Source organism: Poecilia latipinna, unplaced genomic scaffold, assembly GCF_001443285.1.
Source record: "Poecilia latipinna isolate Pla-1442-1.1 unplaced genomic scaffold, P_latipinna-1.0 Scaffold1278, whole genome shotgun sequence".
In the NCBI taxonomy this organism is placed as follows: domain Eukaryota; kingdom Metazoa; phylum Chordata; class Actinopteri; order Cyprinodontiformes; family Poeciliidae; genus Poecilia; species Poecilia latipinna.
Window position 1 is genome coordinate 113773 of NW_015113894.1, and position 72089 is coordinate 185861.

At 41.2% G+C, this 72089-nt stretch overlaps 2 protein-coding genes and 1 long non-coding RNA gene across 4 annotated transcripts in view; all 3 read left to right on the top strand.

The window, feature by feature from the left end:
* Positions 1-20338, top strand: part of LOC106961219 (uncharacterized protein C1orf21 homolog) — a 31045-nt gene extending 10707 nt beyond the window's left edge. For both annotated transcript variants that reach the window (XM_015054792.1, XM_015054793.1), the window contains exons 2-6: positions 4457-4586; positions 13331-13416; positions 15111-15178; positions 16430-16490; positions 19460-20338. In XM_015054792.1, coding sequence (XP_014910278.1) covers positions 4496-4586; positions 13331-13416; positions 15111-15178; positions 16430-16490; positions 19460-19504 — 351 coding nt within the window. In that variant the 5' untranslated portion in view covers positions 4457-4495 and the 3' untranslated portion in view covers positions 19505-20338. The remainder of the gene's footprint in view (positions 1-4456; positions 4587-13330; positions 13417-15110; positions 15179-16429; positions 16491-19459) is intronic.
* LOC106961220 (uncharacterized) lies at positions 4389-20338 on the top strand. Its single transcript, XR_001427730.1, has 2 exons — positions 4389-4422; positions 19573-20338. It is a non-coding gene; the product is annotated as an uncharacterized LOC106961220 (long non-coding RNA).
* A 9359-nt stretch (positions 20339-29697) lies between these two features.
* Positions 29698-56927, top strand: colgalt2b (collagen beta(1-O)galactosyltransferase 2b). The gene is made up of 12 exons (XM_015054798.1): positions 29698-30205; positions 44158-44268; positions 45152-45269; positions 46251-46385; positions 46468-46672; positions 49204-49323; positions 49552-49625; positions 49800-49906; positions 50301-50433; positions 51153-51280; positions 51369-51575; positions 54240-56927. Exons 1-12 carry the CDS (start codon positions 29970-29972, stop codon positions 54511-54513), a joined length of 1848 nt encoding a protein of 615 aa, XP_014910284.1. The 5' UTR covers positions 29698-29969; the 3' UTR covers positions 54514-56927.
* The last annotated feature ends 15162 nt before the right edge of the window (positions 56928-72089 follow it).

Consider the following 72089-nt stretch of genomic DNA (forward strand, 5'->3'; position numbering starts at 1 on the left):
GCCCGTTTATCAGATCATGTCGGCTCAGCGTGTGTTTATGTGTGTGTGGGAAAGGGAGACGGCTGGCGCGCTCGCTGGACTAAGCCTGCCCCATTGACACACTTTAGATTTTAACGGGTGCAGGCGAGCTCTGAGTGGCACGGTGCAGCTGTCCTGTGGGTTAAATCAACATCGAGCGGCGCCACGCCGCGGGCCTGCTCGTGGTGGAGAGTGGACCTGTGCGTGGAGCGCTGAAGGACCGGCTCACGCCAATTCCAGCTGCACTTTAGATGCTTAAGCGCATGTGAAAAAAAATAAAAATAAAAAAGGCGTAGGAGGATGCAAACGAGTTGGAAACTGGAATATTCTGATACTGGTGAGGCTTTGACAGGAAACTGTCTGTGCTTTGTTTTTTAAAAAAAATTGTATTTTCTTCGGCCTATATGCTTTCCACAGTGGCTGAGGAGAAGCCTTTCTGGCTCTTTGGGTATTAAAAATTGTGTTATAAGACACTTTGCGGCCTTTTGCCTTTTTATAAGCCTCTCTATGTATTTATAGGTGTATTCTGCTGTGTAATAGTCCGTCTACTTGCCTTAAATCCAAGTAATAGCAGCTTGCGGCTCCACAAAGCCTAACATTATCCCCGCACAACAACAGTTCTTCGTCTGCCGGGTCTATTTTTACCCAGTTCCTATTCACAATTTGGTGCTTCAATACACACAAATCAAAGCCCTTCAAACAGACGCTGCCCACACACCAAGGACCCTTTGAAACTTCAAATCTGTCAAGGCTGCACAGATTTCTCAATACACCTCCTCCAGAGGTTTTCCTGAAGGGAGTTCCTGCTTTTCTGCTCAACTGAGATTTACTTCAGTTCCTCCGCGCTGACACGGCGCCTTGAAAAGGCACTCATTCATTTGTGTATGTGCTTTGTTGGGTTTTTAATGCGATATGGTAGCAGTGGTAGTATTATTAGTAGTAGCCTGTGCTGCAGACTCAGCTTCAGGTCAATTAGATTGCACATCTAGAGGTGGAGATTTTTGTCCATTCTTGTTTGCAGAATAGCTCTACTTGAACGGATTGAACGGAGATTCTTAATTGAGCTGGACTTTGACTAGGCCGTTTTAACACATGAATATGCTTTTGATCTAAGCCACTAAATTGTAGCTCTGGCTGTATGTATGTATAGTCCTTCACAAGTTGACGCCTCTAATATTCCTGTGTTGGTTTGTTCCTCACCACATGATACTACCACCTCCTTGTTCAACAGCAGGCATGCTGTGTTCAGAGTGAAGTTAGCTTTCTGGCGCATAGCATTTGGCATGTTGGCTGAAAGGTTAGTTGTTAGTCTCAGACCAGAACAGCTTCGTTGTCGCGTTTGCCGTGTCCCCAACATGGCTTATGGCAGTGTTTCTCAACCCTGGTCCTCACCGCCCTCTGCTCTGCATGTTTTAGATGTGCCTCTATTCCAGAACAGCTGATTCAAATGATTGCATGACCATCAAGTGCTGCAGAAGCCTGTTAATCTCCCAGAGATACAATTCAGGTGTGTGGCAGAAGGGAAATGCCTAAAACATGCAGGACAGGGGTGCGGTGGGACCAGGGTTGAGAAACACTGGCTTATGGCAAACTGTATTTCCTGTGTCTTTCTTTCAACAATGGCTTTCTTCTTGCCGCTCTCCCATACAGTATAGCTTTTTGAATTTCACAACCAATAGTTATCCTGTCAACAGATTGCCTTTTCTGAACAGCGGATCCATGAACGTCCTCCTGATAAACTATGAGCCTGTTGGGTGTTTTGCTTGAAATATCATAGCCACATTTTCCACAATCTGACATCTAACCTGTCTAGCGAGTTACTTGGAAAATCTGCCAACTACCATGATGTAATTCTGTTTGGTGCGGTAAATTGCTGCGTCGGTTACCATTGCAACATCTAACATAATTTCACCCAGGGCTGCGTCTCCCCATATTTACCGGTAGCTACGTTCATCTTCCTATCAGGTCTGACCAGCTTACTGGTCCCAGTTGCAGAAAAGCCAAATCATGATGCAGCCACCACCCTGCTTCACAGTGAGAATGACGTTTCAGGTGATGAGAAGGGTTTGTTTTGCATTTTCAAATAGGCCAAAAAAGTTCAATCTAAGTCTCATCTAATGCGTCTTACTTGACTGTGTTTCAAACTGTATCTGCTGTCGTTTATCCCTATAACTGACATAAACTACTATTCAGTACTTTTCCACCATATTCGTGTGAAGCGCTCTGGACTCGATAAAGCGCTAAACAAGTACCAGCCATTTACTATTTACCATAGGGTGGAAACTGTGGGTTTGTCACTGTCAATATTTGCAATATTTCTCTACATTATCTTGGTCGTTTCTTTCAAATACTCTACTGTCATCTTCCAGTTGGTTTCCCTGGATTTTATTATCCAAGCAAAGAGGGACTGGACACAAAGTGTACTCCACACTTTTCAGATCTTTTGTTAAAAAGAAGTTCCAAAACCACATCGTTTTTCGTCCACTTCATAATTCATTGCTCCTTTGTGTTGGACTCTTAACCTGTTTTGTTGGAAGTTTTGCTAACATTTCTGGTTTTAATCTTACAAAATTTGAAAGCAGGGGTGTGAATACTTTCTGTAGCGCTCTCTCTGCTGCTTCCACCTGTGACAGCTTGTTACTCGTCTTGATCGGTGCAAGATCCTCGTTTGTGTTGCTCATTCAGCGCGGGCGGATTACGCCGGATGAGATTATTTATGACAACGTGCCTCTGACTGTAGAAAGATCATCCTGATGGCTACAGTGGGATTGGTGTGAGGCCGAGTCGGAGCTGCAGCGAGAGGCGTCCCAGGAGCACCACAGGTGACGGCACAACAACCAGCTCTGCAAGCGGCGTCTGCCTGATTGCTGCTCCCTTGCTACGGCTCCGTCTCGCCGGTTGAGGCCCGTCGGGAAACAAGCGTGAGCTCCCGTTCGGGCTCTAGAGATTAACGTTGATTCACCAGGAAGGCAAATCCTCCTACCGTTCGACTGAGTCGTCTAAAGCAAATTGAAGCTCAGTTAGTCTCAGAGCGCTGGTTCAGCGTCTCTCCGCGCCACATACACCTGGTACTTTGTAGCTGGATAAGACGGGTCCGGTTGGCTCCGCCTGAACACAGGAATAAACACTGAGCCTGTCCAACTTCAAACGCTCTGAGGGTGGAAGGAGGGTCAGACGGTGCGTTTGAAGGTCTCCACTCATTTTTTTCCCCCCTCCTCTCTCACTCTATTGTCCATCCTTTTCTTGACCCTTGTCAAGCCGTTCTCCTCTTCGCCCTCCTCTTTGTCTCAGTTTCGTTTGAGCAAAACAGATTCTCACTGGCAGCAATCAGAAGGGATCTGACAATGATGGCGTTATGTCTTAGTGACTGACATGGAGTCCGCCGACGATCCGTTTGACTGACAACGATCCTCACTGCTTTGTGTCGGGCCCCCCTGCTGGGTGGGGAGATGCTACCACATGTTCAAGATGATTGAAATAAAGTTTAATATTGTTGCTGAACTGATTCATCAGCTTCCTCCGGATACGCTCAGTAATTTGACATTAAAACAAACTAAACGTTTTCTCTTTTGACTCGGTTACGATGTCAAAAATAATTATTTTCTAAATCAGTCAAGCTTATTTGCATGGCACAATTCAGCAACAAGGCATTGCACATCAAATGTTCCACTTGTTATGGTTCAGAAGCGGCTCTGAACAGGTGGGGTATTGGTCTCGATTTAAAGAAACGCAGTGTTTTAGCTCCTTTGCAATTTTCCGTAAGTTTGAGATGCATCAAAGCTGAATGCTGCTTCTAGGAAAACCGTTTCTTTACTGCTGATAATGACACCTCTTGCCGTCTTATCGGCAGCATCTTCACAAAGCCGTTTAATTTTCTTCTGGGATTGATATCGTTCCTCAACTGTATGACTGACATTCTTATCTGTTTACTCTGGTCTATAGTCTAATGTGGCATCTTCAGGCATCTGGAAAATTTAATGAGACGTATGGAAGTCAACAAATTATTATTTTTAATGTTATGGCTGGTTTGCGTTGATTATTCCAGTGACGTCACGCAAGGAAGCGGTGTGTAAAATACATCCACATACCGTCACTTAACTGAAATTGTGTGAATTATCAGAATCTTACAAAGTTATGATGCCACCATTTGGGTTTTGTTTTTTCCCCAAGTTTGTAATGTAATCTTCTGAATTCGACAAAATTAATACAAATTCTCTCATATTTTGACACGTTGCAAATACAAATACTATTTTTTTTTAGTTGGGTTTGTTGACAGATACAGAGCTAATAAAGGTTAAGTGTGTACAGTTTTCTAAAACATAGAAAACTTCTGCTTTCTGCACCCAGTTCCACATTGACGTGCATTTTATTGTGTGTGTGTGTGTGTGTGTGTGTGTGTGTGTTGTGACTGTAAATCTCTGCTCTCTGCCCCGTCCAGGTGCGAGTGCGATGAGGAGAAGTTTCAGACAGTGAGGTCATGGGCTGCACCTCGGCCAAGCAGGTGTCGGCCGTGCCCAACGATGAGGAGGGACGCGGGAAGGCCTACAGCAACGGAGACCTCTACTCTGGTCAGTTTTACTCCCGGCTGTTGAGGTGACGCCCGCAGCTCCGTCTCGCTCCGCGGCCGAGTTCAGCGCAGACCCGTGGCCTCGCTCTGAACCCGCGAGAGCCCTCTGGCAGAGCTGTGTCCTCTGGTTTGGAAAACGACTGCAGTTTTATTAGAGTCTTCTGTGTTTACTGCTCATGTGGGAGAGAGGAAGTACCCAGAGGGTGATAATGTTTTGTGATAAGAGCGACGCTGGAGATGAATATTTCGCCGCTAAACAGGATGGAGAGATAACTTTGAGTCCGCTCCAATGTGGGAGCTGGGTAAAAAGTTGGGAAGCTACGTATGCTGTAACGATTTTAACATAATCAAACTAAGATGCGTTTCATAAAAATGAAACATTTTAGACGCATCGCATTTCTGATCAGGCCAGAAGCTTCCAGTCCCACCCTGGTTTGCATCCGTTCTTCTTTTAATATAATGTAGCAAGTGAAGACGGAGCCTCGTCGTGTTGAAAGTGTTTTTAATCTTTTCTCGCCAACAGAGGTTTTTTTAGGTAACACCAGCTTTTTCGTCATACATGCATCTAAGGGTGACAAGTACAGAGTAAAGCCCCGTTTTCCTTAAAATATTCCAGAAACGGAGAGTTCTTTTTTAAACTTTTGAAATCTTCCTGTGGAATATTACTCAATTATTCTTACTCCTCTTCAGTTTGGAAGATTTCATGTCCTTCACATATTAATCTTAGATTTTAATACTGAAAGAAACTAGTCTGACGCTCAATGGAAATTGGGTGTATCATAAAATCTAATGTAGAAAATTAACCCTTTCATGCATAGTGGCCACTACAGTGAACAGCTGTCTAAAAGCCATTTTCTTGTGCTTCTTGTGGATTTTTATGTTATAAATGCACACAGACCACTAAAGTGGACACTAATCCATCATAAAATACACTATCAACTTACTGGCCATCAACTGCAAATGCAAGAAATTAATTTTGTTAAATCCAATATGGCCGACAGACAAAAAAGCACGCCGACCGACCCGGTCCCTCCTACTGCAGACAGGTAAAAAGAAAAATATTGTGACATCAGATAACCCCTAAAGAGCAATACTACTGATGTATTTGGAGAACATTACAATTGATCACCTAAAAAAAAATAAAATAAATGTTTTTTTTGTTTTCTTTCTTACAAAATTTCTTTTCCTACCTTTTTTATGCCTTAAGAAAATACAAAATAAATTGAAAAAAACAAATCTTGACACAAAGGATCATAATTCATGCATGACAGGGTTAAATGTGCACCTGAGGTCTGAATATTTGTACACTCTCAGATGACCTAACTATGATGTGTGCTGTTATGTAGTGGTTCAAAAAGCTGGCCACAAGATGGTTTGTTTTAAATGGAAATCAGAAGGGCTTGAATTTAGATAGAAACTGGCAAAGGGCGTTTGTTTCTCTAAAAATAGGTCAGTAGAGGTTGACCTTCTTTAGAGTTTCTCGGTCATTTAACGTTTTTGTTTTTCCACACAGTTACAAGTGTTGTCGGTGGAGATTTGAGTTTGAACCATGAATGATCCGAGGAAAGACCTCCTTGCTGTAATTATGCGATGGGTGGAAAGGAAAACCGACCCGAAGTTCATTAGTGACGGACACAAACGGCTGCAGCTCCATCTTTAATTGCATGCAGCCGTCCGTGATGTAATAAGGGACTGAAATGAAAAAGAGATGATGGATTAACAGAGATTAAGAATTAGGAGCGACACAGTTGGATGAATTGTGGCAGATGATCCATAGGAGACCCCTCCTCTCCCCGCCCCCATATCACCACCATCTCCATCGTCTCCCATGGTTTCGACCCCTTTCCGCTCTCCCCTTCCACCTCCCGTTGACTTTCTGCTCCTTTCCCATCCTTCTACTCTCTCTCAGACACGTTCTCCTCTTCTCACCCCGGAGAGTTCTGCACTCTTCTCTCTTTTGATTTTCTATTAGAGCAACAAAACGAGCCGGAGAACGAGCGGGAGGCGGTCCGAGGAGAGTAATTTCCTTGAGAGAGGAAAGGAGACTGACATGTGTTGATGCTCGTTTTCTCTCTCCTCTAAACTTCCCAGCCACTTTCAGATCGCCTCCTTTCCCTCTCCCTGCTCCAGGCCTCGTTTGTCTCTTCCTCTTTCTCTCTGTCACTCTGTCTATTTTGGGTCTCCGGGCCCCCCCCCCCCCACCACCACCACCAACCCCCCATCTCCCTCCTCCCACTTTTCCTGCGTTCATCTCCTCGCTTTTCTTCTGCTCGGCTCTTTTCCTCTCGTCTCTTGCGCAACATTAGGTCAAAACCTTGTGTCCTTTCACATCCCTTCCTCCCGTTTCCTCCCGGCCTGTCCCGTCCCCGTTCTGCTGTCTTTTGATTAAAGTGGAATGTGGAGTAGCTGTGGATGGGGCAGACTACTGTTTGGACTTGCCCTAGTGGATGTGTGACTTGATGAGTAGCGTGATTCCAAGCTAAGGAGTCAGTTTCTTAGGGAGCTCTTTTTTTTAAGCTCCCTTATTTCTTCTTATCTACCTCATCTCGTCTTTTACCTTTCAACCTCTCCACCCTTCTCCAGCTTCCTCTCTGCGTTCATTTCACTTCTCATAACTGAGATGGAAAAGACTGGTAGCCCCTGGTCAGACAGTCCGTCTCGCTTACGCTCATAAACTTACCCCCCAGTGGCCTGCATGTCGGTGAGTGTGTGTGCGCCGTACGTCGGCGTGTTTAGTTACCCTCTTCTTTCTCGCACTGAAATGCCCACCAGCAGATTTCGGTGCGAGTGCGTCCCAGATATTTGGACTTGTCCATCCAGTCTCCAGCCTAGCCTTAAACCACCCGCCTCCCCCCCCAGCCCCCCCGGCCCTCTTAGCTGCTCCCACACAATAACCGGAAAAAGGCAGAGCTCCATTATACAAACAGCGAGGGACAACGAGGGAAAATAGCAGCACTCTCCCTCCTCAGCATCAAGCTGTTGATCTGGGGAATAATCACAGGGAGAGGAGATCTGAGAGCAGATAACGCTATAATGTGCTGCATGTGTTTGCTAGATTGCACGATGCAGCACCCAAACATACAGATTTCACTGTTGTTTAAACCGTGCATCAGATCCAGAGAAAACCGTCAACAGACCTCTATGATTTCACCCCCTGCCCTTCATTTTTAGTCTCCAGCTCTTTGCACCTATGGAGTAAAGAAAAACGTCTCAATGTGGGGAGAAAAGGACAATAACGTCCCAGCTCTTCAAATTGTATCTTAATATGTTTTTGAAATATACTCATGAATGTAAATATTTGTAATTGTGCAATAAGCAATATAATGTCTAGCTTATACGTTTTCAACAGTGGATGTATTCTGATTAGAGGTGCTCCAATTCTTTCTTTGAGGCTTGAATTGTTGATTTCCATTTTGCCCAACTTTGTTTTCTTAACTTTTTTTTTTTCTAATAAGGTTCCCTTTCAGATGGTTCTTAAACTATGTATAAAATCCCAAACAATTCGCTAAATCTAAACTTGAAGTGCAATATTTTGTACTATGGAGTAAAGAAAAATGCCTTTTTCTAGCATATTAAATAAAACAAAGGTATTTTTTCTGTTTTGACTTCTAAACAAAATCCCAGCCATTACAAATATTAAGCCCAGTTCTGAGTCACCATACTAGCACTAAGTACTTCACTATCTTATTTTTAGGAATTCCTATGTGTCAGTTCTGAATTATGAAACCTAAATAATGTCTTCAACTCTCACAACATTCTCTACATTTCTGGCCTATTAAAAACAAGTTCTGCACAGAGCAGTGCACAGAAATGGGGGGGGGAAAAAAAAAACTTGCAGAAGACCTAAAAAGGTCAAAAGTTGATGCCCTGGCAAGCAAACCCATCACAAGGAGGTGAAAGTGGCACATCGCTCATTTTCAGTGGGAGTGGGAGGCCACAAGGTCTGACTGGGCACACACATTTAATACATTTACCTTCTGGACTACAGATACGACTAATAAGATATTGAATAAATGTTGACTGTATGCACACTGTTGAATGTCATGAATTACTTGCGTTTCACCTTACCAGTATTTTTGTAAGTTAAAGCAGAAGTCTGTCGTAGCAATAACATATGGCAGTACGACTTTTTCTCAAACGTCCAACGGCATTCAATTGCTCTCATGAACTTTTATGTTATCACAATAGCCCGCCATTTATTCATAGTCCGTGTAATCCTTGTAAATGTGCCAAACATTTATCTAAAATCAATACAGCACCATTAATGTTAGAATATTCTTCATTCGTAAGCGAAAAACAATTTATGATGGATATAAAATGTGTCCAGCAGAAGGTGAAGGTTAAACATATATCATTAGTCTTTAATAAAAGATAGATAACAGTAGCTATGTAAATACATAACTCCTAAATAGTTTTTTTTTTTTTCCGCCAGGCTTGCACTGGTTTGCATCTGTGAGTCAAACTGGGATCTGTTGCTAATCCCAACAGCCCCACTTCTGCATTTTACAGCAGGACTAGCTCAAATTTTGTTCTTCGTTCCGTCCTCAGCCAAACTCTTTGCCGCCATTATGTATTTCAAAATTATCTGGAAAATGTTCTCACTGGACAAGCATTTAAAAGAGCAAGACCCATTACGATGTGTGCCATGTCCGGTTGCATGATATCAGGAAAACATGCGAGTGTAACGTTGCGTCTCCACAGGCCACTAAAATCTATATTAGGTGTTGGCATCAAGGGCAGTGAGAGTTCATCCCTCCGACTGGATGGTTATAATATTCAAGCTCCAAACCTGAACGCACGGAATTGAAACATAATAGGTTACCGAATGTCGCATCCAAGCGGTCGTTAGTGATTTTGATATTCCGCGTGTTAATATTGTGATAATGATTGCAATTTGATCTCTTGTGCAGTCACATTTGATTGCCTGGCTTTTGAAAGCATCGGGTCAAATTACAGGCCGGCCTCAAGGCGAATCCGATGCCCTCCGTTCGTCTGCAGCACTTCTCGTGAAGGACGACTCCTTAGAAAGAGTTCCTGTCTCTCTGATTCAGGATATTCAGTTCCCCGCTTGTCATCTATGCAGCCCAATTCATACTTCACATTCCACCTTATTGTAAAGTAAATAAAATCTAAGCAATTTTTGTAGAGGTTTCTTAGCTTCAATTTCCCGGTTCTGCGATTTTACTTGCATAACTCACTGAAATTTTTATAACATTCAAAGTAAAACTTTCGTGTCAGTTTTGTACATTATACCAGAATCACATTAAAAGCGTGCGTTGATATGTGAATGATCAATTTAAATTATATGAACCAATACGTCATATATATTTGTATGCTCATTGATATGTGTTCATTTATGTAACTACATTTATTTTGAGTTGTTCTTTTTTGTTGTTTTTTTTACAGTGCCTAAAGAAGCCCCTCAGTGAGTCCATTACTGTTCTATACAAATAAATATATATATATATATATATATTTTTATGTGGTTTTGCATAAGACCATAACTTAGCAGCTCCAACACAATGGGATAAGATTTACATTTTTAAACATGTCACAGCTGGCTTAATAGTGTGTACACTTCCACTTTTGTCGTTTCACGTCCGCCACAATAAACCCGCTCCGATTTTCTTTCATTGCCGGCTGCCGTTTGATGTGCGCGATTTTCGACTTCAGCTCAGGTGTAAATGTTGATGCCAGGCTGCCGATGGCTTGCAGCCAGTCGGGTCGGGAGGGAGGACGCTCGGCAGGAAGGACAGAGTGACATAGCCACAGGAGAGGCCGGGCTGTGAGAGCAGACATGGCCAAATAAGGCCATTTAAATGACTCACGAGCCGCGCAGACACTCGGATGCAGCGACATTCAGATTCGGAGGCATTCTGACTCGGAAACAGTCCCACAGACGCATCCGTGCGCTCGCAGCGGGTCCTTAAGGTCAGCGCAGATCCCTGCTCTCTAATCAGAGACGAGAAAGATGTCCACATCACAAAACCGCAGCTTCTCGAAATAGTCCTTTCATCTCCCTCTCCCTCTCTCTCTCCTCTCTGACGGCTTTTCCTTTCCCTCCCACCCAAAAGCGAGCCCCGGCAACGACGTGACGAAACACCCGTGTCATTTCTTTTGACAGGGACGGCCACACACACACACACACACACACAAGATTCACCCTTTTCTTTTTCTTTTTTTTTTTTTTTGCTCCTATCTAAACTGAAGTCTGTGATGGTGTAAGCTGGGCCACTTTGATCTTTCTATATTCATCACGTTAGGCTTAGCCAGGATACTTGAACAGGGAGAGAATATTCAGGCAAATCCAGCATCATAAAACGACATTTCTCTTAACCGCTATGTGCAAACGTACATTTAGATCCATCTCTGTGGCCTACAGCTGCTCATTTCCCTGCCTGCTGTATCCACCCTAATTGACAGCTTACACAGCTTGACATCAGTGTATACGGTTGTAGTGCCATACTGGAGAGCAGAGGAAGCGGCTCTTAATTCTGCTTCCTGCTTGCAGCCCAGTGATGTTGCCATGTGTTTACCGAGCACATCCAGCCTCGGCGGGCCTGCGTTGCGTTAAGGAGCCGTTTGTGAGCGGTGGCATGCTCAGACAGGAGCGGCTTTGCTGAAACCCGTTTACATTCCTGGCATAAACAGCAGAGGAGTAAGCAGCGCTTCCCAACACCACGTTCTTGAACAGATGATTTGTCGGTAAACCGCGGGGCCGCCGTTGAACTCTGCAGTGACGTACGCGTTGACTCGCAGGAAGGCGTGCGACTTTGCTCGAGTGCGAGACGCGCGCACACAGGTGATCAAGGTACGGGAGGAGAGTGAGCAGAGGGGAGGGAGAGCTTCAGCTGGGTACAAAGGGGCACGCAGATATAAACACAGACGGGAACAGAGTCGCTGCTGATAGTGAGGGCAGACGCACAAGATGTGGGACAGATAAAAATCAGGTGTTCCTGCTTTTTATGTGTTTTATCACCGCCTGCGTTTACCTTAAAAGACAAGCAGGTGCTCAGCTGATAATTCTCAGTGCAGGTGGTGGTTCTTGGGTTGGTTGGCTCCATTATGAATCAAATGCACTTTATTTTAATTATGAATTACAATTAAATATTTACCAACTTCTTCATATGTGCTGCAGTGTGTACCATTTCTTATGCCGAATTGATTAAAAATGTAAAGTCCAGGCAATTATTATTATTATTATTATTATTATTATTATTACTACTATCATTATTATTATTTTCTTTTTTTCAAAATATTCTCTTAAGGTGGATATTTTCATCGGGTGAAACCAGATATTTACTTAAACCGAATACATATTCCTGCAAAATGCTGCTAAACTGTCCCAGTTTATGTTCAGTTATGGTTACAAAAACTATTTCTTATTATTTAATAACAGACATTTTTGAGATATGTTTTTTTTTTTTTTTCCAGCCAATCGTACAGTTTAAACTGTACGACTTGGATAGGTTTTGGGTATCCTTCTATGAGCCTCCCACAATACTTTGCTGCATATTTGACCCATTCCTCCTGACTGAACCGATGTAATTCACTCAGGTTTTGCCAATTTAGTTCTTCCCAGAAATTTTCCAGGGAGGCTGATGTCCGGACTTTGTGATGGCTACCAGAACATTGACTGTTGTTTTTAAGCCACTTTGCAGCTCTTAAGCTCTTAGGATGCTGCTTCAATCTTTCCACATAATGGTCATACCTAATGATGCCATATTTTCTTGATGCTATTTTTGCCAGATGTTAGTTTTTATCAGACAACAGGACATGTCTTCAGAAATGAAGGTCTTCGTTTCCGTGTGTTTGCAAACTTTTTGTTGCTTCGTCTTTTCTGAGTGGCAATTCAGGCAACATGGGTCAGGTTCTACGACAAAAAAAAACAAAAATCTGAGATGGGCCTTTAAGTCAGGACTAAAAACATCATTGTTTACTGAAGCTTTGCAGTAAAGGCAATATCTTTTTCACCTGTATCATGTTTTAGCCATGTTTGTTGTAATACTCCATTTTCACCACTTAGTCTTTAAATTATATTTTTACTTTCCTTCTGGGAAAGCACTTGGAGTTGCAGTGTTTACAAATGACATTAGTTTATGCATTCCTTGACAATTTAACACAAATACAATTTCAAAATGGTCAGTAAGAAAATGTAAAATATCCGTGTTATCCTGAATAGTCGCTGTTGGTGGGGGGGGGGGAGGGGGGACGGCGGTGCGTGAGCCGTGTCATCTTCAATGAAGTCTTAAAGCTCTCGTCTCCACTGAGCTCCTCCTAACTGTCTTAGCCGTCTAAGCTGTGCATGTAGCCAAAAAGCTGTTCATCTGGTCTCTAATCCTCCCCATCTTCCTCCTCCTTATCATCACCCTCTCTCCTTTTCTCTTCTGCCTTCTCTGGTATTTCCTCCTGCTGTTTCTATGTTGCCGCTTCTTTATTTCTAAAGCTCCGATGGTAAAGCAATGTCCCATCTAACTGTACTTGCACCTCGACTGTCGTGCGTTCTGGATCTGTTCTCACATTACCATTGACCACAAAAGTCAATAGAATAATGACCAGTCTTGGTGATATCATGCAGTGACGACGCAGAAAAGGACGTTCTCCCCCCTCCGTCTTTTCTCTCAAAATTTGTCAAAACGCGAATGAAAGGAATGTGCTTGACGTTTCATCTCTGGGTAACTCCTCATAAATATATGTAATGGTTAATTCCCCCTCCTTTAATCATGCCAACTCTTCTGTTCTCAGACGAATACAAGATGAAGGGAGTGGAAGAGGTGAAGTACATGAGAGGCGATGAAAACCGGGTGAACACACGCAACCAGGAGAACCTGGTGAGAGATGGGCACACACGCACACACACACACACACACACACACACACAAAACACAGCAGCCAGTCCACTGACAGCCTGTCATCCGCACACACTCAAACCTTCCTCTGACAGCTCATCAGCTTCAGCCAACAGTCCTGCGTTTGTGTCCAAAGGCAGCTCTCTCTCTGTCTGTGTGCAACACACACACACACACACACACATGCACACACCCACACACGCACTGTTTTTGCACAAGCACACACACAAAAATACACAGAGGCAACCAGAAAGGTTCCTCACAAGCAGGTGGAGACAACAGTCTGGCGTGTGTGGAATGTGTAGGCTGAGCGCATGGTTGGTTTCCAGTCCGCCGCTGCAGAAATCTTTAGGTTTTAAACACATCAGGGGGAGTTTTACGAAGTCACTTTGCTCTGAAATCTCATAAATGATTTTACTGCCACTATGTCTTACCTGACGGTGTAAATAATTAATAAGCTGAGGCACATTATCTCTCTGAATAAAACCACTTCCTCCTCAGGTCACAGAAGGCCTGAGTGTTACAACGGTGAGAGAATACAAGAACAGGTTTTCTTTTTTTCCCTGCAAGTGGACATTGTGGCATCCTGGCAGTTGTTAAAACGGCGAGCGGCATAATAAATCCCGACTGTAAAACAGCAGCGGGATAACGCTACAGAAACACAGTTTCATAAAAACACAAGGTTAAAAGCGGAAGACGAGCTTCAACACTGTTATTATGCTGCCTCAAAGGTACGCTCAGTTCATTCATTTAATTGATTTGATTTACAAAAGTCAAACTTTTCCAAGACTTGCTGAAAGCATGTTCTTGCAACCTTCAAAAGTCCCTTTTCTTTTTTGTTTTTAACTGGAGTGTAATTTGTTGTTCCAAAAGCATATTTTATTCTTATAGGAGTGAACAAACAGCACCATGAAGACTAAGGAGTGAAGTTGTTTGACATAACTCATGGAGCACTGTTCTAACATCTCAAAATGAAAAGGGAGTGGCCACAACTGCAGACCTATCATGTTTTTGTGTGCAGTTACCAAGAGCTGTAGATTTGCTAACTTTGGAGGAGCTGCAGAGATCCTTAGGTTGGGAAACTTTGGTCCCTTCAATTGCAGTGGTGCAAAGGAATCGACTCATATTTATGTGTTCAAATAGCCTAGCTAAAGTACAGACCTACATCCCAGTAGGGATTTGTGGCATGGCAAGTTTTGAAAATTTCTCCCGCAGCAAAATGAAAGGGGATAAATACACACAGCACACATTTCAGATTTTTGCTTGCACGTTTTCTTCTTTTAATTGATACATGATTTTCGCTCCACAGACAGCCCTGTGTTGGTCTATCACCTTAAAAGCGGCAACATTTGAAAGTTACAATAGAGACAATGTCGCAATAAAGAAAAGCCAAACGTTGTATCTTCTAAACCTTTCTGTGTTGTCAACACTGCAGAAACATTGACTAGATCTGACCTTGACCAGCGCTGATAAACGGGTTTATTAGATGCTCATATACATTATGTCCGTGACCCATGTCCTGCAGCAACTGGGCGAGGGCGCAATTCAGTCATTCAGGTTTTTGATTTGTCAGCAGCGCGGCCGCTCTGCAGATGCCCGTCGTCGTGGTGGTGTTTGGAACCTGTTCGGTCTGCTGGTAATGAAAACTAATGGCATCTACGCGTGTTTGTTCTCAGGAGAAGAGCAACGTGGAGTACAGAGGCAAACAGCAGAAAGAGGCGGCTGCAACGAACATCAAATCTAAGTAAGTGGAACGGCAGCAGCCCTTAGAGCTGCTTCAGAGATGCTTTGTTAAATAAACTGGATACGTTTACATATTCGATCACGGTGAGTGATGGATTAAAGGAAAAAACAGCATAAATTATCACAGGAAGAAGCTGTCCTGCTGTGTGATGCCAACATGATGGCTGAAGCATCCAGGTTTTTATTTATTATACTTCTGAGGGGCCTGTGGAGTGTAAGCAGCATTCAGACAACTCTGTTAAAGGGGTATTTCACTCATATGGAATATCATGATATTACAAAGTAATTGGGTGTTTTTAAGTGAAAGTTTTTTTTTTTTTTTTTTTTTTTTTTTTACAAAAAATTGTTGTGGAAAAGATAATACAGTATGTCTGCATACATTTTAGACTTCACGTCATATTCCATTGTTTTGAAGTTGAATCAATCTCTAATCTTTGTCCATTATCTGTCTGTCAATCCATGCATACATTAATGCGAACCTCTATGTATGCTAACCTACATACATGCATGCATTGGTACACATATCCTTATCCTTAGTTCTTCCATCTGAACCGCTGCTGATTGTAGAAATACATACCACAAAGTTAAAAATAAAGGTTAACTTTTGTACCTTGGAGTTTGGGAAATTATGGGATAACATGAATCTTGTCAAATGCAACAATGATCCCATGTTTTAATTAAATTAGGTCAAATAATTTTAGGTATTTTATTGTTGTCAATATTTTAGCTTAATAAAATTTCTCTCCCTCTACGAGAACATTTCAGGCTGAGATGTTTGGAATAGTTTACATCTTTTGCCAGTCTTAAGACGCAAGAGTAGCTGAAGTTGTTGACAGAAGTTGAGCGCATTCATTGGTTCATTACCGGGCCGCGCTGACCCTTTTATTAAACTGTCGCCTCCTTCACAGCGTGACTCCTGTAAGTAAACAATCCGAAGCGTCTGGCTTTTGTACAGCGGCTTGGCCGTCTACCTCAGGCTCCGTATGAATAATGGCAGCTACGTGTTGCACTCTTTCTCCTTTCAAGGACCGTTTTGATATTTTTTTTTGTATTGAATTATTATTTAAAATCATTTGTGGACTCCTAAACAGACAATTTCTCACACTGCAGAGAGTGTTCATCTGTGTTTGTTCCCTGTGGGGGGCGGGTTAGGGAGATGTGTAATGGAAAATTCTCATGATGTATTTGTTGCCTCCTCCTCCTCATCTCCATCTTCTGACTTCCTCTCCCTCCCTTTCTCCGTCTCCCTCAGCATTCACACGTCAGAGAGCCAGCAGGAATTTTTCAGGATGCTGGATGAGAAAATTGAAAAGGTGAGGCCTGTGTGTGTGTGTGTATGTGTGTGTGTGTCTTCATTAGTGGAAGTAGAAAATACATTTAACATCGTTTAAAAAGTCACAGCTGGGACAAAATTCTAAAGAAAGGAAGACGTTTATTAGTCCACGTTGTCGTTCTTGGTACAAGCTGAAGCAGAAGGAAAGGTAATCACTGCAGTTTATCAACACTTGTTCCTTTTTGCCCGCGACTTGAATGACACGGTCACACACGGTGGAACAAGTAATGACTCATTTTTATTTTTAATCCCTGCTTTGAATCACTTTTATGCTTGCAGCCAAATATAAAGAGATTCACATCATTTCTTGCGAGATGAGAATCACATCGTCAAACGGTAAAGGTTGTGCACACGTCTCAAAGGTCCCACATTCTCTACGGTTGAAACCAGATGTTTACATACACCATTAAACATTAAACCTTTTTTTTTTTTTTTTTTTTTTTCACTGTTTGATTCACATGCCGTTCACACTAACTGTTTGAGCAAACGAACATGGACTCTTTATCTGGAAATTGTCCCCACAGACGAACAAAACTCAGATAATTCAAGATGTCCATCTCTTCCAGATATCTTGAATTTTTTTCCCATGAAGCTGTGAATTTGGATGGTAGTAAAAGAGCGACTCTATAGTAATAAAAGGTATTCCTGGATGACCCAAAATAAGAGACATTAAGTTTGACAGTGAAGGAAAAGGTTATGGTTTTTAATACAGTGTATATAAAAATCTGGTTTCAACATTTGAACAAAGTTATTTTGTGCAAATGCAGCTCTTCCCCTACAAAGACTAGCTGATCGACTCAGCAGTTCTCCTCCGCTTCACAAAGAGCTTGAAGCATACCTTATTATGCAATAAGGCTTTTTTTTCCCCTTTTTGCTTCACTTTCTTGTATTATGAAAAAGTTCTGCAAAGTTTAAAGTCCCCTCTTCAGTAGTTATTTTCTCAGCGGAGACGGGGCTTTAACGCAATATGAGTGTGAGATTCGTCTGCACAAAATGAGATGCTTCTCTCCAATCTGTGTTTCTGCATAGGTTTATAAAAACCTAGAAACTTTGCCAAAAATCCAGCCACTGATGTGACCAAAACACTGTTATGCTGTTTTCTACGCCATTCTTTTAAAGCAAATATATATTATTTAAATGCAACGTCTGAATGAATGGTGTTTGAAACTTTATGGTCTATACACTGTAATTTAGTTTTTTCACACATAAATATTTGCGATGACAAATGTGATTCGATACATCGTGCAGCTTTAATAGAGAATACGGAGCCAGCCACATTTATCAGTACCCCTAGAAAAAAAAATTATGTAAAAACCATTGGAAGAGTTGCAGCAGATTTGTATATTTTATAGGAACATTTGTAAAAGATTAAAACAGCAGATTTTTACAAATTAGTTAAAATGGCTATCGATGCTGCTTGTGCTGCCATTACCTCCCTTTTAGTCAACTTCGTAATCATTCATGTGAACTCATCCAATTGGCAATACAAGTCTAACACTCAAATATTTTATTTGAGTTAGTCGAGGGGTCAGAAGCTGAAATAGAGTCCAGATCTTTTTATTATGCTCTTTTCTTTTCAAATCTCCAGACCTAAAAGGTTGTTTTGTCCATAGGATTTCAGTTTTGGATCTCTGGAGTGAGATGGCCATGGAAGAAGGTTGTTTATGTACCTGGTGAAGCATTGTTCCCGCCATATGTTTTGGATCGTTGTCCTCCTAAAACAATCCAATGATTAAAAAAAAAAAAAACCTTGACTTTTTATAACATAGGACTATGTTGCTGGATTGAAAGAAATACAAAATCAAGGGCTTTTTTACACATCTTGACCAGGGGTGAAAGTAAATGTGGCTGTCACTATATTACCTCGATCATAAAAAACATTTACTGCACAAGGAAATAAACATCTCCGCACACCCGAGGAGCATAAAAGCCCTTCAAGGTTTATCTTTGATCACAAGGATGATATTTTGTCATTTATTGTGGCAAGCGCAAGTGCGCATCAGTCGACGGCGTCCCAACAATCTACTCGTTGTCATACGACAATTGGCTGAGTGTCAGGTGTGTCTGGAAGGAATCTAAAACAACCCATCTTATCGCCGACAAATCAAGATCAAATAAAACAATGTAGGAACTGTTGACTAACAGCACAGACGAATGTAGCCTTGGGTAATCTTAATACTTTCGACTCTGCTTTACGTCACCACAGTAAGATCATTGTCCGAGCTGGTGTGTTGTTGCCAGCCAGGCAACAACACACCACATTTTAGCTGGTTTCTGTTATTTGAGACTGTAGCAACATTAGGTGAGAAGCACCAGGGCAAGCCTGCAGGCAGCCTGCTCAGCTGGTTTTTATCTTTGACTTTCAGCTCACAGATCACATCTGAGTTGTCACGTCGAGCCTGAAAACCCATAAGCCTTTGTGGCTTTTCCAAATCGGCAAATGTGCCGCGCGTGCATTTTAAACAGAAAGGTGTAAAATAAAGTAATATTGGACAATAATAAAATAAAAATAAAAATCATCTGTTCACAATTAGGTGACCCGAACGCCACATCAGTTTGCCAGGAACGACAAAGGGGACAAGTTTTATCTTTTACGTTGGACAGAAAGCCGTGGACAGAAATTGCGCCGTGAAAATCTTGCAGGCAGCGGCTTTGTTTATGACGCAGCAGCCTCCTCCGAGCTGAAACCCGGCGCCGTTCGGGAAGAGAGAGACGAGGCTGTCGGGGACGCTTTGAAGAGAGCAGCGCAGCCGTCAGCTCCTCACCTTCATGAAAGGAACCAAACGGCAGAACAAGCCACCTGTCAGCACTTCGCTATCTCATTCAGCATCTCATGCTCCGGCGATAGATGTTTATTTGAATGCGACTGAAGTAACAGGTGCAGACCGTTCAGAGTCATTAAACTCGAGGTATTCACCCTCTATTCCATCTGCTTGGCTGTGTTTTCAGGGGCGAGACTACTGTTCGGAGGAGGAGGAGGAAGACGGGACATAGCCCCCCGGCCCCCCCGGCCTCGCCCCCCCCCCCCTCTGTCTCCCCCCCCAACGGACAACCTCGTCAAGTGTGTGTGTGTGTGTGTGAAACCGGTAGCGTGTGTTTGTGTGCCTGAAAGTGAAAGAGTTATCAGTGTTTTACAGTGTGACGGGACACTATTGGTGTGGGGGGGGTGGGGGGGGGGGGTTCTGGGCGTATGGCAGTGATACTTTAAGTGCAAAACAAAAGAGAATGGGACAAAGACAAGCTTCGTCACGGACTATGGCACTCGGCACCTCATATCCCTTCAGGCTGAGGGAGAGACGACGGAGAGATCGTCGTCGGACCCGTCGGGTCAAGCAGATATTTCCTTCACCAGTCCGTCCTCATCTGTCCGTGTCCTCCTCTGTGGCCTGACCCTAAAATATATAAACCCTGGCAGCCGGGACTCCTGGGTGTTGATATCCGTCGAAGATTAGAGTCGTCGTCGGTGTGTTGAGGGACTGGAAAAAAACACGGAGTAGAGAAAATGGAGCCCAAGGGAGAAGAGGACGGTGGTGGATCTTTGCTGAACTTTATAGCCTGACTACCTTCAGTCGGGCTCGCCTTGTCCAGGATGGACTGAAAGGGTGAGGGTGGGAGATGCTAGAGGGAGAAATATGGGATATTTTAATATGAGAGAGTATGGAGGGAGCTGGTAGTTTAGAATCTCCTAAACTACTCCTTCCTTTTTAAGTCAAGGACCTGTTTTATTTTTGTTTTGTTTTTATTTTTGTTTTCATTGTATGCCACAGCCACTTATTCAGTTAAATTTGTCTTTTTTTTTTTTTTTTAAATGTTTGTTTCCAGCCATTTTTGTTCCTGACGTCCACCATAGTATGTCATTATCGTCAGCAAAATGAAGCTCCAAAATTGAGTCTGTGTCTTGGCGCAATCACTCCTCCTTTATACGAATCCTCTCTCTTACACACACAAAAACACACAAAAGAATTTTATTTAATAAAGAGAAATGCATTTGCCTTATTTCAGTGTGGAAGACAGCTGTTCTTATACACACTCCACATACACACACTACAATATTGTATTTGTTTCACCAGCAGATTATCATGTGCATAAATCAGAGGTACCCATAGAGCTTATTTCTGATCTAGTCAGTATTCACACACTTTCACACCCCTTCATGAACATTGCAGCGGCAATAATTTTGAGGAACTTAAAGGGAGAATTTGTGGTTGTTGTTGAAACACAGATCTGTTTTTTTTTTATTATTATTATTTTTAACCATCTTTACTGGACACATCCTGTTGTATTATTTTTGAATACGTTTTTTTCTATTAAAGATAAAAAATGTAGGCACTCTGAATGGTGTCTTTATTTATGTTTTTTTTTCATACCTACAGCGAACTGAAAAGTGTGAAGTCACTTTTCCAGACGTGTGACGTGAAAAGGAGTGTGTTAAAGCTGCAAGGCTGTGTAATACCCCCTGCTGGTGAAATATCGACACTGCATCCCAGTACGGGTATGATGATCAGAGGCGGACGTGGTCAGCAGCAACACTGTGGTAGCATGTAAATGTTAAATGTTGCTCGGTTCATGCGAAGAGACCCGAAAATAAATATCCTCCAGTCCACAGCATTACGCCACCAGCAAAAACCTGAAGTGCAGCTGAAATCAAGGCTGGATAAGGCAGTGTTTGTTTTTTTGGCTGGGTTTTTTGTCCTTATATCTAGGGAGACAAAATATTGCACCTTAATTAAAATCCAAATGATCTTTTAAGTACTGAAAGCAAATGTTTTGATTTTAGCTACGTTTTCTTTCTTTTTCCATCGACTACGTGACTGTTCTCTGAAGAATGTTGTTTTGTTTGCTTAGGTCACTTCACTCTGGAAAATCAACAATATAATAATGCTTATCATTTACAATAATGCCACCTTTTCTAACAACTGGTTGGTTTCTGTTAAATTACCTATTTAAAGGCATATTTTCCAGTTCAAAACAATGTCATGAAGATAAAATTGCAACAGGGATTCCCCGCCTGACCCTTCAAATATTTTAGGCATTTGCCTGAGCATTGCCACTTTTGGCTTCATAATGTAGTGCACCAAAAACAAGAATCCAATATTCTATTATTTTTGAGTTTGGTCAAAGTCTGAATCAATCAATCAATCAATCAATCAATCAAATTTTATTTTTATAGCACATTTCAGCAGCAAGGCATTTCAAAGTGCTTTACATAATTAAAATAAAAACAGCATGTGACATTGAATAAACAGTGAGAAAGAGAAAGACATTTTGAGAGAAAAAAAAAAGATTAAGAAAGATAAAAACATTAAAACCCTCGCCCCTTTTAGGACTTCAGTTAAACGTTTAACTGAGACTCTAACCCTCTGCGAATTTAGTCAAAAACACCGTTTGACAAGGACTCCAACCTCTAGGTTTTTTGGACTTTAGTCAAAACGCCATTTGACAAGGACTCTAACCTTTAGAACTTTAGCAATTTTAAAATTCACTTACGTTTCTGTCGTTATCGTGCTAGTTAAAATGCCGTCAACTGGGACTCTAAACCCCGTAGGACTTTAGTTAAACGTCGTTTAACTGGGACATTTTCCGGGGGGCTTTACATCATTAAAACGTAGACAGTGAGAAAGAGAAATGAAAAGAAATTAATAAATAGGTAAAAACTAAAGATAAAAACATTAAAAACATCGAAGACATCAAAACCCGCACTCTAACCCTAATTTAGTCATAAGCAACTCTAAACAGGTGGGTTTTAAGTTGAGATTTAAAGGCACCCAGTGTTTCAGCTGTTTTACAGTTTTCTGGAAGTTTGTTCCAAATTTGTGGTGCGTAGAAACTAAATCCTGCTTCTCCTCGTTTGTTTCTGGTTCTGGGGATGCAGAGCAGACCAGAACCAGAAGACCTGAGGGGTCTAGACGGTTGGTACACCAATAACAGATTTTTAATGTATTGTGGTGCTAAACCGTTCAGTGATTTATAAACTAACAGTATTTTAAAGTCTATTCTTTGAGCTACAGGGAGCCAGTGTAGGGACTTTATGTTACGTGCTCTATCGTCCTGGATTTAGTTCTGTGGTACAGAAACCCAATTTCTGTACCACATTTTCTCCAACAAATGTTTGAACAGTTTAGGGATTTTTTTTTTCTCATACCATGTTGTAACCTTACATTTAAAGTCTGTTAATGTGAATTTGCTACCTACTGGGCAGTTGTACAAATTACTTCCCAGTTATCTGGTTGGATTTCTGTTTTAATGTTCAGCCTCCTATTGTGCTATTCAGTTTTAATGGCAAAAAATTGATTGTAAGGACGCCCAGCATTAACTATTGAATTGAATTTGATCCTGCAACTTTTGTTAAAATGAATGGTTAAAATATATATATATATTGATATTCATGTTTTTTTTTTATTGTTGGAACTATAGGTTCAAAAATGCAGCTTCATTGATTGAACGCTTTCATAATGGAGAAGTGATTTCTGTTTATAATTCTGTCGTCAACTGAGCCTTTTTTTACATACATATATACTATATATATAAATAGCCACATGATGTAGTGCTGTAAAACATATTGAAGTTCTGAATCGATATCTGCTCTGATGTTTAGCCCGACGTGCTCCCGGTGGGACCGGATCCCACAACGCTTTCAGCGGGTTGGAAAAGCCTGAAGTGTGTTTCTGTAATAGCTGCTCCCTGCTGCCTCTGTGCGACACACGACGCACACAAACTCTTTCTTTACCTCGCATGACTCACTGGCAGGGGGCATTTCGGGTTACGATCAGCAACCAGTGAGCGAATCAGAAAAAAGAGAAACGGGGTCCTTTCGTGGGCCGACCGGCGCTGGCAGTCGTGATCTCCCACACGGAGAAATATAAAAGTGCTGAAGGAGGGGGGGAGGCTGGAGCGAGAAATTAAGAGGAGGTGTTCGGAGGAGAGGGAGAGGAAGAGACGGATGTTGACCGTTAACCTCAGACAGGAATATGGGCAAGAAAATGTTCTTTCCACCCTGACGCAAGTACCAATAAAAAAAAAAAAAAAAGCTCTCTCCTCCCTGCTTTGTGAGTGCAATGTATGTGTGTGAGCGGAGAGCATTGGAAGAGGAACAACATGTTCTTGGCTGCTGTGTGTTTTAGGGGGCTAAGGTTTCAGGAATATTTGTGTGAAAATGGCTAAGAGTCGGTGTGACTGGCGTGTTCCGAGCAGCACACGTTTGACGAGCTAAGTTTTTATCAGCCTGTTATTTGATTTCATACAGTTTCATATTGAGTTTCTTGTGGGATGACGGCGTTACACGCCTTTCCAAGCCAATCTAATCACGATTGTTCAACCCTTGTCAAACTTGTCAAGCTTCGTGTTCAGATTTATGAACTGACGGTCTTCATATAGTGGAGCTGTAGTTCAGCGGACGGCATCCGCACCGGTTTTCTGTTCCAGCTGGAAGAGCACGACAGGCAGTCGACCATTGTAATCCTCGTCCACTGAATTTTCCCAACGCGTTCCTATAGTTGGTGTGCATTTCTGTACCTGTGAGCGGAATACACGAGAACGTCGAAATCGCAGCTAATTTCAGGTGATTATGTTTAAACGCACAATTACACGGTGTTCTGGAAACCCTTTGATGGGCCAGATAAAAACGTTACAAAAACACTTTAGACCAGCACCCCAAACGGGGATCTCACATCTTTCCTATTGAAACAAAGTGAGCGCCAGACAAAACAAGGCGGTGGGAAGACACTGTGTGATGTCATCGGATCAGAACAGCAGCTATGGCCTCCAGCAGGTCTGTGTGTGAATGCTCATTAAAGAGGAAACAGGTTAGAAGTAGTGAGCTTCCTTTGGCAAAGAAAACCAATCACTGCATGGTAACTTGACTGGCTGTTTTTTTGTTTTGTTTTTTTTTTTACAGAATTTAGCTTTTGCTCTCATTTGTTTTTTTTTTTCTATTTATAAAAGTGACAGAAAACATTCAGAATAAGTAGTTTTGTCCATACCATGGACAAAACTACTTTTGTCCATGGTATCATCACCATACTTTTTATGGTGACGATAGCATCACCATAAAAAGTACAGTTCGTTCAAGCAGTTTTGACTCAATCTTTACACTTAAAACCTGTCAAAATCTTCTTTTATTGTGCTTGAAAATAAATAGAAACCATAGATATTGCCTTTTTTCCAAATTAGGAGCACGGCAAAATTGAGTCCAAATGTGTATATGTGTGTGTGTGTGTGTGTGCAGGCAGACTTTGCCCACGTAGACATTATGAGTCAACTGTGAGAGGCACTGGCTGGCTTCCTGCCTGGATGCCCTGCAGGCCTTTTGCTCAGTGTCTCAGCTCTCCACAGCAGTTCCTGGCTCCCTAAAACCCGCTTTGGAATACCTACACTGGCTCTAAACCCACCTGGCTGCACAACCAGCTCCATTTTCCCCCTTGCTTGTCCTGTGAAATATTACCTCCCATCCTTTTACATTATTCCCTTACGTCAGCAGACTCTGCTCTTTCTTCCTCCTCCCATTTATGCAGCAGATCCATATTCTGGATTATATTCGCAGAGCAGCTCTTAAGAGGAGAAAGGGGGGGAATTACATACATTTAGATTCATGTTGCTCATCACCCACAGCAAGTGACCTACATAAAATGCAGGAAGCTAATTGTTGAACGTATCCGTGCAACATTAGGCACGGTGACCTAATGTCGCCATGTCAGCGTGAGGACTGAGCTGCGCTGGAATCCCCTGCATCGCTCCGCTGAGGGACCGACAGGACTGAAAACACTGGCAGTAAAAAGCCTGACCGCCTGAGTGACGGATGCTCGTGCACTTTTGTTTCTCACCAGCCTGCCAAGTTTACACGAGCTGACTAAGCAGTCGCAGTCTGGAGTTGTAGTTCGGAGGGGACTCTGTGTCAGGAGCAGGAGGTTTCTTACACAACACATGGGAAATCTGCTTCTTCTGAAGAATTGTTGTCTGTGCTTGCAGGTGTGTGTGTGTGTGTGTGTGTGTACATCAGGGGAGGCAACAAGGACAACACAAGAGCACCACCTGCTGGTCCAAGAGCGCCCTCAGAGGTCTGCCTGCATTGTCTATTACTAGCCTATGGGGGCATCAACCTGAGATGGATAACTGTGATGTGAAAGAGAAATTATTTATGGTTTGCATTTTTTGTTCATAAATAAATGAATGCAAAGTGTGCCATTAGCCTGGCAAAAACCAGCCCCTTGTTCTGCACTTCACTCTGTACAGAAAGTCTGTTGCCTCGGTTATTGAGAAACGATTGCATGCTGGAGGAGTGGAGTCTGTTAAAGGGGAACGACGTTATTTCACTATCCTATGGGGATAGGATATTTAGTGAGGCTTGCAGTTGCAAAATTTTTTTGTTGTGCTTCTTTTTTGTTGCATATGTCAAAAAGTTGCATTTTAGCATTATCTGACCGAAGAACATTCTTCCACATCTTTACTGTCCTTCCCTACATGGCTGAAAGGCTTTCTTCCCAGCAGTGGCTTGACACACTTCCATATTAGCTACATTTGTGAACTGTACAACTAACTTTTTGTTCTTTAGGTACTTCCACATGAGCAGAGGATCTCTGCAGACCCTCCAGAGTTACCAATGGTCCTTTTGGCAGCTTTCCTGGTTAGCGCTCTCTTGCTCTTGCAGTGTTGTCACCCTCCAATGTTTGGGCCTTTTCTCTGTGTTCATTATTGTTAGTAAGATGTTGCCATATAAGTTATTTCCTTTGTGTGTAGTTTCTCAGTGGTGTGGTGTTTTTAGTGCATTTAGATTCGGTACTCTGAAAGTTTTTTCCCAGTGGTTTCTAGTCTGCCGACTCTTCATACCACATATTTTCTGATTACTTCATCTGGTTCCTTTGTCTTTTCTTATCGCTTCCTCAGTATTTGCACGCCAGTTTTTTTGGGTTTTTTTACTGTTTATTGTTGGATTTTTTTCTGCTAACTGATGCTTTCTGAAGGTTGTTAGTTGCAGTGAATTTTTATTTTATGGTATCAGAATAACGGGGGCTAGGGTTAAAACTAAAAACATTTTGTAATTGCCTTTTCTCATAATAATGTTTTACTTTTCAATAGTGTATCATCTAAAATCCTAATCCAATACTCTGAAAATGTGGTTGGTTGTTTCTGCCTCACGGATGTAACAAAAAGCTTAAGTTAATCTTTCAAGGAATTACTTTTGTCGAAAATATCCACAACTTTAAGCTTCTTATACACAAACTGGAATACATATTTCTCCATTTAGTTTTTTTTTCCAGTGACACATTTTTGCATTTTCTGACCTTTTTCATAAAGGATTTACCCTACTATTAGAAGCCACAAGGGAGAAAGAGCTTGGTGATTTAAGCCCAGCCGTCTCTGAAACCACAGTTTACCCAACACAAAAACTTGGTACCTCTTGAAACATACATTTATCCCAAACATGACAAAAGCAAACGAGAGAGCTCTGCTGTGTCTGTCTGCTGCAGATCAGCTCTTAGGAAGACAAATGGCTACGTGTCAAAAACACAACCAAAATTACAAAGCAGATGTTCTGCTATGACAGAACAGGGAGTTTGAACCATCTGAAAAATGAAAAACCCAGCCTCGCTGCAGAGGGCTGACGCTGGGCCAGGAGGGTGAGGCTGTTTCTACACAGAGCTCAAAATGAAATGACTAACATGAGTTGGGACAAAAAAAGGGGGGGGGGGGCAGGGGGGGGGGAAATCTTGTTTTGGGGTTTCATTCAGAGGCGCTTACTTGTTGATGAAACACTGAACACACTCTCAGTTCTGTTTGACCAGAGCTTCAGCCAAAGAGGTTCGCTCTGTTAACATCCACCGGAGCGAGTCCCAGCATGGACAGCTTCCACCAGTCACAACTGCTCAGCCAGATGTCCTGCGTTTACCACAGTTACGTGAAGGAATAATAATAATAATAAAAAAAAAAACTGTGTGTTTCAAACACTTAAAGCTCAGAGTTGTTAGAACGCTCTTGGTGCAGGTGCTGCAGGATTGGGACGGCATGTTTTTGGTCATTCCCTCGATGTTTCTGTGCTTCAGACTGCTAATATCTTCGGGGAGGCACTAGGGGGAGCTGAGAGATTACCCTCGCTAAGGGCATTCAAAGACATGTCAGAATGCTGTCATTACCCTAGGGAAGGGAAAACATTGCAGATTGGCAGAGAGCCCAACTTAAATAAACACAATGAAGTCAAGACAGCAGCTAAAGTAAGCTAGCTTTGCCCGTCTGTCTGAGCCCGTTGTTGGGCTCCTATAATTAAAAGAGGTTGCTGGAAGGCAGCAGTAATCCTAAAAGAGGGAACACTATAATATTATAGTAATATGTTGAGCGTAGATGCCAAGTTTTGGAGCAGGAGATCCAAGTTTGGAGATAGAAAACTCCACCCACAGGTGGAAAAGTGAATTTCAGATTTTTTTATTTTTTTTGGGTGAAATGTCTGGGATGTTTCTGTTTTGTTGTGATATTAGTTAGACTTTTTTTTTAATTTAATTATTTTTATCTATTATTGAAAAAAATTTGTAACGCCTATGGCATTATGACATAGCTTTGAAAGCTCACATGGAAATATAGATCTCTGGAAGCAAATATGGAGAAGTAAGCTGTGGTTGGAAATTTTTCTGCCCATTTTGTGTTGCTGTGGTCCAAAAGCCGTCACTATTCTACTGGGCCAGCACTATTCGACTGGGCTAGTCGAATAGTGCCTGTCATTGTGATGATTTCATACTCTCCACTCATGCAACATTCAAAATGCTCAACAAAGTCAGGGTGTGGAGATGGAAAGAAATACTCCAGATGAGTAAAAGGACAATTAGTGAAAACAGGACAAAGGATACGCTTTACAGAAACAAAAAACAACAGGAAAAGAAACCAATAAAAGCCCTAAATGACAAAGCAACATGTTGTGACATTGTCCAAGAAAAACATCCTGTATATGCCTCCAATTGAAAGAGGAGTTTCCAAGTCCTAGTTGTTGTTTTTTTTTGTTGTTGTTGTTGTTTCACCAGTTTTGTGGCTTTAGTTTTTATAGTGGCAATTTGGATCTAGCATCCTACAAAGAACAGTCCGATGAAATTCAAATAATTGCAAGTTAATTCAAATTGCTTTAATCATAAAATCCTCATTTGCACTATTTCTACATCCTGGCACAAAGCTTGATTTATATGATCTAACGATTAGAAACTTTGAAGAAGAAGAAGATCAGATGATTTCAGAATCTGAATCTGGATAATTGCTAAGACTGTTGCCTAAATATCGTTAAATTGTGACACCGAGCAGCCACCAGTGCAGAGCTCAGGAATGGTAGCAGGTGTGATTGTTTCTGGAGGTGAGGGAGAGACTTTCAAAGGCTGGCTTGGTGTCAACAAGCAGCAGCACAATGCAGCCACATCTTCAAGAAAAACACGAAGACAGATTGAGATTCTGGAAGTAGCACCAGGGCTGGACAGGACAACCCCAGGTTGTTCCCACTGTTTGGAGGATTTGGGGGGCGGGGGGGGGGATGATTGTTTGGAGAAAGGAAAAGAAATGCTACATTAACTGCTTCATCATGATGACAATGAAGCATCCACGGGTCATTCGTGTGAGGGCTTGCCTCAAGCAATTCATAAATCTCAAGGGAGATTTAAGTACAGCCATGAACAAAGAAGGGATTCAAAACGTCCTCTAAGAGCAACTTTGGCAATAAATAAAAGTTTTTCCAGCAGAAATAATAAAAACTTTTATATTTGAGCCCCCCCCAATTATTTTTACCACTGGCACATTTACACTGAAAGTGATATTTAACTTAAGAAACATATTTCCTTTCTTCCGAACTGAACATTATAGAACTGAACATTATAGGGTGACAGCAAGGAGGCCTACCAACCAAGGGACAAAAGTCACAAAGCAAGCAACAAAAAAAAAAAGTTTTTGAAATGGAAAGATTTTGACGAAGCTTACTGATTTTCAACATGACATTAAAAATAAAATAAAATAAAAAACATTCCATGCATTGTTTTCTTTCTGCATCCGTTTTACTACAAACTTTTTGACTGATTGAAAAACTTTTTTAAATGTAATTTTGCAATGACATGAATTAATTATTATTATTGTTAATTATTATTATTATTATTATTATTATTATTATTATTATTTTTATTTATTTATTTATTTATTTATTTATTTATTTATTTTGGCCTTTAACTATAGATTTGACATTGAGTAATGTCTAAATGTTTCACCCTCAACACTAAAATCAGTTCTATCGCACACACAGAGTGGGCTTTACTGAACATGGGGGGCTTTTTCCCCGGGTGGGATTCAAACAAGAACCGCCACTGACCGTAGGAGGGGTAACAGAGGTAGAGACCTCCACGCCCACCCTGCCTCTCTGTCCCACATTTCCACGGGTCTCTCACTCCTCTCCCCTCCCTCACAGTCTGAAGGACTCCGGCTTGACTCGCGGCTGAATCCTGGAGTAAAGATGCGGGCGGTCGGAGCCGCGGGTGTCGCTGAGCTGTGGGCCGTGCTGGCCGCCCTGGTGGCCGGCGCCGCGTCCGAGCTGGTGACGCTGGTGCAGGAGCAGGTGAAGCCCGAGTCGCCGGTGCTGCCGCCGAAAGTTATGATCGCGATCCTGGCTCGGAACGCGGCGCACAGCCTGCCGCACTACCTGGGCTGCATCGAGCGGCTGGAGTACCCGAAGGAGCGCATAGCGATCTGGTGAGAGCGCGGGGGCCGTCCGGGGGTGCTGATGTGGTGTTTACCTGCATTAGTCATTCAAGAAAAGAAAGAAAGAAAAAAATAATAATCATAGTGCCAGATTCTATTCAGTTGTGACCTGCACGGTGGTCCACAAACAAGCGGTTCGTAAACTTTACCGACAAGACCTGTCGCTGCGTTTTCCCCAAATTGCACACTGTGGGAGAAGATGAAAGAGCTTTGTGGCGTGTTAGGGTTAGACTTAACCCTTAATCACGGCCCCATCCGCCTGATTAAGCATAAACCTGCGGAAACAAGTGGCTCTTTAAAACAGCAGGACTCGCAGGTATGAAAGAGGGGCTTCACCACAGGTAGGGTCCCGTAAACTGGCTGGCTCCCGCTGTGTTTAGGGAGAAGATGAAGGAGACAAAGAGGGCGCCTGCAGGTGTAGGGATGAAAGAAGACATTGAGCTGGTCTGACAGCAGCAGGAGGGGTGTGTGTTTTGTGTGTGTGTGTGTGTGTGTGTGCGTGTGTGTGTGTGTGTGTGTGAGAGAGAGAGAGAGAGAGAGAGAGAGTTCTTGGAAGTCATGTGTGAAATATGTGTGAGCCTCTGCACAGACTGGATGGTGGCTGTGCAGGATTATGAATCAGATAATTGAAAATGTTTGTGGAATCGGAGAATTTGAGCCTCAGCTATGCAGACTTCAAAAGATGTGATAATTATCCTATGAAGGACAACTTTTAGTAGGTGTGGTTCTGAATCTGCGCAATGATTTTCACCACTCTTTTATGCGATGCATTGCAAAAGTGCTGTTGATCCTTTTCTGTGCTGTATTTTGTGCACTAATAAGATTTTACATGAATGAATAATGCAACTCGGTGCATGTAGTTGTGCAATGGACAAGACGAGTTACATGTTTCATCTATTGTTGCATCCCAAATGTCCTCTAATGGCATGAAGAAAGGTGCTGTCGGTGTGCACTGTGGGACCAAAATCAAACATTTCTGTCCTGCAAAAATCACAGTGAGGAGAGGAATCCATCTGCATTGTGAGGGATTGTGTTGGCTGCATCATCCTGTGGGATATTTTAGCTCCCCCAATGGAGTTGATTAATCAGGCCGATTGTGGTTTCTGCAAAATACTGACTCACTGGGGCTGAATTTATATGCACATCACATTTTTGTTGTTGTTGTTGTTTTTCACTTCACATAATTTATCCCAACAAATCTGATTAAAAATACTTTGAAGCTTGTGGCTCCACATATCAAACTGTGATCTGATCTAAGTGATATGAATATCTTTGCTGCGTTTCAGCTGGTGGAGCATTGAAATGCAAACGAGGTCTGCAAAACAGTGCAGACCTCGTGCACTGTTTTGCACGAGGTCCGCTTCCGGTCCAACGGGCCTCATCAGATTCACCCTGTTTTCACGTGAGAACTCAGATGCTGGGGGAAAACTTCCCACGGAGGAAGAGAGAGAGAGAGAGAGAGCCGGCACTTTGCAGCAAAGTGTGAAAGGCACTGAAGCTTACACGGATTTGTGATCATATTAACCAACAGAGAAAGGGGCCCCATCACTCATGAGGGGCGTCTCTGTGCTCTGCTGTCAGTGCAAACAGGACAAATGCTCTCTGTTGGATTTTGGATATGCAGAATAGGCTGAAGCTCATTGATCAGTTTTTAGCTTCTGATGCGCAAACTTAATGTAATCTAACTAAAAATTTTTTTAAAAATGTCAACATTTCCAGCTCTGATGAACACAACACGACAACATAAGTTTCAGTTCAGTGATCTCCAGTCCTTTCTTATATCCTTTTTGTCTTTTAGCTGTGAAACACATGATTCAGCTGCTGTTTACTGGAAGAAATTCAAATAATAAGGTTATTATTTCTATTGGCTGTCTGGGGTCAGGTGTTTCTTGTACCTATTCACACTAAATGCCAAACTACCATAATTTATTTCCACGTCTATATTAGATGATAAACAGATAACAGCTTTGTCTTTTCACTCAGTCGCAACTCGACAAAATACTGACTGCATGTGAGCCGTTGCTTAAGTAGCCAATAACTATGGCAGCTGTTAGCTACAGTACTAAAGGAATATTTTTAGCAACAGTAACATTAAGAACTAGAAAAATGTTTGCGGAATTAGTTTTTCTGCATAATTAGTGGGAGAATTAAAAACAGTGTCGTCTTTTCATGTAAAAGCTGAGGTGATTGTTTAAAGTGCTGCTTTTGAAACTTTCTGCTGTGCTGCAGTGCTATCATCAGCATGTATGCAAGCAAGTGAACACTGAAATCCAGCTTTACTGACTTTCAGATTCTTGTGAATTTGCAATTTCCTCCGCCACCACAAGGGGCGCTGTAGCCGCTTTACTACCCCACTTATTGCGCTAACGATGTAATGAAGAAGTGCCATAATTTGTTTGCCTTTGTGGTTACGAGGTTTGTTTGAAGAAAGCGCTAAATACTGAAGCTCAAACATTGTAATACAACTGGGTTCTGTTGATGTGAAACAGAAAGACTGGCGTTTAGAAACGTCAAGTATACTTCAATGCAGTGGAATTATAACTGTTTGTTTTTGAACAAAGTTTATTGGCTTTTTGTGGCTAGGAAAATGAGACGTCTTAGTCACTTTCTGTCTTGCTGTGTGTTCATCATCATTGCAGCTCATGGCCAGAGCCAACCACCCAATAAATGCCCAAGAAGCTGTGCTCAAAAAGCGTAATGTAGCAAATAAAGCATTCAAACAAGTAGGGAAACAAGCTCTTTGAGCAACCAGATCCCAGCTGACATGACTGAGGTGAAACTTTGCGACTTTTCAGTCTTTATTTAAGGGCTTATATGATAATATACAGATGTCAGGTGGAGCTAGGGAAGCACACTTCACTTCTGTCTTGTCTTTATGTGCTGACAGGTGAATACATCTTAACACTGGGTTTCTAAAATGAAGGAGGAAACATTGTTAAAGCAGGAATGAGGGAACCATTCCACTTTCTTCAAGCCGGTAGTTTGAAGCATTGTTTTCTCATGTTTTGTGTGTTAGGATGTTCTCTTTATACAATTTTCGCATTGAAATATCGACAAGATCCAGCGAGTGAGAGAAAAAACTTTAAACGTGAAGAAAAATTGTGGCAACTTGTGCTTTTATTTAAAGATTTTCTGTAAATTTCTGAGATTAAAATGTTGTCGCTTCATGCTGCTTGAGATGTTGTAGCCTTCAGTCATTAATGATAAACAACACATACTTGGGGCATTAATGTGTTTGTGCTCATCATTTCACTTTTGTTTATTCATTTACATACTATATTTAAAACAAACTTAGTTGGAACAAACGCTACGCAAGAAAAAATTAAATAAATCAATCACAGTATGATAAAAGACAATCGTATTGCAAGGTATTTTTTAGTAGCAATATTTGAAATTAATTCTGAAATAGGAAGAAGATGGGTGGCATTGATGAAGTTTATAAATTAATCCCTATTAAAAGTGAGATATCTTTAAATCATAAAGCAAATATAATAGCTTGAATATGTAGTTAGAGCTGTAAATCATCAGTGAAAAAAGTAGATGGAGATAATTGTATTTTGTGAACTCTGATCAAAGTTGAAACCTTAAAAACCAGCATGGGGCTTATTACAGAGCCCTGAGGCACTCCACAACCGAGAGGGAACATTGCCAGAAAGATTTGACTTTAAAATCTTTACTTTAAAAACAAAAACAAAAAAAAACGTTACATTTGTACATGTTTATTCAATAAAGTAATACGTTTTCACTCAGTCATGATATGGATTTAGCGGTGAGTGACAAAGTGTCCAAAAAGGTTTTTAAAAAAGTTACCTTTGGACTTCCTACTAAAAAATAATGTTTAGGAGAGGAGACATAAATACTTTCTTCAATGTTACAGTAGCTGCTTATATGATGAAGCCCATCTGAACATTTTATGCAATGAATGAATGAAACTAACATATATGTTTACAAAAAGCACAGAAAGCCTGTAGTTTAGAGCTAATCCATAATGCTGCTGCTCTTTTCTGTGCAGATTGTTGGTTTGTCATTGAATACCAGCTCTCCTTTCGGAGTTTCCCCCCTGGAAGTTCGAACTGATCTTATCGAATAGTCGCTGAGGAAGGAGAAAACCTCTCATGCCCTTGTTAGTAAATTAAAGAATGCTAGGTATTAGCAGAAGGAGGGGGGAGCTGCTGGAGAGAGAGCGGTCAGCAGTGTTCCAAATTACCCAGAAGGCATAGCAATTGGGATAATCTGCATTGTCAAACTAACTCAACTAAATCCACTTGAACCATGAAGGGTTTCTTGCTTCTCACTGAAATGTATCCATGATAGAGATACAACCCAGCAAGATAACGTCACCAACGCTGCATTAACAGATTTGCTCCCTGTTGATTATTTCTTTTGTTAGAAGCAGATAACCAGAATGGTGTTCCTTATAATCAGCTGTGAGGGAAATCACAAGAGACTCCCTGAACTGTAAACTTTCTGTATTAGCCTTGATGCTGACGAAGCGTCCTGATGTTTCTAACCACGCGGCGATAACATTCGTTTCTGGCTGCCTGCTATCAAAATGCCTGCTGGCTCTGTTCATGTCGGGGTGGAGCGCTTTTCCAGGTGCTGAGCTCGGGGTTAAGATGATTTGTGGACTTGTCAGAGTTGGACCCAGAGTGGAAATAAGACTTACATAATTGCCTTTCCCCTCAGGACCTGCATTCTCACTTTTATGGCATAATGTTATCTGTTCTTAGAAAACCGCCAACCATCACAGAGCTCGGAAACAATGAGGTTTGTGTTAGATGGTTTGATTTATAACAGTCTTTAAGTCAATGAACGTTCTTGTAATTTATTGGCTAAAATCATACATAGCTATAAAATATCTGACTAACTCTGATCTGCAGCAAGTGGATGTTTAGTTTTCAGCTAAGAAATGTGATTTATTTAAAGGTCTGGAATATGACATAACACCACAGGGCAAGAATTTTCCACATTTGCATAAATACTTTAGCTCTGGCAGATCTGCCCTATGTACTGCAGATAAAGGCCATTTCTCACATAACGTAGCCTGAGGACATTTAACTCTCGTGACATGACGTCATCCAGCTATTTTGACAAGTGCGCTGAGAAATGTGGGTAAAGTGGACCGTAACAAATCGAACTTGAATGTTGAGTTAAAGTCTGTCTGGCTGGATGAGTTATGCTGTGTGCACAACTGAGCTTTACTGATGTTTGGTTTGACAGGAAGAACGTTTTCATGCTGAAGAAAATTTGTCATATCAGCAGTTTGCATAGCATCCCCATAATGCACATAAGTCTGGTGGACTGAAAGGCTTTTCCACACCTTTGGTGAAAGTGCTGACATGCGGTTTGTCTTTTTTACACTCTCAAAGACCAAACTGAAAGGAATAACTTGTGTTAAATCGATGGACACCTGCCAGTTGTGTTTAAAGGCAACACATGGAAAATCTAACAAAATCAGCCAAGATATTAGGAAGAAAATAAATTGTGTACCTCCACAGGTCTGGTTCTTCCTTGGGTACAATCTCTAGATTCCTGAGGGTTGAACATGCATCAGTTCAAATATGTAAGCATAAACACCATGAGCATGTCCAACCATCATACCGTGTCCCAGAGATGAAAGTGTTTTTTTTTTTTTTTTTTTCATCTTTGAACAAAACACTCAAAATCTTGTGAGAGGCTTGTGGAAAGATCCCCTCAACATTTAACCAAAGTCACACAGTTTAAAAGGAAATTCTACCAAATACAGAGGAAATATGTATAAACTTTTAACTGAAAAGTAACAAAGCAGAACGAAAACAATAAAGATTCACAGTTTTCAAAACTTTTGTGGGGGAAAAAAAACAATCTAAAATGTGCGGCATGCATTTATATTCAGTCACCCCCACCCAGGTTCTCCTATAAACCTCAACAGATTGCTTTTAAACACCTAAATAGTTTATCTGTATTCGTTTCAGCTCAGCAGTAGTATACTCTATCCATTTGCAGATGGCATATTGAAATGTTCAAACGGAGGCATTTTAGGTGACAACAAGGTGAGTGTGTTTGCTTTTAGCTTGTAGATGTTCGATTTGTTGTGACTCCCTGAAATGTCTTCGTTTTGAACAAAAGACGTGGTCGCTGGTTACCCCTCCCTCTGCACCAGAAGATCCCCAAACTCATCCACACGAACACAGACAACATATAGACGGTACAAAGTGCAGGGAAGGAGTTAAATCGGGTCCAACCTTGAGGTTTATAGGACTTGGGAGATCCAGTTGTGTGCAACGGATTATCTGAATGGTTGTGCAGGATCTTGCATTTGTGAACAATTAGCTTTTGGTTTGTGCCAGCACGCATCCAATCAGAGCCCCTGGCACTGCGTAAACAATTTATTTAATTACACACAAGGTTCTGTCCCGGTGCCTGCGACTGTGCAATCGCGTGTGTTTCACATGCATGTCTGTGCTAGACAGCTAAGGTGTGGATTCAATTACATGTGTTTTGCTGTTATTTGGATTCACTCCCTGACTTTCCATTTAGTCCCTCATAAGGCAGAACTTTGTGAAGTAACTGGATCCAATTAGCCTTGACCTTTAAATCAGTATCTTCTGTGGAGTTGCGTTTTATCGTGATATCCAGTTTTTAGAGCGCTTTTAAAGTTCTGACATCTGCTCCAATTTTAGCTGGAAGCTCAAAAAATAACAAATAAAAAATGTCAATGTGACATTACAAAGACTCGAAGCCGGTGGTGGGACAAATCCAGAGTAAGACGCTCCTGTCTTTAGCCTCTCTGTTTCTCTACGCGAAGGGATCCACAGCACTAAGTACTGACTCAAAGGAAGAATGTTTTTTTTTTTTTGCAAATGGCAAAAATGGTAAAACAGACAATTGAGTCTCAAATTTAACAAATTTGAGACTCAATTGTCTCAAATTTCAGACAATCCCGAATTACTTTGCGAGTGGATGAAATAATTATTTTTACATTTATTCGATACACTGAAATAAAGATTGCAAAAACTGATGTGGTGTCAAAAGATTTTGTTTACTGCTGAGTTTGACATCTACCCTAACCTTTGACCCCGTTTGGCCCTTGAGGAAAGTCCTTAACCAGCAGTTAACCTTAGGGTCACAACCCTGCTGCCAGGCAACCAGCTCATATTCATAATTTTTGTCTTCCTGGCATTGCAACAAAAATGCAAAACAGTTCAACTTGCTTCTGAAAGGCCTGCTTTAATCTAAGCTTGGTAATAGGTGTTTAAATTTAAATATCTGACCAACACGTGTAAAAAACAGCTTTTTGTTTACAAATGTCAAACCACTACCTAAATTAAAATCAGACCAGTCAGTATTTCTTTTGAAGTGGCTAGCATATTGATGGCACTTCAATTACCGACTTTACCGCAAACTCGAATATGACTTCTTCTTTTCAGCTTGTTTTTGTGGATGTGGATTATCAGCGTCTTCAGAGAATCTTGCGCTTTTCTTCTGGGAGTGACGGCTGAACGCCAAACCTTTGGGAAGTGTGGAGAGGGGGTGAAACCCTAACAAAGCCATACAGTCACACTGCACACTGGTTTCTTCATATACCGTACAAACTGAGGATTAAAATTTCCCTGTTTAGGTTTGTTAGGATTACCAATGTTATCTGTGATTGTTACATGCCAGAATAATTAGTTTTTTATAGACCCATAGATCTCTGATGATGACGATGTTACGATTCTGTGAGAGTCTGACAAGTTGATTCACAGAACCAGTTAGTTAAACCGAAGCGCTTCCTGCAGATTTATTTTATTGCAACGCCTCAAACACACAGCTTACTAGTGTGACTTCATGGGAAAAATTTAAAGAAACCAGCCAAGATATCGGATTGAGGATTCTGAACCTCCACAGACGTTACTCCTCCTTAGGGTTAGGTATGTGAAGGAATGGGAGATATGTAGCTCACAGCACATAAAGTGATTCAGTGGCTGAAATGAGTGTTAAGCATAACTTGCGATTCATTGATTTAGATTCATCACGGTGTCGCTCGTGCGTCTCAATCGCACCTGCTTTCTTCCACATATTGTGCTGAACCTGAGAGGATTACTGTGCGGCCCAAACGCTCCAAACCGGCTGACTTCAGAGTCTTCTCTCCAGCCATGCACTCAGCGAGCTGAGGAAGCAGCGGATGATGAACCTGGCAGCTTTCCAGCCCTTCCATCATCGCCGTGCAACAAGAAAGCCTTCTCAGGAACTCCGTATCTTTTCAATTGAGTGAGCAAAAATCAACAAAGAGATCTGATTTTTCCAAACCCCGAGCCGCTCTGAAGCACTCTGCCTCTTCGCCTCTTCTCTGAGGAGTAAATAGGTTTTTATGGAAGTTTTGTTCAGTCGTGGCATGCTCTCCAGCGTTTTTGTCAGATCTTGGCAGTGTCACCAAACTCCAGAGCGGCATGATTCATGGAGAGAAGGGAGGCCTTGATATGGAACCAGATAAAGAAAACGGAGAGAACAAAGAGCTAGAAACAGAAGTGCTCAGAAGAACATACTTAAATATCTATTAAGTAAACGTCTTTTTCAAATTCTTATGATGAAATTTGATTCGTGTGTAATTTTTCTACCTATTGCTGCACCCTGCGCTCTTATTTTCTAGTTTTAGATAAAATACTTAAAAAAAATAATGACATGACAAAAATGAAGTACTGTTTTGCTACAGTCATGAAGCTTTTGTAAATTTCATTAAAATGTGGTTTTGATCAGAATCCTCCTTGCAGAGGCCACCACTTCTGCCTGCACAGTTCACAAAGGTACACAATTATTACACCACACTGAGATCCTGTGAATGTCGGCCCCTGAAAAATTGCTTGCCGTCTTGCGGACGAGAAAATCCTCACTACATCTCCCACAATGCACAGAGGAACACCGATCTCCACAGACTATCGCATTGTTTCCAGTTTAATCGCATACGACCAATCAAAAATATTTGCTGAACAATAACACAAGCGAAGAGGGCGAGAGAGAGAGAGAGAGAGGGTGACACAAAGCGATCTCTACTTGAAGTTAAGTATCAGGTCTCCTGGTACGAAATGTGTTTGCTCCGCTGAATATCTGAGAGGCATCATCTTTTTTTTTCTTCTGCTTTTGAACGTCAATGCTGAGCATCGCACTTCAGTGCCACTCAGCAGAGCGTCGAAGTTTCTGTTGATCCTCAGAGCTGTGAGGAATTTCAGCTGAGCGCTTCTGTCTAGCCAAACGCCTCGGCTCTCCTTCTTTACCCCTCATTCCAGTCCCTCTCAGTTGACACCCCCAACCTGTCCTCTTTGCCCTCTCAGGCCATCAGAAACCTGACAGCCACGTCAGCTCAGAGGCTGAGCCACAAAGGCAGAGGTACTTAGACTCCTGAAGGGTGATTATGTGGTAAAACCCTCAGCAGTCCCGTGTGAAAGGAGCATTCTTACTCCTTAATTGCATGCAAGGGGGGGGGGGGGCGAGGGGGGGGTTCATTATTGGCAATGATATTAGATAGTTTATTGAGCAAACAGCGAGCTGAAAGCAGCCAACCGGTTCCTTTCAGACTTGTGTTTACTTGAAAGGGCCAGTTTCAGGGGCCAGCCTCTGTGTTTTAAGCCCAGCTTATCTGACAGGCGTTTCTATAGTAGGTAACTGAAGCAAAGTGCTGAAGGAGGGTTCGCAATCAGCTAAGTGTTGCATCAGGATAAATGGAGCCGCTACGTTAGCATCATCCATGACTGTACAAAATAACAGGAAGTCAGATTCTCGCAAATCATCTGAACAAGGATAAAAATGCGTTGGTCCGGCGTCCAAACGCTTCAGATTCCAGTCCGACTGAGGATCTGAGAAGCTGCAGGAACCAGCGCCATCCTGCAGCCTGAACCTCTCACTGCTTTGCCAGAACTATTGTGGCTACAAAATAAGTTAGAAAATGAAGGCTAATTCATGCATACAGTGCTTTTAAAATGAATACTTTGGCTTCTAACAAGATGCATCTTTTCTAATCTGTGAAGGTGATGACTACCTGATAAGTCTGCTGCAATAATCAGCTAATCGCATGATAAATTTAAACGAGCTTGGGGTTTTCCATTCTGATGATTAGTTATTTCTGTAAAGAAATTTTGTTCAGAGACTTCATCATCTATTGTATTTAAGATTTTCCTTCAGTATTTTATTATTTCCTTTTCATTTATTGTTTTAGGTTGTTGTTATGTTTTTTTATGTGGGATATTTAAAATGTCTTTCTGTGTTGAGTGTTCTGTACCAAATTAAAGTTTATAAATCTTTGACAGGCAAAGATTTATAAATCTTTCGCATCATTATGCCATTATCAAAATGGTCTCAAAACGACAATTATCATCAATTATCATTTTTGGAACAATTTACTGTCCAGTAAACTTGTTATTGTAGTTGTGCATGTGTTATTTTCCCATTATTATCTTTATATTAGTCGATAATGGTCTCAAAACGGCAACATTATTGTTTATCGCGATCAGTTCTGGGTCAGTTTATCGTCCAGCAAAATTTGTTACCGTGACAAGCCGACAATTCAGCCTTCATCTCTAAATGAAGGCTGAATTGTCTGAGACTCGATCAGGGACGTATAAATGGACATCTCTGAGGAGACGTGAGCGGGATCGGTGGAGTGAGTAGGTGAGTGCCCTGCACTCATGTGTTATCCAGATGGCGCTCATAAATTCAGAGCAGAGAGGAAGCCTAACTCCGAAAGCTGCAGGCGACAGAATAATGAGGCTGTTGCTTACTGTAAACTTCAAAAACAGCAACGTGTGGACACAGCATGAGGCAGACATAGGCACGACCGAAGGAAATAAGGGATTTTAAGTAAGAAAGCCAGATTGTTGCAGAGCTCGCATGTGTAGCAGTGAATCTTTCTCTGCTTTGCATGGAGGGTTGCATACACATTTTGAGTTTCCTGTCCATGCACAGATGGACAAAATCCCCGAGTGGATCTGAAATCAGCTGCAGAGACTTTGGTGGATTTTGGTTGCCTGAGGGACGAAGAAGCGGAAGAGGGGAGGCAGTTGTCGGCTACTGCTTTAAGAAGAAGGACCTGGAGAGAAAACAGGAGTCCTTGGGAAAACGTTCACATTTTGTCACATTGCAAATGCAAACTTCAGCAAATGTGACAGACTAACATAAAGTAGAGCACAACTGTGAATCAGGTTGTGAGTAGAACATCAGAAATACAATCTATGAAATAGTATGTTTAACAGACTTTTGATTTGTTTATCAAAAGTTGAGAACAGAAATTGAAATTGTAAAGAAAATGACTCTGTACTGAGTACCGCCAACGTTTTGGTTGTTTACTTGAATATTTGTTTAGAAATGCTTGATGCAGTTTTTTCCAGTAGGCTGGTTGGAGCCTAATGTGATGAGGATGAGGAGTGTCTCTCCTGCCAATGTTTCTCAAAATGCTTTCAATGGGTTTTAGACAATATCAACATGCTAAACAGTCTAGAAGAAGAGTGTTATTCTCCTAACTACAAAAGCATTCAAGGCTTTTATTTTGAAAAAGTTGAAAACTTTGGATAATTTCCTTCTTCCACTTAACAATTATGCACTACTTTGATATTTATATTTATGGTTTTCAAGTGACAAAATGTGGAAATTTCAAGGGGTATGAATTGCAAGCATCATTTAGACTCGCACATCCATAAATAACAGAGCAACCGGAGGCAGTAATGGAAAATCACGCAGTGTACTGACGCCGCGTTTCCCAGAGCAGCTCATAGGAGAAATACACGAAAGAAGCCTGAACTGTCACAGCAACAAAGAAGTGGAGAAATTACTAAATTAGATATGAGTCACAGGTATGAATTAAAAACAAAAACAAAACAAACACTGCATCAATAAAATTGTCTTGCTAATTGATATAAACCATTTCAGCAGACATGTGGCTGCCTTGGACTTAATGTCATCTGGATGTAGGGGGAACAAGTCCTGCCAAACAGAGCCTGTGAAAGTGATGATGTAATGATGATTCCAAAGTCTGAGTCACAACTGAGATGCAGAGGGTGTTTTAATAGACCCTGCCGCACAGATACGCGTTGTACTACAGCATGCATTGTGTTTTCTTTGTCTTTAAAAACGTTACAATGTTTGGTGATCCACACCAGGGGTTTCCAGAAGCAAGTTATTCCAGGATGCCTATTGGCGAAACGTGCAAAAAGAAGTGCCTGCACATCTTCTCATTATTAGAAAGTCAGGTGTTTCCGAATGGACCTGCTCTGTGATTGAAAAAAACAAAAACAAAACAGATATATATATCAGCAGCCAGTAATCAAAGGTGGTTTTTTCCAGCCGCTGTGCTAGTATCCTCCCAGTTTGACTCTGGATTTACATGCTTATTGAGAACTTTGAACCAGCAGTCCTGCAGCACATAAATAACAGGTCACACTGCTGTAAAAGAGCATTCCCAGGATGCAAAAATTATCGTCTTCATTCTTTGCCACATATTTGCGAGCACTTACCCAAACACATAGAATTAGACAGCTTGACCCTGTGGTTTATGGCCTGCAGATGTTTATTTTGGCCTGTGACGTTTTTATATGTTTCACTGAATAAGATTGAAATACCACATGCAAAAAAAAAAAAAAAAAAAATCTGAGTTTTGGGGCAACGATTTGGAAAAATAGATTTTTTGCGTGATGATATTCTTGTGTGTAAAAGGGTATTTATGGCCAAAATGATCGGAGGATTTACCCCAAATAACAGTTTTTGTTAAGAGACTACCCCGCGAAAATCATCACACAATAACCTTTCTCCTAGACTCTGTTCAGCTCTCGCCTCTCTCGCTGCAGGTGCAAGGTCTGTTTTCCTGAGCTGATCAATTACTGAGAGAAGTAACCGAGAAGTAATAACTGAGCTGAGAAAATAACCCACTACTTGGAGGAACCAACTTCCCCGCCTGGATTCACCGACATCCCTGTCCTCACACTGTTCTTGAGCAAATAGCTGTTTATGATAAAAACACTTGGACTATTATTTGCTTAAAGGGTTAAATGTCAAAGTTAAAACCTGAATATGCCTGCATATATTCATTTATAACAGATCCTATAATTCTCATACAGAAAACAGGTGGCAAATCTGAGCAGAGGGTTCTGGCGTTTTGTTGTGTCAGTGTGTTTGTCTGTCTGTCTGTCTGTCTGTCCAACCTAAAAATGGCTGCACAGCTAGGAATATTACAGCTGGAAGTGGAAAAGTCCAAAAACGCCCAAGTGTGTGTTTGTGTTCGCACAGCTGAGCTCTGGATTTTTCCTAATATCCTGTTGACAGTTTTCCTTAAATTACCTTTTAATTTTAACTCGCGGCAGAGCTCTTTTTTTTAGCATCTCCTAAAAACCTTAGGCTGATAAAATGCAGTAGATGGGCTTGTTTGTGAATTTAATTTCTGTCTTGCATAAATGCATCACCTTCCCGCTCACACGCATCCTTGCATACAGTGGGCCTAGTGTCTCCTTTGAGTCAACAGCGTTAACCAAAGTGGAAATCTTTGAAAAGAAACGGAGTCACAAACCACAGTGCTGTCAAACCAGCAGAAGCTCCCATGTTGACTTCATTTCCCCTCCAACACGAGTGCATCTGTGTAAGTCGGTGCTTTGGTTTGAGCAGCTTTTGTGCAAAGTGGCAATGCGTTAGTTCTGCCGCGGCATAGTTAGTGTTTTATTAAGACTGCGTTGGAGTTTTGCAATGACTGTCTTTATCAACGGTTGCAGGATAAGCAGTCACTCTCTAAGGGGGCATTAGAATCTGCAGTGTCATTTCTGACCAGAGCACCAGAGGAAAACCTTGTTTGCCCCGCGGCTCCACAGACCTAGTCCATTCTCCTGCAGTTACTCAGGGCAGTAAATGAGGTTTGCAGCACTGAGGCTGCTTGCTGGGCCCTCACTCTGTTATAAGACTCTGTTATAACGTGCACTGTGTTTTAATGAGCGCATGTTTTCTGTTTACAGGGCAGCGACGGACCATAACGTAGACAACACCACTGCCATGTTGAGAGAATGGCTGAAGAAAGCGCAGCGCATTTATCACTATGTGGAGTGGAGACCGATGGAGGAGCCCAGGTATGTTCACAAGCTGAGATGCACCAAATATACTATTAATAAAAGATTAAAAAAAAAAAAAAAAAAAAAGGTCTACCCCTATGATTTCAGTTTTAAGCTGAAAAATATTGATCGCAAAAAGATGTATATTTCTATATAGAGAGCCTTTTCTCAGTAAATAGAAGCCTGCAGATTATGTCCTGCTTTATGCACAATAATCTGCGTTAAAATACAGTACATACTGTATTACGTGAAGTAACACAGTACTTAAATGGAAAAACTTACCGTCATGAGAAAACTCCTACGTTCCCACAATGTTTAATTTAGAAGTAAATCCATTAATCTGACTTAATGTTTGAGAAGATTTTTCAGACAATTCTTGATTCTGTTCTGTCCTTCTGCATGGCGTATTTCCACTTGACATTAAACTGCACCGTTAAATTTGCATTCACATATTGCCACTGATTAAGATGAAAATCCTGTCAAGTCCGAAAACAGCTCCTCACCTTTACCTGCTTTTAACTACAGTCAGAGAAAAACTGAACAAGTAAATACAAAAAAAAAAATAATAATAATCTGTCCCAAAACCAAATAGGATCCATCACACACAGTGAGCACAGGCTGCAGCTGCTCTTTGAAAAGCCTCTGACACATGACTTTTTGTGTCTTTTTTATTGAGAATTAGTTAGACCCTTGATCTAGAAATCATTTGAATCTCTGTGTCAGATTGTTAAAAGTTAAAAACTGGATGGCATCCAGTCACCAGGTAAACTGGTGCGCTCACTAAAATCTGTGTGAACTGTTAATCTCTTTAAATGTTACACATTTTATTGCGATAATTTCCTTCCTAGTATAACAAAAAAAATCCAGTTGCTCTGATTGACACTTTGCATTTTTGCGTCAGCTCCTACACAGATGAGTGGGGTCCGAAGTACTGGCCCCCTTCCAGATTCAACCATCTGATGAAGCTGAGGCAGGCGGCCCTGAAGGCTGCGCGGGAGCGATGGGCCGACTACATACTGGTAACGCCTACAACACAAATACGCAGCCATGCATCAGGCACTTGACCATTACTAAATAATCCTAGGCTATCAGTATTTCTCTTTTGATTTTATTAGTGAGAAAATGTTTTTTTTCCTATGCTTTTAAGTGATCATAATCCCCATGATCCAAAAGCATGAATGCAATATTGAATCTCACAGTCTTGCAAAAGCTTTCATGCCCCTTCAGAATAATTTATCTAGATTTTATGTGATAGACCAATACAAAGTAGTACAAACATGAATTTGGAAGTGTGCCGTTCTTTTGTTGTGAGCCCTGTTTACTCTGACTGATTTATTTGGCGGCAGTAATTTCCTTCAAAACAAAAAACGATCATAACTCTCAACATGGTGGTGACATTATATTTGGGAAATACGCTTTTCGTGAGCTGATGGTGAGAAGTACGGAGCTAAGTACAGGAAAATCCTGTGAGAAAACTGTTTGGAGACAGAGAAAGGGTTAGATCAAAGCAAATCTATGTTAAGTTGGAATGGTCTAGTCAAAGTCTACTCCTAAATCCAGTAACAAACTGAGAATCAGAGATGATCTCCATCCAATTGGGTGTACCTTGAGTTTATTTGGTGAGAAAAATGCTTAAATGTTCAATCTCTGCATGCTCAAAGCAAGAAAAGGCTTCGCTAAGGCAGCAACAAGTAGCAAAATGTTTAAAACCTTGGATCCCTTTCCTTCCATTTCACATATTGTCCTACTTTGTGTTGAGCCATCACATTAAGTTGCAATAAAACCCTCTGAGGTTTGCGGTTGTAACTTGTCAAAATGTGAACAGGTTAACAGGGCATGGATACTTTAGCTTTGCTCAGTAGACTTAAACAGAATGTGTTATTCTGTTTTGGTCTTCAGTCATTCTGCTGTTTGCACAGTTGATTTGATCACTAAACTAGAAGCACAAACATTGCTCGCATGAAATCACTCCTTCGATCAAAACCCCCTCCGCCCTTCAGTTTGCTGACAGCGACAACCTGCTGACCAACCCTCGAGTGCTGAGCCTGCTGATGGCCGAGAACCTGACGCTGGTCGCTCCCATGATGGAGTCTCGCTCTCTCTACTCCAACTTCTGGTGCGGCGTCACCCCGCAGGTGCGCCTCAGACAGAAGCCAGCATGTTCATCCATTCTCTCAGAGTTACCAGCTGAACACGGTTTTATGGCTCCTCTCTCAGGGTTACTACAAGCGAACCCCGGACTACCAGCCAATCAGGGAGTGGAAGAGGCTCGGCTGTTTCCCTGTTCCCATGGTGCACAGCACCTTCCTTTTGGACCTGCGGCGCGAAGCCAGCCGAGACCTCGCGTTCTACCCACCTCATCCGGACTACAGCTGGGCCTTTGATGACATCATGGTGTTTGCCTTCTCGGCACGTCAAGCAGGTCAGTTTGAAACTCTCACCAAACCACGAGACTTTATGCAAGGAGGCAAACTCCTCTTGAAATGCAGACCATCAATGATTGTCTTAGCTTCTTAGCAGTTAAATGAAACCTAAAACGTTGGTTTTTTTTTCTTTTGCTCTGCCAGGATGCACTAAAAAAAAAAAAAAAAATCTGAAGGAACTTTATTAGTTTTCTGCACGTGTGTGTGTGAATGATGTTTGATTGCTGAGATGAGTCGGCAATGTGCTGCTTTACTGAGCACGTGCAGCTTTGCTGGCTGCACAACTTGTGAGTTTGGGCTCCGAGAGAATCGCCAGTGGGTAACAAACAGGACCATTAAGCTTTCCCGTATGTGCTGAAAAACCAAATAAACACATGAAAGCATTCATGTAAACATTAGCCGATGGAAACATGAACTTCTTCCAACTCATGAACGAACATCGGCAGCACCGACGAGGATAAAAGCGGGTCCAATTAGTCTGCGTTTCAGTCACTCGTTTTTATACCTTCGAAGCTCGTTATTGTCCTGCTGCAAAGATTTACCGTCCAGGTGGACCACCTGTTGTCTTGACCCCTCCGACCTTACTTACCCTGTGGCCACCTTGCACTTTTTCTGGCGGTTTTGAAGTGAAAGTAAACACCTCATGCTTTTGCTTTTATGGTCAAGAGACGGTCTATTCACTTCATTTAAATTGATTTTGTGTTATTTCTTGAGATGCAGCAGGAGGGGGTGCAAAAGCATGAAAAGAATAAATAAATAAAAGCAAATCTTGTATGTTTTATTATGTATTTTGCACATATTTCTAGTTAAATAAATTATGAGCTGATTTTGTTGATTATAGTCATTATTCAGAGTGATGAAAAATAACTACAATTCCCTCAGCTTAATAAAACTAAACTGTTTTTGGTCATTTTAAAAAAATCATATGAAGGTGTTATGTACTACTTAGCGAATATTACACCTTTTTAATGCAGTTTTGTAATGTCTCTTAAAGTTTTTTAAAGACTAGCACAAAAAAACAGTTTGTGCACTGCGGGACTCCGTTCATAAGTCATTATGGCACCATTTGGTGTTGCCGTGACTTCAGTAGAAAATAATTGCTTAAATTACACCCTTGTTCATGTCGCTGTTAAGTCTGCCTCGAAATAAACAACTTCATAACAGACTAACCTGTGTTGTTTTTACTGGGCAGTCTAAAACTGCCCAAACATCTCAAAACATTACAACAATATTTCTGTTGTACAATTTTGCAAATACGTTTCAAAACTTGCAGAAATTTATTCTAACTCACAATGTGAATGACGGCATAAACCAGTAGACTCCAAAGTTATTTGCCATTGGAGCGAAATTGTTCAATTGAAAGTTCTCTTGGGCTGCAAAAAGTCTTCATTTTAACTTTATTTGATTACATGCACAGAAATCTACTAAGCAAGTCATGTATTAATGAAACAAAAGAAGTTGCTAGGTTTTTTTTGTAGAAATGCAAACATTATAGATCAGACTAAAATAACCATCTTGCATGTTTGCCTATTTAAAATGTGTATTATTTTGCTTTTGCCTTGGTCTACAAATGTTTTTTTTTTTTTTTTTATGGGTCACTGTTTCTCTGAAAATGTTTGCTGGTATTTAACCAAGTGTAATGAATGGGTGCACCCAAGTCTACTCTTAAGTAAAAGTCGCTGGATATTTGTGATTCTATTTCACACAAACTTCAGGGCTCAGCCTATCATTTTATATTTTAAGGATATTTCAATGTCGACACTTTTTGTTGTTATGGTTGGTCTTGTTGCAGCTTCCAGGAATATTTTAAAACACTATAAATCAACTCTGAACTTGAAACAACGGCCAGATGCCACGATGGAGGATATGGAGAGCTCATACTTCTATGCAAGAGCTCTTCTATTGTACTTTATATGGATTAAGGGACATTTTACTGTTGTGAGCTAGTTTTCCACTCATCCTTATCCTAACTGTTATGATCCCGTGTCTTACTATTTTAATCGGTAACACGTCAATAACTCTGTACCAACAGACCAAGCTTTAGTTGTGGATGTTTATTTTCCAACAGTGTTTCTAATTTCAAAAAAATGCACATCATAAAGAAAGGGTATTTTCATTTGTGAGTGAAAATTTGCTCTAAAAGAAAAAAAAAAAACATTGCTCAATTCTCATCTATCACCAACTTGTGGTCAGGGTCCGCACAAAATCATGACAGACCCTGCAAATGATGGAAGACCTGAACTTTAAACGCCATTGGTATAGAGCGCTTAAGAGCAAATAACTTCTGGTATGGATTCATTTTTTAAGGGTTTCTGTTTTTTTTGGGTGTTTCACACACAGAAATGGAATCACCCTATATTAATTGCAGTTTTCTGGCCGATCACGATTACCAATCTTTAAAAAAGCCCAACCTACAGATTCTGAACAAAAGAGGACAGCGGTTGATTTTCAGACCTGTGCTGAGGTAGATAAGACCTGCTGATAAAATCAGCTTCACTTATTTGTATGCATGTGCTCGTGTGTGTTTCAGGCGTGCAGATGTACGTGTGCAACAGGGAACACTACGGCTTCCTGCCCGTCCCGCTCAAAGCTCAACAAAATGTGCAGGACGAAACTGAGAGTTTCATACACACCATCTCAGAAGCTCTGAGTGAGTTTCCACACTTAGAAACTCTTCACATGTTTACATTTTATCACTTCTCGACCCCTTCACCTCTCGGGGTCGTTTCTCCTCCCTCTTGACCTCAACGACCTTTGGCGATTGCACCGTGTCGGTTCATGTCGACCCCTCTCCACCCCTTTTGTTGCATGCTCATCCCCACCCGGTTCAGAAATTTGGTGATTTTCTAACATAGACTTTCTTGGTTTTTCCTCCCAGTTGAACACGACATGGAGCCGTCTCAGTACATCTACGCTCCGCCGTTACCGCCAGACCCAATGGGCTTCGATGATGTAAGCGATTAAATTAGATATTTAATCGCCAGTCGTTGCTTTTTCTTTGTCAAATCTTTATTTTTCACTGTGGAATGAGTTGTTTGTTTTTTTTTTTGGGGTGGATGTAAAACCGTTTTCCTGTGTCTCATTCCTTCCTTTTTTTTTTTTTTTTTTTTTTTTTGCAATGTTTAGATTTTCCTGATTAATTTGAAACGCCGTCTGGACAGAAGAACCAGGATGTTGAAAACAATGGGCGCCATGGGCCTTCGCCCCACTCTGATTGATGCGGTGGACGGGAAGTAGGTCACGAACGCAACACGAATCTGAATCGGAAAATCAAAGGACCATCTGATACTGACTGAAATATCTGTAAAAACTGAAGTCTCACCTGCTGCTTTCGTCTTTCATCTTGAGCTCGCTATATTTCCTGCCATTAAATCCATCCTTCCTCTCTAACTTTGCATTCGTTGCTTCCTGCTCGAGTTTTTCCCCTCTTCTTCTCTGCAAACTTTAATCCATTCTTATAAATATCCTAATCCTCCTTCCTCCCTTTTTTTTTTCTCTGACAATCTGGGTTGCAAACTGTTTGCAGTGTTTTAATGATGATCAATTAAGTTATTTTTAGTAATGTTGGATTTTTTTTATTTTTATTCTTCCTTATCATCCATGCTATTTTTCTTGCCTTTCTCTCAGAGCTCTAAATACATCCCAGCTGCAGGCATTGGGAATTGAGATGTTGCCAGGCTACAAGGATCCATATTCTGGTCGCGTCCTCACCAGAGGGGAGATTGGCTGCTTCCTGAGTCACCACTCTATATGGAAACAGGTGAGGGCAGGAGGATAAGGCTCTTATCTAAAAGAAAGGTGGATTTCTTTAAACACTCTGCTTGAACCAACCAACATTTGAGCCCTTTAGACGATACATATGATGTGCAACTGTGCTGAAATTTGCATAAATTATTATTTAATTATTAGCAGTGTTTCATACAACTCAAACTCTTCACATAAGCTGTAAAGATCGGTGGTGAATGAAATGGTGACGGTTTGTGGTAAAAAAAAAGGTCATTTCTTTCAATCTGTAAGGCAAGAAGAAGTCTGATGCAGGTTAGTGTCTGCAGACAAAGTTTCTTTGCACCAATGAAGTTATAAGGGAAGAAGACGTGAAAAAATGAAATTATTACATAACATTTTGTGCTGATGAATGTTAAAATCAGTCCTAAAAGTGTCCAGCATGACGGTGGACTGGTGACGATTGACCACAAAAAAAAAACAAAACAAAAAAAACAAGCAATTTCTTCTAACATATTCTATCTATTTAAAATTTTACCCAAAAAAGGATTACGCAAAATTAAGTGCTAACAGAATTTTAAGAAGGTTTTCTTTTTACATACATGTTCTGTTTAAAACGTAGCACAAAATGTCAGACAGTGCTGCGGGGTGGTAATTTGGGAAAACTGACATTGCCCCTTTATAAGCACCGAGCAAAAGAAGAAAACTGAGCAAAAAGTATTTTTCATGACCTTGATTTTGTCCTCTGGTCATCAGGTGGTTGATCGTGGCCTGCAGAAGGTTCTGGTTCTGGAGGACGATGTGAGGTTTGAACCCAGGTTCAAACGAAGGCTTCAGGCCATCATGGAGGACGTAGACAGAGCCCAGCTGGACTGGGACCTCATGTAAGAACTTCTCTGGGTCCACAAATTAGCGCCTCTGTGTGGATTAACCTTTCTAAAAGCTAAACATACTTCCTCATTCTACTTTCAGCTACGTGGGAAGGAAGCGAATGCAGGTGCAGCAGCCGGAGCATTCAGTGGAGGGTGTGAACAACCTGGTAGAAGCCGACTATTCCTACTGGACCCTGGCCTACGCTCTCTCACAGCAGGGAGCCCGCAAGTTGTTGGCGGTGCAGCCTTTCACCAAGATGCTCCCTGTCGACGAATTTCTTCCCATCATGTTCAACAAACACCCCAAGTCAGTGTTCACGTTGGTCTTCTCTGGTCTAAGATTAAAGCATAGACAGCACCTTGCAAAAGCGTGCAAACAATTCGACCTTTTTGTCCGATGGTGACCACAAACCTCAGCGTATTTATGTTTATTTGAGATTTTTAAGTGAGAGAGTGACACAAGGTGACGCGGAAGGAAAACGATCCATAGTTTTTAAAAATTTTCAAAATAAACATCTGAAAGATTTAAGTCAGTACTTGGTCAAGTTAAGCATACAACCAAAATTATAATGGTTAGATCATTATAAGTCTAGTTAGAATGGCTTAATCAAAGTCCAGAAAACTTTAAAATCAACATTCACAGACACTCTGACACAAACTAGTTTGGAAAAAGAATGTAAACTTGTCAAGGTGCAAAGCTGGTGTCCCAAAACTCTTGAAGGCTTAATTGCAGTGAAAATTGGTTCTGCAAGTGATTTTATTTGCAAACATTTAAAAACCATTCATCATCTTCCTTCCACTTCAGTTTTGCACCACTTTGTGGCGGCATATTGTGTGAATTTCCAATAAAATAGATAGAAATGTTGCAGCATGTAAAAATGCTCACGGCGTGAGAAGGTTTTGCCTTCATGTGACGGTGACTGAATGTAGAGCGATTTAAAAAGTGATTTAAAAACAAATGAAAATTTTCATCTAGAGTTGGAGCATAGAAAAAAAAACACAATGCTGAAGTTGGCAGTTCCTGAAAGCTCTGTACATTTCAGACACCGAACAGACCGACAATTTGTTAGCGCCTTCAATCCATCAGGTGGTTGTTGTGTAAAATAATAATAAAAAAACCCAAAACATTTAAACTCCAGGAACATGCATCAATCACGCTGCCTCTAAAAGAAGCAAACACAGAAACAGAGCCTTTATTGCTACAAAAAGCTATAAAGTATTGCAGAACTACTAATTGAACATCATTACAGTAATTATCTATACATAGAAAAAAAACAGACACACACAATCGAGTTGCTGGCCTCTGCGCGACTGTGTTACGCTGCGGACGGCGTGTAGCGTTTTAGTTTGTGGTAAACCACAGCCTCCTTCATGTTCGCCTCCTGCTAGTGGCTCTTTATACGTCTGTGCTTCTCCAGTTTTCCCTTTCTGTCCAGCACAGCTTTCCTGCTCTCCTCTCCTCTCCTCACACACACAGGGCACAGATTGTTCTGGGGGCTCGCCGTGCCTTACGGTGCCTCGAGCAGGACAAACAATGCCAACATTTTCTTCTCCCTTCGGATTCGGGTTTTCCACTGGTGCCCTGCGTTCCTCTTCCACTGCCCACCTTCCTCCACGGCCATCTCCACCTCTCTCTTGTGTCTTTCTCCACATTTCCTCCGTGTTGCTCTAGATCTTTAAAGTGGGGCTCCACTCCACTCCGCTCTGGTCGAAAGCGCACCTTCGCCGTCGCCGTGTCACCCACTTTTCCTGCCCCCCCCCTCCCTTTGAGGAATGTCGAGCAGCGTGGCTCTTCCTGCCGGCTGGTGCAGAGGGACAAGATTCCCATTGATAGAGCTCAGAGCCTGGGGGCTGGTTTGAGATGAACACTGTGCATGTGTGCGTGTTTCAGTGTGTGTCTCTGTGTGGCTCTTTCTCGACACACCGATGTGTGTGCTTATAAATTACTAAATAAAGAGTGTTTATTTATTTTCCAACGGTATAGAAAATAGGAAACTATAAGATCGAAAGACTATGAGGAGAATGTGTCACAAGCACGTTTCGGTTTATTCGTTTATTCATTTTTATTATTTTCACGTAGCTCACTTTTCATTCATAAATACAAAGGCTCAGAGGTGACACGAGTCAAAAGCCGTTTTGGTGTAAGAGGCTTGATTGTGTGGAGGATGTGTGTGACTGTGAGTGTGTTATTAGAGCTGAGCTACTCGGATCTTACAAAAGGTGAGGGTTGCCGTAGTGACGTATCACTTCTCAGTGCTCTCCTTTGGCTTCGGCTGCAACAAGAAGCAAACGTATAAAACATTTGTTGTAGGCCTTCTAATCTAAAAATGATTAGATTTAGATTTTTTTTATTGAACATCTAGTAGTCACAAAGTTTTATGAACAGTTTTGTCAGTATTGTTCAATTAGAATCAATCTTTGGTCTATTTTAAATGTTTTCTACTGAGATAAGATTTGTTTTTTTTACATACTATATTGATTTGCTAAAAAAAAAAAAACATGTAAAATCTTAAAATATGTCTTTGTTGTTTGTGCATAATCTGCAAAACAATAAGTACAGTGACTCCTGGCCCCATTCTTCTGCAAAAAGAAAGGAACATGAAGCAGGAACCCCGTCCTGTTAGTCTGTGACGGCGGAAGTGAAATTCTGGGTGAACTGAATGTTTAGGTCCTGATGAGTCGAGAGTTTTTCAAAACTGAGGAAGTGACCTTTTTGGACTTGTGGCTGATTTGTTGCAATCTGCCATACTAAAAGAACACGCTGAAGTTTGTGTTTTGTAATGTAAGAAATTGACACTATGAGAGGGAAAGAATACTATTGCAAATGGAGAACCCCAATAAAAATCTGAAAAAAACTGAAATAAGGAAAGAGTTTTGGGGAAAAGAAATATTAAACACCAAGAACTTCCAATCACATTAATAATAGATTGACACCATCCTCCATATTTTCTGTCTCTCTAATCCTCCTCAGCGTTCAGTACATGTCCCATTTCGAGCCACGGGACCTGAAGGCCTTCTCCGTGGAGCCGCTGCTGCTCTATCCCACCCACTACACCGGCGAGCCGGGCTACATCAGCGACACCGAGACCTCCACCATCTGGGACGACGAGGCCGTCGCCACAGACTGGGACCGGCAGCACGCCCGCAAGACGGCCCAGCAGGGCCGCATCCGGCCCGTGGCGCAGAACAGCGTCACCGGAGACTCGCCGCCTCCCGCTGCCCGAGCCTCGCGCGACGAGCTCTGATGGATTCGGACGAGAGACTCGGTGAACGTCCCACATGCGCGCGCTCGAAGAGGAAACCGGTGCTGGGATACTGTACAAAGGCGTTCATGCCAATTGAAAACAGGTGGATTGCGGCAGAAATCAGACGAGCCTCGTATCTGCCGCTCCGGGGGAAGGGACAAGGCCCGCAGATTCTGGGACGAAGGCCAGCACGACTTTCACAAAGAGCCTTATTCATTCTCCATGTGTCTCCTCGGTGAGTGTGGATTAAGTCCTGGCCTGAATGACTTTACACATGGAAGTCAGCTGACAGCATTTACATGATGTGAAAAGAAAGGAAATCAATCTTTTGTGAATTCATTTTTGTTTCAAAAGGATTGTTACTTTTTATTTAAGCGGAACAGATGTGCATCTAAGAGACTGCTGCGGAAAAAAGAAACCTAAAGCTGACCAAAAACTTTTTTTTTTTGTCACAAAGCTGTGCATCAACAAATCTACTGTATTTATACTTAGGTTTTGCTCGCTGGTTCGTATTTGTAATTCTTACAGAACTGAGTGTGGGTGGGAGGACGGAGGCTGACGTTTTGTACCCCAGAGTCATTTTTCAGATGATGTCATGCAAACAGGAAAAAAAAAAAATAAAGTATAAAAATATGCAGCGGTTCCTTGCCAAGCAGCAGGGCAGCAACAGATGCTTTTCATGGTCTAAAGTTTTTTTGTTGCAGGAGGAAGAGGATCTTTCATAGCAGGCTGGTCCTGCTTGGTTAATATTTCAGGGCATCGTTTTGTTGCCACGGAAACAAACAAAGTTTTAATCAGTTCTGTTGATCTTACAAAAACATACGAGTTTGTTTTTCTCTCTAAAAAAAAGACTTTGGATTCTTCTCTTGAACACGGGCTCTTCTTTGTTGAGTTGCGCTGCAGAGTTGGAGCAATAAAAATGGCTTCTTCACTTCTCCTTTATCTGCCTCCGCAGACTAAGCGGGCAGATGTTATCTGTCTTTTTACACTCTTTCGGGTTGTTGTTGTTGTACAGACATGGCGGTAGTGTTTGGAGACAGTAAAAAAAGAAAAAACCCTCCCTCAGCCAGATTAAAACTCTTGAGACAAATCACTTGTTCTTCTCTGCTGGGCTAAAATAGTCATTAACTTTGTGTATATTATTGTTTAAAGGGTTTAGAACAAGCATAACTTTCCTCTGAATGTTCCCATGACCTCCTGGGAATCTCCTGTAATGAAGATAATGGGATTACACAGATGGTGGTGAAACACAATAAAAGCTTAGGCCTCCCTGTTAATTTAAGGTTTTGAGCGTGGATCGTGTAGGGAACAATCCGTCTTTGTGGCCTGCTGCCTCCTGGTGTTAGACCAGTTCTGTGAAATATGTCTCACAGTTTTATGCATTTGCAGTTTCCTGCAGAGGTTCTCGCACACGTTCGGCGTTTTGCTGGGATTTTATGTCTTAGACCAAGAAACTAGATTCACAACTTTCATTTTTAACTGTTCACAAATAAAAGAAACTCCCAAAAATGGATACCGGTTAAACCGCTTGCTTTCAGAGGACACCCTGGCAAATGTGCAGAATTGGAAACATCTCAATGAGAACACAGCTGTTCTGCAGAAGCGTTTAAGGATTTACAGAGAATGTTGTTGAACACACAGCTTCATGGAGATCAAGGAGCACATCAGAGAGATTTTGAAAAAAAAAAGTTCTGCAGAAGTTTCAATGAGCCAGTTTGTGACAGTCGGATCTAATTACACTTAAAACACGATCTGTGTCAAAAACTAACACCGCTCACCATCCTGAACATATTGGCCCCACTGTGGAGCATAGTTGTGGCAGCGTCATGCTGTGGGCATGTCTTTCTTCTAAAAGTCCAGAAAGAAATTCAGAATTTGACAAAAGTTCACCTTCCAGCCAGATAGTGAACCTATTTGCATAATAAACATGTTCAAATTGTTTTTATCAAAGTGATTCAGGGAGGCTGAAGTTAAAATGCTCTGATTAATATTTAGGTTAAAATGTCAAATTTAAGTTTCTTTCTGTGTGTAAGCTTTGAAAACAAAAACACTTTGACGTTTGCAGCTGAATTATTTTAAAATGCAAAAAAGAAAAAGAAAAAAGCTTAGGGGTGTGAATACTTTTGTAGCAATCTGTATACTTGGTGCAGAATAAGGGAGAAAAGTGAATGGCTAATTTGATTTATTGATTGCTTTCAGCTGGGTTGGAATACAAAGTAAAAGAAAAAAAACATTTGGTTATGTTTAGACAAATAATCTGTGTTGAAAATACTGAGTCAAAATATATTAACTATCCTTCTATTTGTACTGCTGTGTTGCCATAAAGTACATTTTTGTCGCTGTTAAGAATTATTTGTAGGTTTCTTCCTTTCAACGCTGGATTTGAATAAACTTTTTTGTCCTATGCTGCCATCTGTTGGGCAAAGACTGAACTTATAGATTTTTAAAGTGGGTTTCAGTCAGTGTGTTATGCATGTTACTAGATGTTATTTAGCATTGACTAACAAGATTTACAAGGTAAACATCAGTTCTACTTTATATGCAGCTTTGTTTAATTTACTTCCATCCATAACTATATGCGATTCTTCCAATTCAATGCTTCTGTGACCTGATTACAGATGAGCAGCAATAACTCTGAGGTTGTGTGGTGATAAGTAGGAAAAATGACCAGAGTTTGCAGAATATATAGGAGTAATAAGTCTGTAAATATTCAGCATACCTAAGTTTTACATTCATATCTAACGTCTTGTTGATGATCAACTCATGATTTGTACTTCACTTGTAGAAACTCTCCCTCCTCAGCTCAAGTGTTTCGTTTCACAAAAAAAAAAGTCGCTTGAGCAATAGTTTGGGATTTAACATTATAGCTGATAATACAAACACTAGCCCTTACTTTTATTCATAATCATACATCTCTACCAGTTCTTGTTTCGAAGCTGGTTAATGACATCTGGTGTTTTCCAGGGGAAGAAGAAGAAGAAGAAACTGGGGTTAAGTTTTTAATTAGTTAAAGTTTTTTATGTTCCAGCAGGCAGCAATAAAGTTTATGTTACTCTGAAAGATCATAAAATAATTCTGCTGGAGGTTTGCAAAGGTTCACTGTAGTTAAAGATTAAATGATCCTCTTATGCATCTTAAGCCATCAGTGATGCTTTGGCAGCAGACGAGTGTCACAAACCTGAACTCCTGTGATGCATTCAGGAACCAGCTCTGGACTACGTTTCTCCATTATCAGTGATGAACACATTGGGAGCAAAATTGTGTTAGCAGACATTTTATTTTCTGTCTTCAGAATTAAATTGTGGAATAATGAAAGTATGGATGTAAGAGTGTGCCTTTAATTCTGTTTCTTAAATAAGAAAACAATATTTACTAGTGTAAATAACTTCATATTGTTATTATACCTTTTTTTGTTTTTAATATTTTTTCCCCTTTTGTGTTTCTTATGTGTATAAGAAAGTAAAAGAAAGTAATATGTATTAGGGGATGTTATATATTGTAATGATTTACAAACGGTAGTTTAGTTTAGTTTAGTTTGATTTGATGTGATAATCTCGTCACAGAATCGGCTGTCTAATCACATTAATGTTACAAACTGAGTGTCTTGATGGTTGTTTTTCTAAATTCATGTTTTTAACACAGAGACTGAAGTAACAAAATGACTTGTTAGTCCAAGGTTCACTGAACTGATGTTTAAAGATCAATATGTTTTATTAGAATAAGAAGTTGTAATGGAGCAACACTTTACTGTTTTAAATTTATTGACTGGTTCCACTGATATCTGAACAAAACTGTGTTTGTTTCACTGTGCTTTATTGATTTCATTTATTTTTTTTAATTTTGTGAATTTGTTTGGATTTTTAGTTTTTGTTTTAGTTTTTTTTTTGGCTATCTTACCATAAGTATGTATGTACACCGTACGTTAAAGTGTATGTTAAGTTGATATTTGTCAAAGGCTAGTCCCATTTAGTTCCAGGTAGATGTCTTGACCTTTGGACAGGCAGGAAGCTTAAAGACTGACAGTTAGTCAGTAATAATGTGATTGAAAAAAAATAATAATAACAACCAACTTCACCATTGCTCTTGAAGCTGCTGAGCTTAATAACGACTTCAAGTTGCACAGTGTTAAGTAAATGTGTCAAAGTAGGTGAAGTTGCTATTTTTGTTCCTGGACAGACGCTTCATAAATGTTACATTCTTTGGCTGTTAGGATTTTGGTTTTCATTCGTGTTTGTGCTTTGACTATTCCCTTGTCCATTTATTTACACTGCCAGTGTCCCTCATTGATTAGCTCATCTGGTTCCTTCTTCCTTCCTCCTTCCATCCTTTGACGTGCCTTTCTCCAGCACTAATCGGAGAGACTGAGAGTACACCCTGGACAAGCCACCAGTCCATCACAGGGCAACACAGAGACGCACAGAACAGGCGTGCACACCCGCTAACTCCTAAGGAAAATTTAGAGAGACCAATTTTCCAAACAGTCGTGTTTTTGGACTGTAGGTGTACCTAGAGAGAGCCAAGAGATGCACAGAGAAAACATGCAAATACCATACAGAAAGGCCAGAATTCACACCCAGAGCCTTCTTGCTGCGGGCAACAACACCACAAACGTCACTGTCGACAAAAAAGTAAGCTGCGAATTAATAACTTACAATTCCCAAAGACTCTGATCAGCTCAAAAAGCAAAGTGAGAAAATTCTCCTATTATATTTATGCTACAAGAATTGTCAGGCATGCCAACAAAAGTTAAAAACAGAAAATGTTTTTACCCACTGAATAAAGTAAGACTCGGGGTTTTTCTACGTTTCTCAATGTTACTGCAAAAAGAGATTAAAATTTCTTTCAAGGCTTTTTAGACATCTTTTCAAGAATGCCCTTAAACATGGCCTGGAGTGACCTAACCATGCAAATATGCATAAGTTTGAAAAAACAAAACATTAGGGAACAAAAGGAGAAGGAAATTATGGAAGAAACATGTTTCCCCAGCTTCCACCTTTCCCCTTGTTTTCACTTCTCAATCAGCAGACAAGAGAAAGTGTTTGTTCTCTCTATCTGTGTCCTCTTCCTTCTGCTGATGAGTAACTCGTCAGTGTCAACAGGATCTTCTCAGACATGTGTGTGTGTGCTAAGCACACACGCACACACACACACACACACACACACACACACACACACACACACACACACACACACACACACACACACACACACACACACACACACACACAGTCCTGCAACAATAGTTAGATCTCAACAGTTTTAAGTGAATATCGAAAATGTTATAAATGTTGGTCGCTCAGAGAAATAAACATGTTACTCTGATGTTGGCCACCAGAGAGCAGTAACGAGTTGATGGTACTGCTTGGGAAGCACGTTTCATTACGTAAAATGTTTTCTTTTTATAACCTTAGACATAACCCAGTTATGTATTGCCACCTTGTCTCAGTCTCACCTGCTGTCATGTGCTTTCAGTGGTGTAAAGTGATTAAATACATACTTCTCCCTTTTTACACAAGCAGGACTTTAACACACTGAGCTTGCGATTTGATTTCCAAAATGCTGCTTTCTAGAACTGCCTGATGAAATGTGAAGAAAAATCTTAGATTTTATTTCTCCAGACACCTTTAGTAGTTTCATCAGGTTTTTGTGTATTTACAATCAGTTTCTGTAATATTGCCATAAAATCAAGGACAACACAACAATTAGTTGACAATAGTTAAGTGGATGAAAGGTTTCAAACATTTTCAGACAAAAAAATAAAAATAAAAATAAATAAACAAAAAAGTGTTGTGCACATGTATTTAGTTTCCCTTCAGTCTTCAGATCCGTTCAACTGGATTCAAGCCTGGACAAAGAGATCAATATCGACCTAAATACCTTCTTCCACCTGTCATGTAGTGAACTGAAAATCCATCAGAGAAATTAAGTTTCATTTACAGTTTTCTTTTTACCCTTCCGTGAAAGCAAAATGTGTGAATTATAAAACTAACAGATCTCATGTCAACAACTTCCTTCACTTAAACGGTGGATCCCTGCACCTTCTCTAGAGCAACCACCGGCTTCCCCGATTAATTATCTAAAACTCCTTTAAGAAGTTTTAGTGGACAGCACTAAAACTTCTTAAAGGAAATTTTAGTGCTGTCCACTAAAACTTCCTTTAAGTTTTAGTGGAAAACTTAAAGGAAGTTTAAGTTTTCCACTAAAAACTTTAGTTTAACATCTCCACTAAAACTTTTTTCCATTTTTAGTGTTAAAAATTCTGATCCACCTTTAAACTTTTCCACAACTTCTTCCCTGAGCTGTATGGTGTGTCCGTCTTTATGATGCTGTTTAGTCTCTAATATTCTCCAATTTACCTCTCAGACCTTTTAAAACAAACAAAAACAACAATAGAGATTAAATTACACACAGTTTCTCTTTACTAACACTGAAGCCCGCGTTTTACTCTGAATTTGATTCAGTACCAAAAAGTCTGAATACTTTTTATTTGTAAAAACAAACAACAACAACAAAACAATTAGGTGCAACTTTGTGTTTGTGTCTTACATAAAATACCAATAAAATATATTTGAATGTGTTACATATTGTAAAATAATCTCTATTGTCTTTATAACCTCAATTATTATTTTTTTTTAATTTGAGAGAGAAAATAGGAGAAAGAGTCTAAATTTCTGCTTGTGATCCAGGCTGTGAAGAACTTCGGTGCATAATGTGTGTAAGAGAGCTTTGGCTTCCCTGCTGTGCAAACTGATGCTGGCCACACTGAAACCGTCAGCATCTCACACGTCAATAGAGGGAAGGAAGACGAACCCAGATGCCTGGAGAGGTGTAAGAATGGAGATCTGAAATCTAAGACTTAACAAGAAAGTCAAGAATTTTCTAATCTTGCTTCCTCTCGTTTTGTAACTACGCTTTAGTAAATCCTATCTGCCATTTGAGTTCAGATCACCAAACGGGACAATACAAAGTCAAGACTTTGGAAAATGAAGCTCTCTGCAATGCCGTGGAAACTGCAGAAGAAAAGTCAGTGGGAGCTTCGCTGGAAGTCAGACAGCAAGTTGACAGGACAGCATGTTTACTCATCCTTCCCGCTCGTCATGTTCTCTTTCCCTTCCAGCTCTCACACAGATTCACGACAGAAAGACTCACTCACTTCCTTCGCTTGCTTCAGCTGAGCCTGATTTATCCGGTTTGATTAGAGAGGCCTTTAATGCTGTATATTTAGTTTTTTTTTCTTTCTTTCTCAATCTCAAACCATGAATCACGGCTAAATAAAAACATAGCTTAGCTTGAGTCTCATTAAATTTATGAGTAACATGTATACAGAGGAATTTTGCCAGGCTGAGTCACACAGATGTTGAGTCACAACTAGACCCAGTTCAAGTCCCAGTGAGGCTACCTGGTGCCACGGCAGCGGATCTGTCAGCAGGTAATCTGAACGGCAATAAAAAGAACGACAAGTACAGAAAAAAAAAAATGCCCTGATGATTAAAGTGCCGCTGTTGTGATCCAAAAAACGTACAGAGAAATCTTTTCTTTCCAACCTCACTTATGTCACCAACATTTTTTGTGAAATATTTAAGTTCGTCTTGCCACCTCACGCTCTCCACAAACGGATAGAAGGTAAAGAAAAAACTTCTAGCATGTTGACAGAGGCCTGTGGCAAATTAAATTGGTGAAACCCCATTTAATTTAGGTGTCCCATCTACTATTGACAGCCATTTATGGAATTTTCTTTTATTGTCTAATAAAAAATAATTTGGACATTTTTGCATGCGAGTATTTGATTTGTTACCTTTGCATTTATTTGTTAGACATACTACTTGAAAAATCAAGGAAACACAGTGATTCAACAGATCAGAAAATGATTGAAAAGTTAATCTATTACAATAACGTCATTGACTAAGTGAACAAATTACACTGAATAATTACAAACAGATGGTTTTAAAGACTTTATTTTTGTTAATGATGATGATTTTCTGCATACAGCACAGTTAGACTAAATATTTAGAAGTTTTTTTATGCATGTTTATATTATTTTATGTCTCCTGTCTTGTCATTTTATGTTTTTTTTTATGTTATTTTATTACTTTGGGTGTTCAGCACTTTGGTCAGCTGCTATCGTTTTTGTTAACATGTCATAGAAATAAATTGAACATTAACTTTTTGAAGACATATTTTTTTTAAGTCTGACAAACTAGACTCCTTATGATGCATATAGTGTGTTGAATATGATTGTGCATTGATAAGCTATGCAACAAAGTTTCTAAATGTCTTAATTATTCTCATGACTCTATGAGTTTTGAGTTTAGTCATTTGGTTTTTCAGTTTTATGTTATTGTCGTCTTTCTGTACGACGACGATCATTTCAGCATTTTAGTCTAGTAGTTAGTTTGCCAGACCTCGGTGTTTCCTTGAATATTTCATCTCTGGTCAGTGAATTTATTTTCCTGCAGTTCCTCTAAACAAATAGTGAAATTACTCACCTCTTCCTCAATTCAGTAATCACGAGCCCTTTCTTCTAGATTTCTGCTTTCATACACTCTTCTCTGGACTCTCTTCATGTTCAACGTGAATCATGGATCCTCCCAGGTTCTCTGATCTATTCTACATTCATAAATCATCTTCATGCCTTCTGACCCATGCTATAATACTCTTATGCAAGAGTAACATAGCGTTTTTAAACATTTCATTATTGAAGATAAATAGGAGCACACATTTAACTAATACGGAATTACACATCTTTACTAGTTTGCTCAGTTTCTTTTAACAGGTGAAGACTGCCAGCGAATGTGGGGAAATATAAATATATATTTTTGGCTTAACCATTGATGAAATGACAAAGTTGAGAAGAAGTGTCTTTAGTCAAAGTTGTGTGACAACCTCTTAACAGAGAGAGAGTGTGTGACCATACAGGATGTCTTGAACGGAGCACATTTAGGTCGTTTTGGAGGCAGCGTCTCTTTTGTGTGAGGGGAATCGACTTCGGCGCCGTAATAAGAACCAGCCAAGTGTGAAACACAGAAAAGAGGATTATCTGGGACCAGGCACAGCTCCGATCTCCCACACACAAAAACGCTTAAACACACACAGACCCCTCACCGGTTAATGTTGTACAAGGCATGATGAAAGTCAGGGGCGCGACTACACTTTATTCAGGTGGATGCGAAACCCCCTCCCCAGGAAGGAAAGTCAAGGTGAAGGAGCGTGGAAAACATACGCTCACCCCCCCTCCCCCCCACCCCCATCCCCGAGGCGACGATACGTGAAGGGTGAAACTCGCTACATTTACCTCAGCCCCCTCCAGACGGGGTTTTGGGGCCCGCCCTGGTGCTGCGCCCCTATGCGTTGCATGCGCTGCATACCCACTTTTTGCGCCACTGATGAAACTTGCTTCCTACCGTTGAAAGCGTTAGTATAAAAGCAAACCTCGCATCCTGTTTTCGCAGTAAATAAACAGCCACTGGAAAAGCACTAAAGCCAAACCGGCATCCGTCAAAGTTATTTATTGCAAAAACGCAGGTTTTCAGCTCAGACCAATGAATGAAAGAGAATTAAAAAAATAATAATAATAAAAAAAAGCAACGACAACGTCGGGTTTTAGTCCCCGTAAGAGCATTTAATTACACACATGCACTTTTCTCTCTCCGTTCATGATCGTTACACATTTCTGGTAGCGTGACCTTTGTGCTGCCACAAAGCTGCGCTGCTAATCAGACTCTAAATAATTAATAACTTGGCGAGGAAGCATCGGCGTTTAATGCACACAGTCCCCCTTGTTTTAGTCACCTGTCAGATAAAATCAGCTGGATTTTAATCAGATTTGATTGCAAGAGCACATGTAAACATATCCCAAACACTTTTCATAAACCGAAACTCTGCTTGGCGGCTTAAAGTTTGATCAGCGGCAGCTGAGCCAGCTCTCTTTTTAAACAGTTACCATTGTTGTTCATTCTTAGAAACTCTCCACTAACATCCTTCCCTCTATCCCAGTTTTCCTGTCATTCTTTGCTTTTTTTCTTCACATTCAAACTCTCCTTGGTCCCTGGTCTGTTTTCTTTTCTTCTTTTTTTTTCTAAGGCGGGGGGGCAGGGCCACCGAGCCATGACTCCTCCCCCCTCTTGTGATGAATGCAGGAGGTGAAAACAGAAAGAGAGACAATAGACTTTAATCACTCGTGGTGTAGAGCTGCCGGCACACTGAACTCCATGTGTGCTGAGGAGTAAGAAGGAAAAAAAAACCCAATAACAAAGCAAGCAGAGGAGAGTAAGACAAAGATTCAGAGAAACCCTTGCCACTGAGAGGAGGACTGACTTATCTGGCAAGAAACTTGTTTGTCCCCCAAGGATTTGCATCTTCTCCATCCTGAGTTCCAGCAAGTGGAGAAGACCAAAAGCTCGTTCCACTCTGCCGTCAAGACTGCAGCATGCCTTGCCATCCCTGTCATCCCTGCCGCTGAAGCAGGTGGCCGCCATGATCTCCCACTGCCCTCTGGCCACCCTACTGTCTCTGCCCATCAGCGTCCAGTTCAACCACTGCCCCGACCTGGATAGCACCTTGCTGCTGGAGGGGGAGGGAGGTGTCACTCTGCAGAGGTACCAGCCTCGCTCCCCAGAGAGCAGCCCTCACCACTGGGTCAGTACCGCACCTGTTGTCCACATAAACCGAGAGTGATTGTGTCTATTGAAATCTTGTTTCCATTTCTTGGAAAGCACAGATCCTTCCTGTCTCCTTAAACAATCCGGCAGACGTTACCAGCTGTTACCAGATGCCTTGTGTTGTTGTCGCTCGGTATGTGTGAGGTGTTGCGGTTTGTGCTTTCTACTGTTTTGTTTTTTGTTTGTTTTCTTGGGGGGGTTGGGGGGGGATTTAATGTAGATAGGAAATTTCCTAGAACATAGGGAGTAAAACATGAATATCTGAAAAAGAAACTTGGAATTGAAAGCATTTAAAGATATGCAGCGAGGGTCAGCGATATCAGCTGTGTTTGTAACTTCTTCAAGGTCTGTTTGGTTAGAAGAGCTCCCTGACTTTGAGAAAGTGAAGGACAGTGATGGGAAAAATATCCTGGAAAGAAAAACAAGCAAAAAAAAAAAAAACAAAAAAAAACAGATCTTGCTTAGTTACACTAAAATTCAACTTAATTCACTAGAAAAATCCCAATTAACGGCATGTAAACCCCTAAGCAGCTGACTTGTGATGGGGAGCATCAGCCCATCTCTTGGCTCCTTCTTGGTGATATTTTATGCATTGAATTGACAAGTCGCAGTGCAATAATTCACACTCTACAGCAATCTTTGGTGGCGCAGACTGAAGGACAGCTGGATTCGTATAAATCGGTGATTCATTTTTACCATAACCGCCGCCTATTACGTGGTTTCTGTGTTTTGGGTGTTACGTCTTGCTGACTGACTTCACTTTTTCTCCAATTCTATTCTTAGCATTGGTAAATGTTGACCAGTTGCCGAGACTAACATAAATGCGGCTGATGCTACTTTCAGAGCTATCATGCACGCCTTTTTTTTTATTACTCTAACAGAAATCAACCTGCAGAAGCACCAGATTATTATCGATAACTGAGTGCAAGGACACACTGTTTTCCATGACCACCTAGACTTTTTCTAAGTGGAGAGGGTGAAATCTGAAAACTGCCTGAAGGTCTTTAATTATTCTCTCATGAGTATCCTTTTGATTGGAGAAAAAAAATAATTAATTAACTTTTGTAACGTCCATGTAATTATCAGAGAAACAGCCTTTTCATGTCTGAAAGAAGAACCCTGCCTGCTTCACACATCAACATTAGCTCAAAAAATGAGGCAGCCTTCGGTTAAATGTGTGATTTGGAAACTAAAAAATGTTTTTAGACTTTTAAAAAGTAAGAACAAGGTGGATTTGTTGGTGAATTTAAATGTACTGCAGTAAATTGAATTGTTCTTGTAACCATCAACCATCACCAACTGAGACGCTGCGATTGGGCATCACAAAAGTGTCTTCTATTGAGTTTACACATTAAAGCTGAAGCATAAGTATATTTTAATTTAAAAACTAAACCCAGTCTTGACCTTTAAAGGAAGAATTCATTTTTCTTGTGACTTTTCTTACTCGGAGAACTAATGAGAGATTTTCTGATTTTCTGGTTTATCAATACGTGGGCAGGAAATATCTCCCTTTCAGGGACAAACACAGACATTGTCCGTATTTACAGCTCCAAATTTTGTATTTTCCATTTTGTAGATGGAAAAAAAAAATTGATGGGAGGGGAAGCTCTTCAAAACAGTTTGACGGGTTTGCACTACTGAAACACAGTAGAGCTGAATCTGTAGTCCTTTTCACCCCTTCCTCAATCTGAATAGGATCGCAGTTTCGCTGTGATGCGCATGTTAAGTGTTTTTAAGTTCGGCAGGTCATCCTCCTCGCTGCCTATCTGACATCCTGGCCGAAACTCGGCCCCATCACAGAGCCCCGTTTCCTCCAATTGTTCCAGGGGGCGATGAGAGTGGAGGTTAGCTGGCAGACACCCTCTGAGGACTCAGATTACTTGCATGAACTCTGCCGTACGGGGCTCATCCCCGTGACTGTTTTCACTGAGTCGACTTATCATCGCCTCCTCAGCCGGAATGACATTTTGACAGCATGATTATTGAGAGAGCAAAGCTCTTTCCGTAAAGTTATGCAAGGATCCAACAGAGCTGTTGGCGGTGCTAACACGTTAGCGCCATTTGAAAAAAAAAATAAAAAAATCCAACGCTGCTCTTCTCCACCAAATGGATCACATTTTGGGATTAAAAAGACACGTTTACGAGTTTAGCCTCTGCCCGGTGCTGACGCAGGCTACTTTGACTTTACGGGTGTCAGGTGTTTGACCGCCCTCCTCTCCTTACCTTTGCCTCCTTGCAAGGAGGTTATGAAACAGTGCGAGCGACAGAGTCACTGACTTGCTCTAGTTTCTGCACGCCGTGCTGCTGGGGAAAACTGTCAAGTCCACAGTTCAGGCCAGAGACGAAGAAAGAGTGCTGAGGCGTCAGTCATTATCAGGACCGATGTCAGTTCACACTAACCGCTGGATACATTGATTCAGTAACTTAAAAGCATGAGAGCAACGAGTTTTCCGATACCAGATGCGTTGCAATTAACCAAGTGACATTAAGACACATCAGTGTGTCTTGGCTCTGAGGCTTTATTTTAAAGTCTCAGAAGTGTTTTTTTTTTTTTTTTTTTTTTTTTACTATCCACTTAGAGGGCGATGTAATTAAGCCACAAGTCCATCAATAAAAGCTCCAGCAGAGGGAATATCCTCTGCCCCCTCAGCAGGGCAAGTTCAACAACCTCAGCTGGTTGGTTAGCGGAAACACAGAAGTTACTTTATGCAAAGAAAATGAGGAGAAAAAGAGAAGAAGGGGAATGACAGAGAATTTTGATGATTCTGTGTTTTCCATTGAAAGAAAGCAAGAAAGCTGAGTTGGCGCTCCTTCTTCCCCTTTTCTGCCTCGCTGCACCGGGAAGAGCACGTTTCATGCCGAGGCTCTGTGACGTCTCAGTGTTTCCAGTTCTGATGTTTTGGCTCTTTTTCTGCCTGTCATGTGTTTTGATGACTTGTCAACGATTTCAACACTCCAAACGGGGTTCATTCATCCGGATGCGACTGGTTTTCGTAACCTTTGACCTGGTTGTTTCTCGGTTTTGACACCAATACAATGAAGAATAATTGGGACGGTGTCAAAGTTAGGCAGAAACTTCCTTCTGGTCAACTCATCAATAGGCAAAACTATTTATACACATGTTAAACTTTTCCACGTATTGCTGAGCAAACTTCACTGAACTATAAATGTGTTTTTTTTTTTTTTTTTTTTTTAGCGGTGTAGAAACATCTTTTGTCTTTTCCGCTTTATTTTTAAGCTTCTGCCCACTTCCAGCCAGAGAACAATGTGATTCAGCTTCGGACAATAAATCATGAACTACTTTGTTTTGTCCTCTTAGTAAAAAACCTTAAGCTCAGTCAGATGGAGAACATCTGTAAACATCACTTTTCAAGTCTTGCCACAGATTCTCAGTTATATTTACAGATCTGTTTTACCAGCTGCATTTGCTTTGATATAAACCACTGGTTTGTATTTTTAGTGCTTAATCCATCAATCCATATTCCACTGTTCAACTTTGACCAGTTTGCCTGCACCTCAGGAACTAAAGCTTCCCCCACGGCATAGTGCTGCCACCATCCTGCTTCCTTGTGTAATACGTGTCATTTTTATAGAGCCACCATTTTATGGATATATTCTAATCTGGGTATTTTCTTTCTTTTTTCTTTTTCTTTTTGCTGAAAGAAATATGTAAAAGAAAGGGAAAAAAACTAACAAAAACAATATCTCAAAAAAATCAATGATATATTAGATTACTTTAATATCATGACAATACAACACTTTTTCAATAAAATAATCATTCAATAAATTAATTCCATAAATTTAAATAAACTATCATCAGGTGGACTCTGTTTATTATTTTTGTGACTTCTGGTTGCGGTGGACTTTCATTAAGGCTTGACAAAGTTCGCAAACATCCATTTCAAGTCGTGGAACAGTCGAGGTCTTTTTTCGCTTTTGGAAATCTCTGCTGTTTCTCATGTTTCAAACCGCGCCATTGCCAAAGCATGACCTTCTTAATCAGTTGAACACTTTAGATGCTGTTTATTCTCTCCAAGCGACCTCCTGCCTGTAAAGCTGTCTCTGCGCCTGCGGCTCGGCAGAGGTCGAGATCCTGGACCTAATTAGTTCATATAACAGGACTGGTGTGAAAAGTCAATGCTGCTGACACTGTCGCTGTCGCCCCCATGTTGTCTCAGAGCAGCAACACAACACCAGCAGCTCGCTTAACTGGGGCAGAAATTCATTGCACCATATGGTAGTGCTAGTGCTCTTGATGGCGGCACGTGCAACTAAGTGTATGTGTGTGTTTCATGGCTTGATGGCTACATAAAAGGATCTGGGTGCGTGTGTGTGTGTGTGTTGCGGGGAGGAGGGGGTTATGGTTAGGTGTCCCCTCCCAAACACATGCACACACTTAATTCTCTCTCTTTTCCCGCTCAGGCAGCACATGCAGCTTTAGCCAGGACGCATGACTGGGATCAAGCTGCCACTGCTAAGATTTTTGTTTTTGTGTGTGTGTGTGTGTGTGTGTGCTCAGGACTTGTGTTGCGCTCTTTTTAATGTGACTGGTCAGCATTCAGTCAGTGCCCGTGTCAGCAGATGCCCATGAATAAAAAAAAAAAAAAAAAAAAAAAAAAAAACGTTCCTGTGTCATAAAAAGGATGTAAACAGAAAAAAATCCAGCCATGCATTAGTTTCGTTTCGCTTTATGTGCTGTTAAAACTTTAGAGCGTGTCACATTTTGGTCAACGCTATGGTAACGGCTGTGTTGTCGACGCATGTTTCTGTGCCACAGTTGAATTACTGCCCTCTTTCTGCTGTGTTACGGCCTCCGTCTGCGCTTGGCTGCAGTTTCATTTCCTACAGTGATCATGAGCTGAGTAAACAAACGGTTTAAGACTGCATCGTAACATTAAAGAAAAACCCCAGAACTCCATGATACTTAATGTTTAAGAAAAAAAAAAGTTTTAGCACGTTTCCTCTCGCTACATTTGTGTGTTGCTGTGGTTTTCCAGTGTTTTGAGTTTTACAGTGGCAGCGGTCGTCGCTGGCTTGTTGCTCGTTTGATTGACGCCGTGTGTTATTATTTTTTTGTTGTTGCGAATGTGACAACTTCGGGTCTGGATCTATACTTGCTGGGCAACAGATGGTCCAGCTCTCATTAGCTGACGGGGTCAGACAGACAGACAGACAGACAGACATCCAAGCCAGTTCAGGCCAATTCATTCCAGGCTTAGCAGGGCTTAGATTCAAGGGGGGTCAAGGCTCGAGGGCTCTTGCGGGGGAAGGGTTTTCTGGAACCGTTTAGTGTTTTTTTTTTTTTTTTTTTTTTTTTTTTTGGCAATCCCCCTAAAAAAAAAAAAAAAAAAAAAAACCTCTCTAAACTTATCACCATCTGAATCACCCTTGAATCCTCCTAGGTTTTCGGCCCACGCAGAGTCTGAAAAACATGTTTTATTTCAGTTTTATTTAAGCTCAGCCTCATTTGGCAGCTGTAAGAATAATGCAACACCTGGACTTAACATTTTTCCTTTAAGAGCGCTTGCATGTTGAGCTCGGAGGAGGAGCAGGAGAAGAAGAAGAAAAAGAGGGGAGTGGGAGGGGGGGCTGTCTGCAGTTTTGGACTTTACTGGAAACCAATGATGTCACCCAACCAGAGACAGCTCAACAACAGCTCGGACAAAAGATCTAAAGGGAGTAAATAGAGACGTGACATAAGAGTGCAGAGGAGAGAGAGAGAGGCAGACTGAGCTTTAATGCAACTCCTTCAACAAAAGGTTCATTTGACCGAGACTGGAGCAGAAGGAAAGAAAAGGAGGACTCAAATCCAGATGGTCTCAACTATTAATCTTGCAGCGTTTTGTTTATTCATGCACTCTCCCTACCCCGCTGATTATCTTTCACTTAAATGCCCCATTTCAGCTTTAACTGTCTCGTTTGTAAGGTCTGTGAAGCTAAAACATATCACCCTGAGTTATAACTCCAGTGCTCTTTTTCTCTCCCCTCCCGGCCTGCTCTCTCCAAAATCTCTGCTGACTCTGGGTAAACACTTCGGTTTATAAACTCTGCCCTCTACTGGGAGGCATGCTTTTAGCAACCCAAAGTCATCAACCACATGCAAACATTCCGACCAAAAGCAAAGGCATCATGCATATTCCTTTGCATACACACACACACACACACACACACACACACATACACAGACACACAGGATTTAAACGATTTGAAAGCAGAGATTATTTCAGGAGTGCGCATCGTTTCGAGGTGTAACAGATTTCCCCTGACAGATACTTCCCGTTCTCTCGCCTTCCTGTTTGAAATTGAGGAATGATTTGTTCTCTCTCCGAGGCAGGGAGAGATTGTCCAGTTGCGTCACTCTTGTCTTCCGGTCAGCGCGGCTCTTCTCGGTTTCTGTTTGAGCTGTGAACAACTCGGTCTCTCACTCCCCAAACTTGAGATAATGTTCTTTTCGAGCTAATCTCGACGGTAGTGTGCTGCACTTTGTCGGATACATGACCTCCTTATCTCGTACATAAACAGAGATGCTACAAGCGCAGCTCGGGATTCTCACAGTTGCTGTCTTTGTCTTGCTTTCACTCAAGCATCCCTCGCTTTTGCTGCTGCTGCTACCTGCTCCTCTGTGCCTCTTTTGGGTCTCCTTTGCTTCCCCCTCATTGGTCAGTTTTTTGTGACCTCGCTTTCAGGTCAGCAGAAAGGCTCCCGAGCCAGTCAGGTATGAGGACAGCAGCCTCGCTGGAGTCAGGAGGCTGAGGGCAGGAAACGGGAGATTTCCTGGAATGTGCGTTCCCCCCCCACCCCACTGTGGTGCAATAACAGCGCTCGCTGTGCTCCTCCTGTTTTTGTCCCCTTTCTGTGGGTGTTGTAGCTCACGGTGCCGTCCGTGGAGCAGAGGAGAGAGCACTTGAGAGGCCGGAT

Bases quoted from the DNA above. Each gene is read 5' to 3' on its own strand.
- colgalt2b (XM_015054798.1), top strand. From the start codon at position 29,970: ATGCGGGCGGTCGGAGCCGCGGGTGTCGCTGAGCTGTGGGCCGTGCTG. The intron at 44,269-45,151 runs GTATGTTCACAA...TTTTTGCGTCAG, and splicing joins AGACCGATGGAGGAGCCCAG to CTCCTACACAGATGAGTGGG. The intron at 46,386-46,467 runs GTGCGCCTCAGA...CTCCTCTCTCAG, and splicing joins GGTGCGGCGTCACCCCGCAG to GGTTACTACAAGCGAACCCC.